Consider the following 65,522-nt stretch of genomic DNA (forward strand, 5'->3'; position numbering starts at 1 on the left):
CAGCACCTAGTAGAGCTAGATTTTGGATTTATTTCTGTCCCAGGGCTGAGTTCACCCCATTTCCCCAAGACTGTATCTTCCAAGATGTCAAGAACAAGATGAGCATTGGTTTTGAAGCCCCCTCAGGAAGTTTACTCCAGAGCAGGAGTCAGAAACCTCCAGGCCCCATCTGGCCACCACCTGTTTTTGTAAATAAAGTTGTATTGGAACACAATTCACTCGTTGGGTTACAGATTGTCCACGGCTGCTTAGAAGCTATAATAGCCAGGTTGCGTCATGGTGACGAATGGCCCCACAAATCCTAAAATGTTTACTATCTGGTCCTTGACAGAGCATTTTCCAGCCCCAGGTCCAGAGTCCGGTGAGGCTGGCCCTTCTTCAGTGAACACAAAGTGGCCTGAGCCTGTCACATGAGCTGGGTGCTCCGCCACTTGGCTTATTAAGAAAGAGAGGCATTTCTATTCAAATCTGCTTTTTAAATGTCTCAGAATACCTGGGGGGCAGATAAGGGGGTTTGGTTTGGTTTTCATTGAGCTCTTCTTCCCAGGAACTTGGTGAAGGGGAAACAGAAATCTCAATTTTGGGGAAATTGCATAGAGGAAAAGGGGAGGGAAGGGGTTACAACATCCTATTGCGACACTCGGCAGGGTTGAAAGTGACAACAGCAAGGTTTCTCTTTTTTGGAAATGTGAGGGCGTTTCCGCTTCTCACAGGGGGACAGGGTGCAACAGCCTGGACTGGTGAGTGACTATTTTCTTTATAAGCCGCTCCTCCGGGTCCGAAATGGCAGTGTCCCGTTGTTGCATGGTCACAAGATGGAAGTTAGCAGGTATCTGCGCAGTTACCTAATCTCTTTCCTCCTTTTCCTGTTCCACTCAGAGACTGCCTGCCACCCCTTGGGAAAGAGACCTTGCAGGATGCAAGCCTTCAGGTAAGGCTGCCCCCCAAGGAGTTGGGGCTGGACAGATGGGACGTGGAGACGGGCCACAGTTGTCTGGGGCTGCCAGGTTCTGTGGGGCCTGAAAACTGGGTCTGGGCTAGAAAAGTATTTGAAATTTGAGTTAAGGGGCTGCTTCATCCCTGGTCCTCAGGGCTGGTATTTCAAAATAGCCCAGATGTGCAAAGCTTGGCTGAAGCCCCGGTTTACTTTCCCAGAGAGTCTGGCCACCTAGTGAGTGACAGACACGTGGTCAGGAGCCATCCTGGGGTTTGAGCCTGGCAGAGCATGCCCGGCAAAGAAGCAGAGAGTGGTGCCGTGAGAAGGGCACTGCCCAGAGTTCTAGACTGATTGTGAACAACTGCTTGTCGGTGTTGACACATTGGAGGATCCAGCTCCCCAGGAGCCTCAGTTTCCCCATCTGTGACATGGGGTTAGTGCTGATGTGCCTGCCTTACAGGGTGGTAGTGAAGGTCAAAGGATAACAGTGTGACCGTAGTTTGTGAGCAGTAAAGCGCCTGAAAACCACTACCGTCTCTTTAAAAGTTGGGTCCAGGACTGTGTGAGATGTCATCATCCTCGCTGTAAAAATAGGAGGCTGTGATGCTGATAAAAACAGAGTGCTGTCTCAATGGGGCCTCTGGGCGGACATATCCCAGGATTTGTGTTGCAGAAAACTCCCTACCCTTCCCAGACGTGGGAACTATGCCGCACGGAGGTTGCCTCTGCCTCTTTCTAAGATGCTCCTAGAAGCTTCTAGCTTTTTAGGGATGTTTAATTCCCTTGGACGGGATTAAACACATCCAGGAACAAAGAAGAGTCACGGAAGGTCAAATGCTTACTTGAGCAAAGAACATTACATTTGCCTGACCTCCTTTCACAAAGCTCACAGGCACCTCAAAGCCACCTGCTGAGGTGGGTGTTGTTAGACCCCTTTCAGAGGTCAGGAGAAAAGGCCCAAGGTCATGTTGATGGGCATCAGGGCACAGAGGGTCCACATCCTGGCTGAGGCTCAGTTTATCACCTATCACAGCTGCCAGCCCTGCTCTCACCTGAAATGGGCTCTTCCCCAAGAAGAAAAGACTGAGAGCCAGAAACAAGCCATGGGGTGAGCTGGAGGGGGAGCTGGCTTATGCCTGGGGACAGTGACCCCTGCCAGACCCAGAGGAAGACACTGGCTGATGGCGGACAGGCTCTGTGGACAGACCTTCACGGTCTAAGGATTGCAGCAAGTTAGCTCCAAGAGGCTCTGACCCTTGAAACTTCTAACTCTGTATTGTGGAGTCCTCAAATCTCAAATGACTCTTTAAATTTAAATTTAGAAAAACAAAAGAGGGAGTTCCCATCATGGCTCAGTGGTTAACTAATCTGACTAGGAACCATGAGGTTGCGGGTTCAATCCCTGGCCTTGCTCAGTGGGTTAAGGATCCTGCGTTGCCGTGAGCTGTGGTACAGGTTGCAGACGTGGGTCGGATCCCGTGTTGCTGTGGCTCTGGGGTAGGCCAGCGGCTACAGCTCTGATTAGACCCCTAGCCTGGGAACCTCCATGTGCTGTGGGAGCGGCCCTAGAAAAGGCAAAAAGACCAAAAAAAAAAAAAAACAGAAGAATATTGAAGACTCGATCCTCAGTTGTACCGCGTTTTAAGAACTCTACAGCCACCTGTGGCTGGTGGCCTCCATATTGGACAGGGCAGACACAGAACATCTCTGCACCCAGGAAGTTCTGTGGATGGTGCTTCTCTAGAATCTGCTTTATTAAAGTAGAAGAGGTCTGCCCTGGGAATCTGAGAATGAGGAGCAAGGCGAGGAGAAACATGCAAGGCGGGATCATGGCTCACCAGCTGTAGGAGTTGAGCCAGCGTCAACCTCGGACTCCATATCCATGCTTGGGTGTATTCCATTCCACACTCTAGCAGAAAGTTGGACGCAGATTTGGGGAACTCTGGGGAACACCGGAAAGGGATGAATGTGGGGCTGGGCATACAGTGGCTATCCACTACAGCTGGCTCCTTCTGCCTTTCAGAATCTGGGATGTCAACCAGAAGACTTTCTACCTGAGGAATAACCAATTAGTTGCTGGATACTTGCAAGGACCAAATACTAAACTGGAAGGTGAGTGGCTACCAGGAAGGCTGATGCCACGTGGGCACTGGGCCACTTTGCAGCACTGTGCACTGACCCTGGGGAATTTAGGTGCCATGCCCTAATCCCTGTTGGTTCTTTGTGGCTGAGTTTGAGGCTGGAGAGGCCTGGCCACTGAAGGACACTTCTTGTATCCTTGGGCACCACCACCTACAGGCACCATGGTCTCATGGCCATAGCTGAGAGGGGCAGGACCCAGAGGGCAAAATCAGCCTTTTCTTTCCTCCCTCACCCAAGAAGCCCCTGTGTTCCTGTGTGTTCAAACTCTAATTCCCACTCAAAAGTAACACACCATAAATTATGTCCCTTAACACCGCATTTAGTCAAGCTCTGGATCCATGCCCAGCTGGATGAACTTGGACAAGGTTCATCCACTCCATTCTTTAGTTTTCCCCTAAGGAAAAGAAGGGAAATTGGATGTGGGGTTCTTTCAGCCCTAGCCTTCCAGGATGTTTTCAATGGCCCCATTGCCTGGCTTGGTTTTGTAGAATGGCTTTATCCCCATCCCCCTGGACTCTGCCCACCTCCCTCAAAGGGTGTTAGACCCCACCTGTCCTTCTGATAACTCTCCTAAGGAGGATTCTACAGCACAGCGAGGCTGAGGTTTTCACTCTCCCATGAGGGCACGGAGAACACTGCGGGGAAGAGATGGGTTCAAAGTCACCCCAGTTTCTGTGGACCAAGCCCTGCGGCCCCACTCATGATAATTTGTGCTGTTTTCCCAATGCATGAGCAGCACACCTGTTGACAGGAAAGGAAGAAATTACCTGGAGCAGCATCTAGGTTCATTGGTCCTTGAGGAGTAGCTATATGGAGTGCTTGGTTGGACCTTCTGTTTAGATGCAGACCAGGAAGACGGGGCCTTGCTATCCCTCGGACTTTGGGGTTTTAGGGGGATAGGAAAAAAACTTCATGGAGAGTCCAGGTTGCTCTCTCTTCACCATCTCTGCCTCCTCTTCTCAACAATCTGAAGTTGCCCCCTTGTCCTTCCCCAGAGAAGATAGATGTGGTGCCTGTTGAGCCTCATTTTGTGTTCCTGGGGATCCATGGAGGGAAGCTGTGCCTGTCCTGTGTCAAGTCTGGTGATGAGATCAAGCTCCAGCTGGAGGTAAGGACCTGCTTCAGGTAACAACCATTCCAAACCGTGTGGCTAAAACGACCACAATGTGCTCACGATTCTGTAGGTTGACCAGAATCAGATGGGAAGTTCTGTGTTACATGGTGTAGATGGGGTGCCTCCTGCAGCCACATTCAGCAGAGGACTTGGCTGTTGCTGGGTCTCATCCTCCAGGTTCTCTTCCCTTGGAAGTTCAAGTGTCAGCTTGAACTTCCTTACAACACGGCTGCTGGCTTCCAAGAGTGACCACTCCAAAAAGACAAACCTCAACGGGCAAGTGCTTATTAAACTTCTGCCTGCATCACACTGCTGATGTCTCATTGGCCAAAGCCAGTCACGTGACTAAGTCTAGACTCAGTGAGAGAGGGGACTACCGGAGTGTGAACATGGTTCCTTTGGGGACCTCAATCTCTCAATGCCACCCCCTTGTTCAAAGGCCCCCAGCCCACTTGGACTTGCCCTCTTCCATTAAAGCCAACCTTCAGGACTTTTCTTCTCCAACACATATCTACTCAAACCCATAGTTCACATCCCATCCCAGGCCATGTCTTCCTTGGACCCGGGCATGGGCTGCCAGCCCTGGGAAAGGACGGCTTTGTATCAGGATATTGTTGGACAAAATCTTAACCCAAATGTGAGTGGCCATGACTGTGGCCTTTTCCCTTACGTCCACTAGTGGATAGGCACATTTTTGGAGAGTCCCTGCCTGCTCTGTGTGGACTAGGAATGACCAGGTTATGGTGTGTAACACGTCACATGGACTCAACACCCTTCCCAGCTTCTCAGACATGCAGACACAACAGGGTCCAGCCTCCACTGGCCTTGCCCTCTGCTGATAGTGCTATGTATTTGCCAAATGTACTGACCCAGGGTTGGAGGGGCCAGACTTCTTCAAATCAAGAAGACCAAATCTATGAGACCAAGGCAGTCTCTTTGTGTCACAGCTGTCCTAAGTGACCCGGGGTTCATGGTGTCCTGCAGAGGCTCTAGGCCACCGTTCCTCCAGCACTGGGCAGCCAGAGGTCCATGTTCTGGGGGCATGGGATGCAAGGGCCCCTCAGCTCCTCCACCCTCACCTGCTCCCCCTTGTCCTGCAGCCAGTTAACATCACAGACCTGAGAAAGAACAGCGAGCAGGACAAGCGCTTCACCTTCATCCGCTCCGACAGTGGCCCCACCACCAGCTTTGAGTCAGCCGCCTGTCCTGGCTGGTTCCTCTGCACTGCACTGGAGGCAGACCAGCCTGTCGGCCTCACCAACACGCCCAAAGCAGCCGTCAAGGTCACCAAGTTCTACTTCCAGCAGGACCAGTGATGCTGCGCAGCCTCCCTGCCCTGTTCCCCAGGTCCTTGACCCAGAACTCTCAGGAGGGGATACAAGGCCCTGGGAAGGACTCTGACTTCAGCCTCCTCCACTCACCCAGCCTCCATGCTGCCTCCACAGAGGTCTATCTAAAGTACAAATGGAACCACAGCCCTGCTCAGAGCCCCCAGTGTCTCCTGTGCCTTCATGGTAAAGCCCAGGCCCCGTGGCCAGCCTGGACCCCCTCTGCTATCCTCTCCCCAGCCCTTCCTCCTCCCTCACTCCACCTTCCAGGCTCCAGATCCCTCAGGCTGACCTGCCCCCAAGGAGCTACCATTCCTCCTCATGCAAACCATGCTGCTTCATTGGCAAGATTTTTAGGGTCTGTGGCAAAATGGAAGATAAGGATTTCCTAATATTTTTTTAATTAATCCAACTTTAAAATAGAGTTCTTTATTTGGAGATGATGTCCTTTCTGGAAGAGGGTGATAGATTAAGATATTCCTGAGTTTAGAAAATGATAGTAACAGGAAGAGGTAGCTTTCCCTTTTTTCTGGCTTATTTTGTGATGCCCTAATCTGCAAAAATGAAAAGTTGGAGGACTTTAGGTTGATCTCCTGTTTTGTTGGTTTTTTTTTTTCTTTCTGAAATGTTGCTGGAAGTCTAGACTTCCTTGCCCGGGCCGTGAGCATCTTCTCCACTCCAGACTTCTTGTAGCTGCCAGTAGTGCTGTCCTCTCCCCCACTCTTCCATCCAGAGACCCCCAGCTCCCAAGGCACAGCACCAATGTGGCTTCTCCTGACCTCCTGGGAGGAAAGAATCATTCCTTGACCATTTTAGCATTTCTAGCACTCTGAGACTTGTCTGGAAAGTGTCATGCCTCTATCTCTCCCCATCTTCCTGCAAGCCCCTAAGAGCAGGGAGTGTGACTTATGACCCCACGCCCACCCCCCATGTCTCAGGTCCCCACAGGGCCATGCACTTGGCATGGCCCTCAGCAGGTGCTCAGTGAACATATGTTGTATATGTCGAGTGGAAAGTTTCCCACTCCCTGTGACTTAAGCTCTATTTTACAATAAAACCTTGAAAACTCATCTATTTTGCTGGCTGTATTTGTGGCCTTGCTGGGCTTGGTGCAAAGACTGCTGGGAAATGGGGAGGTCCACCTGCCTTTTAAGCCCTGGGGTCAGGCCTGACTGCCTCTCCTCTGAGTCCCTCCCTCCTTGGCCCTCACTCTCCTTGGATAGCAGGAGAGAAAAACTCCCTGCCAAAAATGTGTCCACAGTAGCCCCCAACTGGAAACAGCCCAAACACACATCTCAGAAGAATGAAGGGGTAAGACATGTACATTCATACAAGGCCATACTGGGCAACAAAGAAACGGATGAACCACAGCCACTTCAGACACATAGAGATGAATCTTAAAAACATCATGTGGGGCTCAAGAATTCCAAAAAGCAGGCACAGAGCACAAATTCATTTGCATAAAGTTCAAAACAGGAAGATGGAGCTGATATGGGATGGAATATGTAGGGACACCATAAAAGAAGAAAATCAATAGTAACACAGTGATAGTGGGGAACTTTAACACCCCACTTATATCAGTGGACTGATCATCCAGACAGAAAATCAATATGGAAACACAGGTCTTAAACGACACTTTAGACCAGATGGACTTAACTGACATGGATAGAACATTCATTCCATCCAAAAGCAACAGCAAATACACTCTTCTCAAAGTGCACACAGAACATTCTTTAGGATAGATCACATCCTAGACCACAAATCAAGCCTCAGCAAACTTAAGAAAATTGGAATCATATCAAGCATCTTTTCCTACTTAACAATGCTATGAGACTAGATACCACTCTAGAAGAAAAAACTGCAAAAAACACAAACATGTGGAGACTAAACCATAAGCTACTAAACAACCAATGGACTATGGAAGGAATCAAAGAGGAGGCAGAGATAGATGTGCACTCAGCGGGCAGCAAGGATACCCTCTGCCTGAAAGCCAGGTGGCAGCCAACTCCTGGGAGATAGAGGAGCCAGGCAGCATTCTATTTCTTGGCTTGGATGTGGTAGGTGGTTTTCTGCATGCGTGTTACATTCACAATTTTGAAATGTCTAAAAATAAAAATCATGCCTCCCCATGCCCCCACAAGCCCTCTCCACTAGGATGTGAGGGAGGGGGCATCTGGAAAATGGTTACGTTAACAGGTAGAATGTTGAATTTGGCCCCATGAGGTGGGAAGGCAGGATCCTAAGATTGACTATGTATCAAACATACCTGGCTAATAGAGTCAGGCCTGCGAGGGGCGCTGTCCTTCTTCCTGCCCAGGTTTCTGCTGACTTCTGGGCTTGGTCCCCAGGGTCCTAGAGTCAACATCCCCAGCCTGGGCCAAAAACCTGCTGTATGATTTTGGCCACATCACCTCCCTCCTCAAGGCCTGGTCCCCACTTGTCCTAGAAGGGCATTGGTTTAGATTAGGGTTAGATTGGGGTTTTCCCTCAGACAACTCTCTGAGGTCCCTGGAAAGGGAGCCTCAGAAGATCAAGCCTGAGAAGGCAGGTTCCATCCCTAGAACATGGCTCCTACCCAACCCTCTGGTCCAGAAACAACTTCCCTGCATGGCTTTATTTGAAAAGATGTCATTGGTAAAAACAAATCAAACCAAATAGGTTAAAAGGCAACCAACTGGAGAAAACTTTTAAGATCTTATCTATTTTTTTTTCTTTTTTACCTTTTCTAGGGTCGCACCCATGGCATATGAAGGTTGCCAGTCTAGGGGTCTAATTAGAGCTATAGCCGAGGGCCTATGCCACGGCCACAGCAACACGGGATCTTTAACCCACGGAGCGAGGCCAGGAATCAAACACACAACCTCATGGTTCCTAGTTGGATTCGTTAACCACCGAACCACAATGGGAACTCCTTAAGATCTTGTCTAGATTCCAGATCCTATGATGATGATGAGGTCACCTGACATCTCAGCTTCCTCTTCCTCGTGTGTGACACGGCAGGAGCCGCTGCTCCATGAGGACATGGATAAAGAGGACATGCAGTAAAGAGGATCCAAGTGAAATGCCATGTGTGATATAAGTGTGTGTGGGATTTTGATATATGTTCAATCCTGGGAAAAGGAGGAAGTTCAAGGCAGAAAACTCTTCAAGGCTTCATGGAGACAAGAGCAGATAACATTTGTGAGGCTCCATAATCATCCTTCCCTCCAGTTCCTGGACATGAAGCCCAAGGCTCAGACACTTCATGAGACTTGATCAAGCAGCCAGTCATAGCCTAGTAAGAGGTGAGGCAGCACGGGAGCCCTGGAACTCTGGAGACCCTTCCTAGGTCTTGTGTTTGCAACTGTGCTCATGAGTGAGTTAAAGTCTTAGAGCCTCGGTTTTCTCACCTCTGATGGCAGAAAACAATGAATGAAAAGGGCTGAGTCATCTCATTTAATCCTTGCAATAACTTTTTGTGGTTGGCAGGAATGTTATGACTACTATCATAAGTCCTACAGGAGTCCGTGATGGAAGGAATCTTTTATTTTATTTTGTTTTATTTTATTTTATTTTACTTTAATGTGAAACATCCCAACTTAATTTTTTAAAATTATAGTTGCTTTACAATGTTGTACCAATTTCTGCTGTCCAGCAAAGTGACCCAGTCATACTATACATTCTTTTTCTCACATTATCTTCCATCATGTTCTATCCCAAGAGACTGGATATAATTCCCTGTGCTATACAGCAAGAACTCATTGCTTATCTACTAACCCCAAACTCCATCCCACTTCCTCCCCCCAACCCCTCGGCAACCACAAGTTTGTTCTCTATGTTAGTGAGTCTGCTTCTGTTTTGTTATTTTATTTTTTAAAAACATCTCCCAATTGCATTTGTCAATTTTATCTCAATAAAACTGAAACTAAAAATAATTTAAAAAAGATTAAGCTGTGCAAGGATGCATATTTATAGGTAATACCTGTGTAGAAGGGCTTTGGATGTCAAACCATCTACAGTGGCACTCCCTGGTTATACTTGCATATTTTTTACAATGAGCATGTATAATGTTGAAACTTCAAAAATTAACTCTGATCCATACCTAAATCTTTATTTTTATTTTTATTTATCCAAGCCGATAACATTTTTTGAAGGAATGTCTTTTAAAGTCTCGTTGCTCAAAGTGTGGTCCAGGGCACAGCAGTGGCACCCTCCTTTGAGAGTTAAAATGCAGAATGCCAGGCCCACACCAGACTTACTGTCTGAGGCTTTTGTCAACCAGGTCTCCAGGTGATGGGCTGCACATTAAAGTCTGAGAAGCTCTGCCTTAAAGAGGTGGATAAGCCCTGGCATTTCTAGTAAACTGACTCTCGTGCCTCATTGGGTTAAGAGCCTGACTAGTATCCATGAGGATGCAGGTTCAATCTCTGGCCTCACTCAATGGGTTAAGGATCTGGTGTGAGCTGTGGTGTAGGCCACAGATGTGGCTCGGATCCAGCATTGCTGTGGCTATGGTGTGGGCCGCCAGCTGCAGCTCCTATTGGACCCCTAGCCTAGGAACTTCCATATGCTGTGGGTGCGGCCCTAAAAAGAAAAAAAAAAAAAAAAGCTGACTCCCACGATTATAAACCCAACCTACGTCCTCACTATTCTTACTACTAGCTCACTGACGAGACCCAAAACTCTGCTCTTACTGTCTCTTCACTTTGGTTTAAAGCGTTCTTTAAGAGGAAAAGCTTTAAGCCATTCTCATCCTGCTGGAATGTCAGCTCCACATATGAGAGATTTCATCTATTTTATTCCATGATGTATTCCAAGTACCACATGGTAGGTCCTGGGGGCTCAATAAATATTTGGTGAATAAATAAATTGGTCGTTGATATAGCAATAGGGATTAACATAGTGCATTGGTCAGAAAATTTTTGGAGAGAGAGGGCTTAGGCTGGGGACATTCGGAAAGAGGCCTAGAAAATGAGAAAGGCCCCAGGGTCTAGGGGGTTTGAGAGACTTGGGAGCTGGTCAAGGAAAAAGATATGACCACGAGGTGGCAGTAGCACACATGCGTTTTATGAGGGCTGCTTTCTGAGGTCCCTCCCAACAGAGGTCTGCCCAGAAGCTACACAGGAGTTGTGGATCTCTTCTTAGAAGAGGAGGAGGCCAAGGGGATTTGGAGGCAGGGGGCTCCTGTGCGTAAATGATGTCACTCTACAGCACACTGGGAATCTCTGGGGCAGAGAGCTCCAAAGAACTGCGATGGCTTGGGGGCTTTCTGGCCTGGGGATCCCCCATGGCTGGCAGAGGCTGGGTAGCCATCCATGGGGTATGCAAGCTGGCAGGCTTGAAATGGCTCAAAAATCTGCTGCTTGAGTGATGTGGAAACGTTTGGGTTAGGCAGGGGTGGATTTTGAGCTAATGGATCTCAGCCTCCTGTGAAGAAACCATAACTTTTTAGGGTGTGGCCCTAAAAAGAAAAAAAAAAGGTGATGGTCAAACTGGTTTGGGGGTGGCCTAGGGTGGGCTGTGATATCAGTGTGTCAAGGCCAAAACACCCTGGACCAGAAAGCTCCTGACTCAAGGACCCTGAAGCCAAGCCTTCTCTGCTGCTCCCTCAGTGTGAACCCCGCCTGGCGCCTGGTGCCTGGCAGCATCTGAAATTGCCAAAGAGGTAGAGGGTATTCAACTTCAGAGAAAGGCTCCTTACCAAGCCCTTGGAATATTTTGACTATATTTTAATTTAGGCATAAGATAGTGTTACTGAACAAAACTTGGGTCCTTTGTGCAAACTTGTGCAAAAAGGCCAGTTTACTGACACCAGTTGTGGTGAAGAGAAGTGCATCACTTATTGCAGGTGCCAAGTAAGGAGTATGGGTGGCTAATGCTCAGAAAGCTCAACTCCTTGAAGTCTTTCAGGGAAGGGTTGGTTTTTTGTTTTTGTTTTGTCTTTTTGTCTTTTTTAGGGCCACACCTGCTGCATATGGAAGTTCCCAGGCTAGGGGTCGAGTTAGAGCTAAAGCTGCAGGCCGTAGCCACAGCCACAGCAATCCGGATCCACACCTCACAGCAACACCAGATCTTTAACACACTGAGCGAGTACAGGGATCGAACCTGCAGCCTCATGGTTCCTGGTGGGATTGTTTCCACTGTGCCATGACGAGCACTCCAGAGAAGGGTTTTTAATGACAAGGTGAGGAAGGGTGGTGGGGGTTGTGGAGTGTGTAATCAGCTCATGGATGTTATTCTGACTGGTTGCTGGTGAGGTAACTGGGAGTCAATACCATCAACCTTCTGGTTCCAGCTGGTCTGGGGCCTATATGCTTGTGGAGAGCATACAGTTAACTTCTTCCACATTCTGGGGGTCAGTATCTGCAAAACAGCTCCAGGATATAGCGCAGAATATTATCTATACTCCTTGAGGAGGAACTAAAGGGACTTGACTTTATTTAATGGCTAAACTATTGTTATTTTGTCTTGCTTGACTGTTTCCCTTTGTTTCTGCATTTTCTCATTTCTCTGATTAAGTTTATTATTTGGGACTCAGGGAAGGCCAAGTTAGGAGGCTAAAGTTTTTCTATGAATAAGAGGCAGGCAGAGGACGAGGGTCTGTCATGGGAAGGCCCCAAAGGTTATAATCCTCTTTTGTCTTTGCTACTCTTCAATCTTGGGACAAGAAAGGGAATAAAGTTTTGGATGGAGAGGTTAATCATAAACTTGGCAGAAGAACTTGGTTTTAGGGGCAATTGCTTTTGGTGGAAGAAGTTTTTCTATTTCCTCACTCTGGTCAAGACACTTTGAGCTTAACTTTTGGGGGCATAGATTGTGCTATAATAGTAAGTGTTAAATTGGGGCGAAATTTTTGCAAAACTTGGGGAAACCAAATAATGTTGTTTTCATGTAACCACGAAATGCCTAAGTCATCATGGTAAATCTCATGCTTGATATTAAACCCAGATCTCAGAAAAGTTTGGAGAGATAGTGAAATACACTATTTATGTTGGGGTTCTTAGCATGAGAAAGCTTAAACAGGAATGTTCAGCTTGCAATACAGTTTTGCCTCTGCCTTTTTGTCTACCAGTGCTAGCCAGTCTGTGAGGGAGTTTTAGAAAAGCAGTTCAAGAAATTTCCACCAGGGGTCAGTATTTTTCCCTGAAGATAATCCTATTTACATTTTAATTTGGGGGAAAACCTTGAGAAAACAAATAATTCCGTCCGTTCATGCTCTCAAGGCTTTAAAGGTCTAGATTTTAAAGTCCCCCTAACAAAAAGTTGGCTTTTCACTCCAGGCAACGTTTATCCGCATTAGCATATCAATTGAACTGTAGTTTAGCCCTAATTTGGGCTATTTACACGTAGGATCTGACCCCTGACAAGTACCTAGCTTTTATCCATGTCTATTCTCCAAAGGGTGAGACCCAAGAAATGCTAAGGGTTTTCTTATCCCTGCTTGAAAGTCCAAATACTGTGGTGCCGTTTCCGCAGAGGACCCCTGACCTGGATGATTGATTGATCGGTGGAATGAACTCCACCCCATCCCCACCTCCGCCCTAGAGAGAACACCCCACCCTCCTCCACCCCCCGCCCTCCGCCCCCGGCCCCAGCCAGAACTCAACAGAGAAAGCCCAGCGTCACACCTGCAAGGGAAACATGCGCTTTATCATGTTGGTAGGTGGCAGCTGGAGGTCCAGACAGCCGTGCCTGCCACCTCTCCCTAGGAAAAGTCCACGCAGAGTCGGATGACTCGGAAAATGTGACTTGAGGTCAGAGCAGAAGAGCTATCTCGGCGGCCAGTGAACTCAGACTGCTGCTCCCGGCCCTCCACGCCCTGCAGATCCACTTGGCTTGTTTCGTCTTCTACTTTGCGACTTCTGCACAAATGGTACCTTATCCAAGAGGTCTTTTTTGATTAATAAGAGGTCTTTTTTGATTACCCCATCTAAAATAGCCTTCTATCTTCCAAATCCACCTGTGTCTCTTTCACTTGCCCTGTGTCCTGCTTTTTCTTTCTAGCAATGATTACCTTCTGACGTGTTATATATTTGCTCCTTTGCTTATTTTAAAATCTTTTTCCCTACGACGTCTCAAGCTCCATTAGGGCAAGGATATGTCCCCACATCAGTGCCTGATTATTAATTCAACAGCCTTCATGCGGCATGGACTCCGTGTCACTTCCAGGTGCTGGAGACAACACACAGAGCGCCCCCTAGCGGCTTAGCCAGGCGTGGAAAACTGTTGAAGGACAAACTTGCAGTTTTCCAAAGGAGTATTTTCCCTTAAGGGGATTAATTGGATGTTTCTATGCCCCTGTGTGAGAGCCATAAAATTCTCAGAATAGGGGAATGTGTGGAATAAATATAAAAAGAAGAAAGGAAGGAAGAATTACGGCAGAGACAACACGAAGCACAATTAAAGCTGAATAAGAAGGAGTTCCCCCGTGGCCTAGTGGTTAGGACTCAGCACTTTCAACACTGCAGCCCGGGTTCAATATTTAAACCCTGGTCTGGAAGCTGAGATCCCATATCAAGCTGCTGCAGCCAGGGCAAAAACAAAACAAAACAAACCACACATGCACACACACACTCACAAACACAAGAAAAAACTGAATAGGAGGTGCCACTGTCCTAAGGGCACTGTCCACTGGTGCCACTGGGCTGCCATTGCCCAACCTCCCCGCACTATGGGCAGGATCCCAAGGCTTGGCCTAGTGTTTCATTCTCTCACTCTCTCTTTCCCTAAAGCCCAGCCCCCACCATGTGCCAGCTGCAATCCCCATTTTCTGTTGCTGCAGGAAGTCACAGACTCGGTATAGGTCATAGATTCGGTTCGAATCTGGCATTGCTGTGGCTGTGGCATAGGCCAGCAGCTGCAGTCCCAAATAGCCCCCTAGACTGGGAACCTCCATATGCCATAGCTGCGGCCCTAAAAAAGACAAAAAAAAAGTCTCTAATTTGAAGTCAGAGGCCCAGGAGTAAGGTCCAGTTGTATGACTCTGAACAAGCTGCTTAAGCTTTCTGAGGCTCATTTCATTCATTTGAAAAACCAAAATCATAATGCTTCTCAGAGTCATTTGGACGATTAAATAACATATGTGACAGTCTGCATAAAAAGCTCTCTATAAAAACTACTTTAATAATGTTATAACTCAAGTGTCTCCAGATGTCACCAGCCTGTGGAAGCAAAGCAGATACACCACCTGAATGCCTTGGTCCTCATCCAGCTTCCCCCTAAGCCCCTCATTGTCCCCTGATGCAAAGCCCCCCCCCCCCCCAGTATTTCAGGGATGACTCAGTGGGGGACCCTCACTCATGTCTGTCAGAACCTTCACCCCAAACTCCCTCCACATCCCTCCTCTCCTTAATCGTCAGTGTCTACGCCAAGGGCAGTGTCTCCAGATAATCCCAGAGCCTCTACTTCTCCAGGTGCCACAGGCTGGAGAGGAAAGAACCTCTCTTTTCCCAGCTCTTGGACCACTAGGTGGCACCTGTGTCCCCAAACAGCACTGGATGCTGCCATTAGGTCCCAGTGAAAAACCTGGCCTGTGATCATATGTTTCAATAATACACATGTTCCCAAGAAGAAGCAACATTTTGCAGGCAAAGTCAAGTCCAATCCCGACTGAGAGGAAAAAACAGAAGGAAGCTGTGTGCAGAGGTGGGGTCCCTTGTTGGTCCCCCGTTCACATCGCCTGCAGACCAACTCTCTAATGACTCTTTTTTGGAGTATGACTTTTGCTTTGCAAATGTGCTATCAAAAGTCACCCTTCTTTGCCCAGAACAAAGGATCTTCCTGCCCCAAGGGGCTTTCCAACTGTTCATCTTTCTCAGGACAAAAATACGTGCTGCTTACGGAGTTCCCGTCGTGGCGCAGTGGTTAACGAATTCGACTAGGAACCATGAGGTTGCGGGTTCGGTCCCTGCCCTTGCTCAGTGGGTTAACGATCCAGCGTTGCCATGAGCTGTGGTGTAGGTTGCAGACGCAGCTCGGATCCCGCGTTGCTGTGGCTCTGGCGTAGGCCTGTGGCTACAGCTCCGATTCAACCCCCAGCCTGGGAACCTCCATATGCCGCGGGAGCGGCCCAAGAAATAGCAACAACAACAAAGACAAAAGACAAAAAAAAAAAAAATACTTGCTGCTTTGAAATGACAATTTTCCATGTAACCACCCACAACAAACGATCGAGGAAATTAGGACCAAGGGTGAGTTCAAGCTCTGACTTCCCCCATCAAGCGGGGTTGTTACTCCTCCCTGCAGTCTCTGTAGGAAGGAGGTGACCACAGAAGCCAGGTCAATGGAATTGTTTACCTACCATCAAATCCCTACCACATTTCTCAACCTTCTTTCCCCCGTTAACTTGGGAGAAATGGAATAAAATTACACCTAAGTGTTCTCCCCCTACAATGGTGTCACATGGAGACTGTAACATTTTTTTTTTCTTTTTATGGCCATACCAGCGGCATATGGAAGTTTCCCAGCCAGGGATCAAATTGGAAGTGCAGCTGCAGCCTATGCAGCAGCTTGTGGCAATCCTGGATCTTCAACCAACTGCTCAAGGCTAGAGATCAAACCTGCATCCTCCCAGAGACAATGTCAGGTCCTTAATCCACTGAGCCACGATGAGTACTCCAGGCCGTTATTTTAATTTCATTTTTTAGTTGAAGTAGCTTTGATTTACAATGTTGTGATGGTTCCAAGTGCACAGCACAGTGAGTCAGTTTTAGATATATGTGTATTCTTTTTCAGACTCTTTTCCATTATATGTTATTACATGATATTGAATATAGTTCCCCACACTATATGGTAGGTCCTTGTTTTTTATTTTATATATAGTAGTGTGTATCTGTTAATTCCAAACTCCTAATTTATCCCCTTCCTTTCCCCTTTGACAACCATAAATTTGACTTCTATGTCTTCCATCTTTGAGTGTTTCCATTTTGTAAATAAGATCATTGTGCCATTTTTTAGATTCCACATATAAGTGATATATGATATTTGTCTTTCTCTGTCTGACTTACTTCACTTAGTGTGATAAACTCTAGGTCCATCCGTGTTGCTACAAATGGCATTATTTCATTTTTTATGACTAAGTAATATTCCATATATAGATACATATCTCACTTTCTTTATCCATTCCTCTATTGATAGACACTTTCATGTCTTGACTGTTGTAAATAATACTGCTGTGAACATTGGGGATGCATGTATCTTTTCAAATTGGAATTTTCATCTTTTCCAGATATATGCCCAGGAGTGGGATTGCTGGATAATATGGTAACTCTGTTTTCAGTTTTTCAAGGAACTTCCATACTTTTCTCCATAGTGTCTGCACCAACTTACATTCCCTCCAGCAGTTCAAGAGAGTTCCCTTTTTTCCACATCCTCTCCAGCATTTATTATTTGTAGACTTTTAGACGATGGCCATCCTGACCAGTGTGAAGAGATACCTCATTGTAGTTCTGATTTGCATTTCTCTAATAATTAGCAATGTTGAGCATTTTTTCATGGTAGCTGCTACTTTAACTGAGTGGTTTATCTTTCTATTATTTGCAGAAGTTGAATATAATCTGAATATGATTCTTTTGTCAGATAAATATTTTGTGAATATTTTCTCCTAATTGGGGGTTTGCCTATTCATTTTCCTAACAGGGTATTTTGATTTACAGAATTTGAAATTTTCAAATAAAGTTCTGCTTATTAGATCTTTTTATTGAATTTACAAAAAAAAAAACTTTGCCTCGGAATTTCTGTTGTGGCTCAGCAAAAAACGAATCTGACCAGCATCCATGAGAACCCAGGTTCAATCCCTGGCCTTGCTCAGTGGGTTAAGGATCTGGCATTGCCGTGAGCTGTGGTGTAGGTCACAGATGCAGTCTGGATCCTGTGTTGCTGTGGCTGTGGTTTAGGCTAGTGTCTACAGCTCTGATTAGACCCCTAGTCTGGGAACCTCCATATGCTTTGGGTGTAGCCCTTCAAATAAAAAAAGTTGCAAACATTCCTCCTGGATGTTTTATAGTTTTGGTTTATATATAGAGGTCTATGGTCTATCTTGATCTAATTTTTATGTGCGGTGTGAGGTAAGGCACAAGATTCTTTTGATTTTGTTTCTAGCAACGTAATTGAGACACCATCGTTCTCATGCCACACAGTTCTCCCATTTACAGTGTACAGTCCAGTAGTTTTTAGTCTTGTGATGATTACTCTTGTGTGTCAACTAGACGGGGCTAAGGATACTGTAAACTCTGGTAGTTGCAAAACATCATTTGGGGGTGTGTCTGTGAGGGTTTCTGAAGGAGAGTAACATTTGAATGGGCAGACTGCGGCATAAAGCAGGGCCCCGCCATTGCTTGTGAACGTCATCCGATTTCTTGAGGATCTGGATGAACAAAAAAGCATAGGAAGGACAAATGTGCTCTCTTTGCTTAAGTTGCGAGATCCATGATTTCCTGCCCTTGGACATGGTCTTTGAGACTCAGACTAGGACTCGTACCACTGGCTTCCTAGCTCCAGCTTGCAGGTGTCACATCATGAGTCAATCACTATAATAATTCTCTCTCTCTCTGTATGTTTATATCTCCTCTTGGTTCTATTGCTGTGGGGAACTTTGACTGATACAAGTATATTTCATAGAGTTGTGCAACCATCACCACAACTTCATCATGTCACTCCTCCAAAGAAACTCTGTATCTTTTAGCCATAACTCTTAGTTTCCCCTTTCCCCCTGTCCTAGGCAATGACTTTCTGTCTCTATAGATTTGCCTTTTTCAGACATTTTCTATAAATGGAGTCATGTAACATATCAACTTTTGTGCCTGGGTTCTTTAACTTAGTGTAATATTTTCAAAGTTAATCCATATTGTAATATCATGGATCATTAGGGCTGAATAATATTTCATTGTATGGACAGACTACTACATATTGTTCATTCATCAGTTAAAGGACATTGGAGATGTTTCCAGTTTGGGCTGTTATGAATAACGCTACTAAGCACATTCATGTACCAATTTTTATGTGGACATGTATTTTCATTTCTCTTGGGTATCAGAAGCGCAATTGAAGGAGTTCCCATTATGGCCCAGTGGGTTAAGAACCCAACTAGCATCCATGAGGATGTGGGTTTGATCCCTGGCCTCATTCAGTAGGTTAAGGATCTGATGTTCCTGAAGCTGCAGTGTAGGTTGTGGATGTGTCTGGGATCTGGTGTTGCTGTGGCTGTGGTGTAGACCAGCAGCTCCAGCTCCGATTTGACCCCCTAGCGTGGGAATTTCCTGCAGGTGTGGCCCTAAAGAGAAAAAAAAAATGCAATTGTGGGTCATATATTACTTCTATGATTTATCTTGACAAACTGCAAACTATTTTCCAAAGTTGCTAGATCATTTTATAATCCAACCAGCAGCACATGAGGATTCCTATTTCCACATACCCTCACTGACACTTGTCATTATCTTTTACTAAATCCAGCCTAATGGATGTGAAATAGTATCTCATTGTCATTTTGGGGGTTGGGGGGTTTTTTTGTCTTTTTTTTTTTTGCTTTTTCTAGGGCCGCTTCCCGAGGCATATGGAGGTTCCCAGGCTAGGGGTCTAATTGGAGCTGTAGCCACCAGCCTATGCCAGAGCCACAGCAACTCAGGATCCGAGCGTCTGTGACCTACACCACAGCTCACGGCAATGCCGGATCCTTAACCCACTGAGCAAGGCCAGGGACCGAACCTGCAACCTCATGGTTCCTAGTTGGATTCGTTAACCATTGCACCACGATGAGAACTCCTGGTTTTTTTAGGGCTGCACCCGTGGCATATAGAGGTTCCCAGGCTAGGGGTCTAATCAGAGCTATAGCTGCTGGCCTATGCCAGAGCCACAGCAACGCCGGATCCTGAACCCACTGAGCGAGGCCAGGAATCGAACCCGCAGCCTCATGTTCCTAGTTGGATTCGTTTCTGCTGCACCACGACGAGGAATACCCTCATTGTCATTTTGATTTGTATTTCTCAGATGTCTAATGAAATTGAGCATCTTTTCATATGCTTATTCGTCATTTGTGTAACTTAAAGAAATATCTATTCAGATACTTTGCTCATTTTTTAGTTGTCTTTTTGTTAGTGAGTTGAAAGATTTCCTTATATATTCTAAATACATGTCCCTAGGTTCATTTTCTAACATATAGATTTCTAGGTGTTCCACAACTATTTGTGAAAAGACTTTCCTTTTTCCATTGAATTACCTTGACACCTTTGCCAAAAGATGCCCATTGACCAGGCATATGTGGCTCTGTATTCAGACACTCTACTTCTGTTGCATTGTTTATCTACGTTTATGCCGTTTCAGTTTGAAGTATTTTCTAATTTTCCCTGCAATCTCTTCTTTGACCCTTAGGTTATTTTGAGACACATTGCTTGATTTTCAAATATTGGGGGCATATTCTAGGTAAAGTACTGCTGTTATTTCTAGACTAAGTTCACCATGATTGATAAGACATGATCGATAAAAATCTCAACCCACTGAAAGCTAGAGATTGTTTTATAGTCTATAGTTGTGTTGGTTAATGTTCCACATGCACTTGAAAAGACTATGTATTCTGTTGGTGGTGGTGCAATACCCTACAATATCAACTTGGTAAATGATAAACAATAGTATGGGAGTTCCTACTGTGGCTCAGTGCGTTAAGAACCCAACTAGTATCACTGAGAGTAAGGGTTTGATCCTGGCCTCGTTCAGCGGGTTAAGTTTGCTGCAAACTTTGGTGTAGTTTGCAGATGTGGCTCGGATCTGGTGTGGCTGTGGCTGTGGCATAGGCTGGCAGCTACAGCTTTGATTCAACCCCTATCCTGGGAATTTCCATATGCCACAGGTGCAGCCTTAAAAAAAAAAAAAAAAAAAAAAAAAGATAAATGATGTATGGAAACTGCGTGTGTACCCTTTCCACATACCTTGTCCTGTGCATTCATTGCATTTGGTTGTTTCTGAGTTATATCCTTTATAATCAATTGGTAATAGGAAGTGAAGTGATTCCTGAGGTCTGTGGCCCAGTCTAGCAATTAACAAACCTATGGCTCAGAGGTATAGGTGACAACTTGAGATTTGCATCTGAAGTGGGGAGCAATCCTGTGAGACTGAGCCCTTAACCTGCGGGGGCTGCACTAACTAAGTATCCTAATTAAATTGTAGAACACCCTGCTGGTGTCCAAAGGGTTGGAAAATTCCTTAACATCAGGGAACACCCACACATTTGATCATAGGCAGTGTTGAGAGCGTGCAGAGAAACAATTTTCCTTTAGTTAGCATTAATTTCCTTTAAAATTATATTTTAATTGACTATTTTTTCCACCTCCTGACCATAGTACACATATTCTGTTTCTTTAGAAGTCTACTACTTTTTGCTGTTGTTGTATGGTAGATATTGTGAATGATACATTGTAGATGGTCTGGCTTCTTTTATTTGGCTCTGAAGAGGGTCAAATTTTGTTCTAGCAAGAAGTTAAATTACTGGACACTCACCTTGGTTTTGTGGAGGCTTGGTTTTAGATTTTGGATGTATTTCTTGTGATTTGCCCCTAATCCTGGGGTACATCCCTTAACCCTAGGATGCAATTTTTACTCCTTAGTTGTGGCCATTCTGAGATTTCAGTGGACAGTCCAAAGTGCTAACCAAGCCCCTTCAAGATGGCAGGACTTGATTCCAAATTCCCCAGCAGCAGGCAACTAACTGCTCAAATCTCTACTCAGCTATTGCTTTCCTTTGGGTCATGTGCATTCTTGCCCCAATCGTGTTCATTCAAGAGTCAGCCAAGGAATCGAGGGAATTTTGCCTGCAGATGTTGGACCTCTCTCCTCCAAGGGTCTCTTCTTTCCAGGACTTTACCCCTCAGGGAGTGACCCCTCACTTCCTAGTACCACTGCTTACCTCCCATCATACCACTGCTTATTCCCCCTGCTAGGCTGCAAACTTTGGGAGCATTTGATTCAGCCTTCTACCCCAAGTGCCGAGTCAGTACCTGACTACATACAGTAGATGCACAATACATGTGTGTGGAACTAACAAAGGAACAGCTAATAAGTTGTAGGATTGCTGACGTAGTGACAGGTTAAAAAAGACAAAGCAGCATCATTGCATGGTGATGAAGAGCATGGCCTCTGGCTTCTGATTGTCTGTGTGACCTTGGTCAGGTTGCTTAACCTCTCTGTGCCTCAGTTTTGTCATTATATGGAAAGATTCCTACCTCTGAGGGTGGTTATAAGGATTAAGTATCAGGACAGGTAGAAACGAAAAAAAGAGGGGGATAGTTCCTGTTGTGGTTCAATGGATTAAGAATCCAACAAAGAGAGTTCCCGTCATGGCTCAATGGTTAACAAATGCAACTAGAAACCATGAGGTTGCAGGTTTGATCCCTGGCCTTGCTCAGTGGCTTGAGGATCTGGCGTTGCCGTGAGCTATGAGCTGTCTCAGACACAGCTCAGATTTCGTGTTGCTGTGGCTCTAGCGTAGACTGGCAGCAACAGCTCCAATTAGACCCCTGGCCTGAGAACCCCCATATGCCGTGAGAATGGCCCTAGAAAAGGCAAAAAGACAAAAAAAAAAAAAAAACAGCATCGGGTCTGTGAGGATGCAGGTTTGATCCTTGGCCTTGATTAGTGGGTTAAGGACCTGGCCATTGCTGGAGTTCCCATCATGGCGCAGAGGAAACGAATCCAACTAGGAACCTTGAGGTCGAGGATTCAATACCTGGCCTTGCTCCATGGATTAAGGATTCCTGCGTTGCTGTGAGGTGTGGTGTAGGTCGCAGGTGAGGCTCAGATCTGATGTGGCTGTGGCTGTGGCATAGGCTGGCAGCTGTAGCTTGGATTGGACCCCTAGCCTGGGAACCTACATATGCCGAGGGTGAAGCACTGAAAAAAAAAAAAAAAAAAAAAAGGATCTGGCCATTGCTGTGGCTGTGGCATATAGGTGGAAGATGTGGCTAGGATGCGGCATTTTGCCTTGGCTGTGGTGTAGGCCCACAGCTGCAGCTCTGATCAGATGATTGGACCCCTAGCTTGGAAACTTCCATACGCCTTGGGTGTGCCATAAAAAGAAAAAAAAGTGGTATTTCCTGACACATCCATAAAACTCATAAATTAAATATTAGCTGCTGTTGTTGCTCCTACAGGACCTGGTCAGCTCCATTTGGGGTATTATCTGATGCAAATATATTTTTCCACGTTGCCAGTCTCTGGGGACGCTAAAATATCCCTGGCTATACTTGGAATATGGCATCATTTAACTTTGATTTTCACATATGGTGCCTAATACAGTCACAGAAGTGCAAATCAGAGAGTGGCATCAAGTGGAACATTGAAAAATATGGGCTTCTTGGCAATACTACGACGTCCGAGATGTTTGCAAAAACATATTCAAGTTTCAAGACACAACTATTTGCCTCCAAACCAGCTAGCTAAAGTTCTCCGTCAGTCAAGTTACAGACTGCTGAAACTCTGAACTCAATGCAATTTTTCTTGCGCCCCCGAAAGAAATCTTATAGGATGGGTTTGGAGGGACCCTGATTATGACCCCGCTGGGGGCGCGCACACGTCAGGGTCGGGCTTGGGTTTCTGGCTGGTTTCTGGGCTGGAGGAGGACTGGGACGCCAGCAGCCTGGCCGCGGGGACAGCGTAGGTCGTGCAGGAGGCGCCAGGCTCTGCGCCGCCGCGGTCAGACCAGTCGGACGGCTTCGCCCGCCCCGCCCCGCGCCGCCCGCCGGGCCGCCGCCCTCCGTCTCCTCGCGGCCGGAAACCCAGTCCCTCCCGCGAGCCAAGCGCCGAGCACGGCAGGCCTGGCCCCCACCCCGCGCAGCAGCCCCGCCGCAGCACCCCCCACACCCCCGCCATGGGACGCCCGGACAGGTGGAAGGCCAGAGCAGGAGCCCGGTGGGACAAGGGTAAGGGCACGTGGGGACAGTGTGTCCTCGATGGGGAGAGTGCACCGGGGACTCCGAGCAGGGGGAGCACCTGTGCAGCCAGAGGAGCAGAAAGAGGTGGCGGGAGGGGTGAGGGCGATTGGGGGTTGCTCAGAATTCAACCGCATCAGGGGCGGAGACAGGGACAGCAGGGGGACGCTGTGGCCCACTGGGAAAGTCAGCCCTGGCCTGGGTGTGCTGGCTCCACAGGCTCCTCCAGCCAGGCTGGGTACATCTGGGCTCAGGCCCTGCTGGAGAGCTGGAGGAACCCTTAAAACCATCTAGCATCATAGCTGGGCGACACTGAGGGCCTTCCTCCCTATCTCCCATTGGCCTCAGTGGCCTGTAGGCCCTTGACCCAGCTGAGCCACCCTTCCTGCTCCCTGCCGGGCTCAAGCCTGGCCCTCCTGCCCGGCTGCCTCCCAGGAGTGCTCTCCCTTGGATGCTGGGCCCTTTGCTTGGCCCTTCTGGGTGTGTCTGGTCAGAAAAGATCAGAGAATTCCGAAGAAGGTAAACAGCATTTGCTCAGCTGACAAACTCACATTCCCCCTTAGGCTTCTTTCTGGCCCTAGGATTGAGTTTAGCATCTTTCAATAGAACAGTGGAGCTAGGGCTGTGAGTTCTTGGCTGGATTTTTTTTTCCCCAGGCTGCAAGGTGGTGCACTGCTTCGCTCAGTGCATGCGGGTCATGGGTCCAAACCCCTCAGTACATGTCCTGCAAGTCTAGGTCAGGTAGGGAGCATCAACATGAAGGCCTGAGCAGCTGGGGGCTCCACCTGCCCTTGAACCTCATTAGCCCAGTCCTTCCCCTGGTTCAGAGCTGATTGAATGTAATTTGCAACTAATTGGATGTCTCTGAGCCCTTCTACATAAGAAACACACCAAGGTCAGGTTTAGACAGCAGTCAGCGCTGAGTGATTCATTCTTCTCTCCCAGATGTGGTGTTTCCCTTGTGTGAGGGGTCTGAAGAGTCAGGCATTCATTCATTCAACATATATTTACTGAGTGCCAGTTACTTTTTTTTTTGTCTTGTCTTTTGAGGGCTGCGCCTGCAGCATATGGCTAGGAGTCACATCAGAGCTAGAGCTGCCAGCCTACGCCAGAGCCACAGCAACACCAGATCTGAGCTGCGTCTGCGACCTACACCACAGCTCACAACAACGCCAGATCCTAACCCACTGATTGAGGCCAGGGATCGAACCCGCAACCTCATAGTTCCTAGTTGGATTCGTTTCCGCTGAACCACAATGGGGACTCCCAATTACTTTTTTAAAAAATTTCGTTGAAGGAGTTCCCAGTGTGGTTCAACGGGCTCAACTGTGTCTTTGCAGCACCAGGACGTAGTTTTGATCCCCTGCACAGCACAATGGGTTAAAGGATCCGGTGTTGCCACAGCTGCAGTGTGTGTTGCAGCTGTGGCTGGGATCTGATTCCCAGCCCAGGAACTCCATATGCCATGGGTGGCCAAAAAAAGGGAAAAAAATTTATTCAAGTATAGTTGATTTGCATCGTTGTGTTAATTTCTGCTGTATAGCAAAGAGATTCCGTTATATACACATATATATATTCTTTTTCATATTCTTTTCCATTATAGCATATCACAGGATATTGAAGATAGTTCCCTGTGCTATGCAGTAGGACCTTGTTGTTTATCCATCCTGTATTTACTAGTTTGACTCTGCTAATCCCCAGCTCCTGAAAACTACTAACCATGCTCATAGGCACTGGGAATACCTCTGCTCTGGTTTACGTGACTTGTGCAAGAGAGGAAATAGGCAGTTAGCAGATGAATCGCATTATTTCTGAGAGTGATAAATGCTGTGAAACAAAATAAAGCAGGATGATGATGAGCATGACTGTGAAACAAATCAGAGAACTTGGCCTTTAGCTGGAAAAGCTCAGAAGCAGGCTTTCTAAATGAGGTGGGGAAACAGCAATACTGTCAGGCCCTCAGACTCTGGGGCACAGAATAGAATATCATCTGTGACCATGAGCAGGTGAGCTTTCTACAGGGGGTCCATGAGCAACGGACGAGGGGTGAGTAGCCCCTCTCTGGAGTCCTTAGCGTGTCCTTCTTGTTGGGAGGCTTGAATCTGAGGCAGAGATTTAAGCTTCCCTAGAAGACATATCCTGTTAACTCACTTATTTGCTCATTCATACAGCAAATACTGAGGCGCGTATGTGAGGCTGTATTCTGGGTGTTAAGGATACATTCCTGAACCGAGAGCCTTTCCCCTCACAGAGCTTGTTTGGTGATGGAGATAAATGGATCATAACAATAACAACAATTTCAATGTCATGTCAGATAAATGCAATGAACAAAAGCAGAGCAGCTGGGAATTCCTGCTGTGGCACAGTGGGTTAAGAATCCAACTTCAGGGAGTTCCCATAGTGGCTCATCGGAAATGAATCCGACTAGTATCCATGAGGACACTGGTTCAATCCCCGGCCTTAATCAGTGGGTTGGTGATCCGGCGTTGCCGTGAGCTGTGGTATAGGTTGTAGACGAGGCTCAGATCCTTCGTGGCTGTGGCTGTGGCTGTGGCCAGCAGCTGTGGCTGTGGCCAGCAGCTGTAGCTCCAACTCAACCCCTAACTGGGAACGTCCATATGCCTCGGGTGCAGTCCTAAAAAAAAGGAAAAAAAGAAAGAATCCGATTGCAGCAGCTTGGGTCACTGCAGAGGAGCAGGCTTGATCAGTGCAGTGGGTTAAAGGATCTGGCATTGCTGCAGCTTCAGTATAGGTCACGGCTGCTGCTCAGATTCAATCCCTGGCCCAGGAACTTCCGTATGCAAAAAAAAAAAAAAAAAAAACAAAAAATTTCTGGCTAAAGTGGCACTTTCCAAATCAGTAAACACTGCAAACTGGATATAGGGAGAAAAACTATTGCCTTCTAGGAAAATTCCATTATTCTTTTATTCTTAAAAAGGATAATCTTACGGAGTTCCCGGTATGGCTCAACAGGTTAAGAACCCGACTAGTATCCATAAGGATTCAGGTTTGATCCCTGGCCTCACTCAGTGGGTTAAGAATTTGGTGCTGCCACAAGTTGTGGCGTGGGTTGCAGATGCGGCTCGGATCTGGCATTGCTGTCTAGGGCCTGGGCCTCAGCTGCAGCTTCAATTCAACCCCTAGCCTGGGAACTTCTATATGCCACAGGTGTGGCCCTAAAAAGAAAAAAAAAAATTATTAGCAGACTTAAACAGAGAAGTGTACTGAGAATGTATTCTATGCCAGGCTTTTCTTTGAGCCCCTTATGTGCAAACACAAATTGTCCTCAGCAAGTCTGTGAGGTATATGTTATCCTGTTTCCCAGATGAAATACTGACGCCCAGAGAGAATCACAAAGCTGCCCACTGTTACACAGCTAGTAAGTGAAGGATCGGGATTTATAACCAAGTGGTGCAGTTTTAGAGCCAAGTGTCCTGAGAGAGGGAGAAGAAGAGGTTTTGGCTGAAGGGATGATTCTGTGCAGTGGAGGGGGTCTCCAGGGGGCCTCCCAGCAGGAGGTGGTTAGAAGATAGCAGGAGGTATGGGTGCATTCCATCTCTTTTCTTCTTTTTAAGACATTTGCATGCATTAATTTTTTTTGTTGTTTTTTTTTTTTTTTTTTTTTTGGTCTTTTCAGGGCTGCACCTGAGGCATATGGAGGTCCCCAGGCTAGATGTCCAATCGGAGCTATAGCTGCCGGCCTACACCACAGCCACAGCAACACCAGATCTGAGCCACATCTGTGACCTACACCATAGCTCATGGCTGGATCCTTAACCCACTGATTGAGGTCGGGGATCAAACCTGCATCCTCATGGATGTTAGTCTGATTCATTTCTGCTGAGCCACGATGGGAGCTCCAAAAATTCTTTAAAGAGTATTTGAAAGGTGCTACTTGTCTGTGTTAATTTTTTTTTTTGTAATGTTCATTTTAACAGCCCTTAGAGAACACAATGAAAATCTCCTTCCTTCTCCTGTCCTCTGATTTCCAGTCCTCTTCAGAGGCAGTTGAGATACTTGCAGAAACGTTCTGTTTGTAAAGGAGAATGTATGTATTATGCTTTTTCTCTTTTTCCTCCCTTCTTACACAAATAGTAATAATACTCAGGTCTGAACCTTGAGTATTATTTTTCCCACTTTAATATACTTATTCTGGTTTGGACAAATAGATATATTCCGCCCTTTTAAAGTATGTAAGGAGTTCCCATGGTGGCTCAACAGTAATGACCCTGGCTAGTATCCATGAGGATGTGGGTTCAATCCCTGGCCTTGCTCAGTGGGTTAAGGATCCAGCTTTGCCACGAGCTGTGGTGTAGATTGCGAATGTGGCTCAGATCCCGTGCTGCAGTGGCTGTGGTGTAGGCCAGCAACCCCTATACCTCTGGTGTAGCTCCGATTCAACCCCTGTCCTGGGAACTTCCATCTGCCTTGGGTGCAGCCCTAAAAAGAAAAAAAAAATGTGTAATGTTGAATGGATGGACCATATTTATTTAGTCATTCTGTTATGGTCTTCTCAATTGTTTCCCCCATGTTTGTTTCTTTGTTTGCACGAAGGAGATTTATATCTACATTTTTGCTCCCTTCTGTGACAAATTCTGCAGGAGAAATTCCTAAACACGGAATTAGTGATCGAAAAGCTCTGGATATTTTAGATTTCAACCGATGCTGCCAGCCTGTTTTCAAAGGTGCGGTCTGACTTACTATTCCCTGGATTGTGTGCTTCCCCAAGGCTCTGCCAACTCTGTGTCATCAATTGTTCTCATCAATTTGACAGATGAAACAATGGTGTCCCATTGTCGTTTTAATGGGTCTTAATAGTGAGCAGTGTGTGAGTCTCACATATGTTTTAAGCCCTTTGTCTTTCTCCCCTGCAGACTGTTCACATCCTTGGCCTGTGGTGCAACTTGGATTTTTCTCTTGTTATGATCAAATTATAAGGGGGGAGTTCTTGCTGTGGCTCAGTGGGATCAGTGGCATCTCTACAGTGCCAAGACACGGGTTCGATCCCTAGCCTGCACAGTGGGTTAAAGGAGCCGCCATTGCCACAGCTGAGGCGTAGGTCACAACTGTGTCTCGGACCTGATCCCTGGCCCGGAAACTTCCATGGGCTGTGGAGTGGCCAAAAAGTGGCCAAAAGAAAAAAAAAAAACTGTAAGGGGTCTTACTGTGATTTCCTTTTCATCCATTATCTCTGGTCCCACTGGCCATTATCCCTGCCTTTGGGAGCAGCAGCTACTCCGATGTATTTATGATGTGTGTATCCCAGGATCTGGACTGTTATCGAGAAATATATGCTGTTGATTTATGTATACACATATTGCAGACTTACATACATTGTATTGTGCTACAAATACGAGCTTCCTTTCAAACTCGATGCTGTTTTTTAAGATTTATCTGGCTGCTGTCTGGATACTTGGTTTGTCGTTTCTGGTTGCTGCACTACATTCTGTGGCTGGAGTTAGGGAATTATCGTAACCATTGATGCTCCCTGGCATGGTCTAGAAATCTTGTTTGGAGACATGGCATGATGGGGGTGAGCCATGGAAGATGAAGAGGGTCAGGCAGGTGGAGAGGAGGATGTGGAAGGGAACAGAGCTGACCAGGAGTGCAGCATGGGGACACACCAATGTGTGAAATTTCCAGGAACGCTCAGGGGAGCCCCATAGACTGCTGGGGTCTCGGTACAGGGTGAGGTGTGGTCTTTGCAGAGGCTGGGGGTCTCAAATGCCAGTGTTGGGCTTTCCCTAAAGGCGATGGGGTGAGGCAGTGGGGTGGGGTCGGTCAGGAAGGTTTTCAAGGGCAGGAGCCATCTCCTGGAGGTGAATTGTGGTGGACCATGAATATGAACTCGAGAGGCAGGAGGTCCCCAGTGTTCTCCAGATAAGAGGGGAGCAGTGGGGCTGCCAGGGAGGGAGGACCAGCAGGACTGGGTGCTGTGGGCATGAGGAGTCTAGGGTGGTGTCCAGCCTGAGAACTCAGGAAGCTGGGCTCATGTGATCCCACAGACAGGACCCTGGAGGGCAGGCCTGGGCACTCATGTGGAAGGAGAGCCACAGTCGCGGGCACATGGACAGGCAATTGGGCATCTACTAATTCTGAAGTCCTGCTCATCTGGTTAGAAGATTCCCCGGGCTGGGGAGGGTTCATGAACCCTGGGTGTGTAGGTAAGAGATGAATGTGGAGGGGGAGGGAGTGAGGTCACCATAGGAGAGCGTTCAGGGCAAGAGTCCTGGCTGAAACAAAGCCCAGGGCAGGTATGCAGGGAAAAGAAGTGGATGTACAAGCTGGGCCAGCAGGGAGGCCCAGATGCACTTTTGAACTCTGCCCTTTGCTGGCATCCCGACCTCAGGAAAGCCTCCTTTCAGCACTGAAGCCTGGACAGGGGTGGAATTAGGGCCCTTACAAACCAGGATGTCCAAGGAGGGTCCCTACCTTCCTGGCCTCGCTCAGCGCGCCCTTGGGGGATGCGTGGAAGGGCTGAGGCCCACTGGAGTGAAAGGGCCTCAGGGAGCACAGGTGTGCAGGCTCCCTCCCCAGGGAGGGACCCCAGTGCTGTGCCAGCCAGAGGCTGCCCCTCTGTGCCTGTGGGCACCTATTGAGAAAGATCATACACTCCAGCTGGCACACAGAGCACCTCGGGAGCCCAGGGTTTTGTGGCTCTGGGCAGACTTAGGTCCAGGCCCCTGGACCCTTCGAGTGGCCCCTGGAAGTGCCCTGCTCTGAGTTTTGGCTTCCTCTTTCACTGGGTCAGAGCATACCTGTTCTGTCATTTATGCAACCCCAGAGCCTTGCCTTCCTACTAATTGTACACCTGAATTCCTATTCATCAATTAATGTCTGATTAAAGAAGGAAGAAGGAAAGACCCTCAATTCTTCCTCCCAAAGAGTAAGTGCTTGAAAGGTTGCATTCGTCTGCACAGAGTGTATCCTGGTTGGCATAGCTTGTCATGATTTTTGACTTAAGAGGTTTCTATCTATGCTATTTTTCCCCTTTATTTTTTATTACTGTGGTTGATTGACAGTGTTGTGCCAATTTCTGCTGTACAGGAGAGTGACCAGTCATATATACATACTCTTTCCTATATTATCTTCCATCATAGTCTATCCCAAGAGACTGGATATAGTTCCCGTGCTATACAACAGGACCTCATTGCTCACCCATTCTAAATGGAATACGTTACATCTACTAACCCCAGACTCCCAGTCCATCCCATTCCCTTCCCCCTGCTTGGCCACCAAATAATATTTTATTTAATATTTTCCTTGCATACACACAATCTGACAAAAACAATGTAAAGTAGGCATTGTTTACTTTAGCGTGGTCCTTAGCAATATCTATGAGATCATAGGTTTTTACTCATATTCAAATACATGCTTAACTATTAAAAATGTTAATCAGGTGTACCATATGCCTACTTAGGCAAATAGAGCTTTAGATTCATGGAGGAGATAATCTTTGTTGGAGAGGGGAAGAAAAAACTTTGGGAGTTCCCACTGTGGTACATTAGGTTAAAGCACCTGGCATTGCTGCAGCTGTAATATAGGTCACACCTGCAGCTTGAATTCAGTTCCTGGCCATGGAACTTCCATATGCCTCAGGTACAGCCATGAAAAAAAAAAAAAAAAAATCTTTTCTTCTACCCTCTAAGATGTAGTCACCGGAACCTGCAAATTAAACTGACAACCCCAACAAACGATTAACAGTAGAAAAAGGTTTATTGGCCTGCACATGGGAGCCAGTCAAAGAAGTAGTTGGCTTGTTAAAGGATTAAAGGACACCTAAATTAATAGGAGAAAGGGAGGGGGAAGGACAAATAGATTGCTTTAGGAAAGATAAATGGGTTTTTTAAAATAAATGAGAAAGCTAGTGGTGTTTGTCTCTACAGCATGGGTGTTTTTCCTATCACTTTCTGGGCCATACATCCTAGAAAAGGGATTTGAGGTAGGTTTTATTGAATTCTTTCCTGCCCTGTAGAAGAAATTTATGGCAGACTTATTTCTCAGAAGTTGCTTCTTTTGGTGAGATAAGAGAAGTTCTGAGAAAGCTTCTTACTACATCTGTCAGATCGCCAATGTCTTCATCTTAAAATAGACTTCATACCAGTTCTGGGGTATAGGTCCCTACGCCAGCATCAGAGAGGTCGAACTACAGCCAGTTGAGAGGTAGTAACAGTGAGGGGTGACCCATGCAGACCCTCTCCTGCACCACCCCCACATCTCATACCCCTTCTCAGCCCCCACTCGCAACTGGGCATGGTGGGGAGTGGGGCAGGAAACGAGGGTGGGCAGAGACCTCCGAGTCTTCTTACCCATGCCACAGAAGCGACCCCCACTGCTGCAGTGATAACACCAGATCCTTAACCCAGTGCATCCAAGGGAACACCAAGAATATCCTGGTCTTTAAAATGAGCAGAGAAATTCAATCATTACTTAATTCAACCAATTTAATTTTCTAATACTTTTATTTTTTGCTGATAACATATTTGTTTTTAGACAGGTACATATGAAGAAAACATAAAGAGCTTCAAATCATGTGTATTGTTATCAAGCATAGATATCCAGAAATTTTAGATATTTTAGAAATTAAGACCGTACTGAATGTGTAATCAGTTTTCTTAATAATATGCCATGAGAATCTTTTCCACTTTACAAAATACTCCTCAAAAACAAGATAGTTAGAGGTTGCCGAGGTTCACCATATGGCTCATTTAAAAAAATATTTTATTGGAGTATAGTTGATTAACGATGTGTTATTTTTAAGTATATAGCAAAGTGAATTATATACAAATACAAATATCCACTCTTTCTCAGGTTCTTTTCCCATGTAGGTCATTACAGAATATTGAGTAGATTTCCCTGTGCTGTACATTTGGTCCTTGTTGGTTATCTCTTTTCTATATAATAGTGTGTATCTGTTAATCCCTAGCTCCTAATTTATCTCCCCTACCTATATTTCCCCTTTGGTAACTGTAGGTTTGATTTTGCAGTCTGTGAGTCTGTTTGTTTTGTGAATAAGCTCATTTGTATCTTTTTTTTTAAATTAGATTCCTCTACCAGAATTGATTTATATGGTTCCTGGTGGATGTAGAGATTGCAAGCATTTTTGCTTTTATAAGGATCTTAACACATGTGTATTTCAAGAGATGCTTGTGAGCATCTTCTGGATGCCAAGGAGGCTCCGGGACGGAGGTGACTAACTGTTATGCCCTACCTGTTGCTTACATGTGACCAGTGGCTGCAGGGAAAGCGCTCATCTGCAAACATAGGGTGGGATTGAGGAAGCCGAGCAGGGAGAGAGCAGCTGGGGCCAGACTTTGCCAAGAAAGAAGAGGGGCAGGGAGCTGTGGCCTGGGCACCTGTCCACAAGCCAGGTGGGGATGCCTCCCAAGGTTACTGTGCCCACCAGGGGATTGGGCAACTGAGTCCAAGAAACAGAAGCTTGTCACCCCCTTTCTTTTGTAAGTATTACTTCCTGCCCTTCCCCAGGAAAACAAGGGCAGCTTTGGTGCCCATGAGTGTAGGGCAGTTGGTGAGGGGGTTATTGCTGGACCATGTCTCCTTTACTCACTGCCCTGCCTCCGAGAGACTTCTCCCTCCCAGTCTAAGATCGCAGGCATCAGGGAGGGGCACAGGGGCCCTGCGGGGGCCTCAGTCCCTGGAGACCCTCACCCTGGCCCTACACCCCCCCGCCCCCCGCAGTTCTCTGCTCTGATTCCCAGGGAGCCCACAGCCCAGTTGGCCAGTGGACTGTCACTCTCTAACCTGGCAGAGGAATGTTTAGGGAGGCAGGTGTCTGACCTCCCTGAAGGCCTAGACTTGGGGAGACCAGAGAACTAGGAGGGAATAGGGCATTTTCTGAGGGAAGGGGCATGTGTCTGCCTCACTCCCAGGTCTCCCTAGAGGAACCTTTTCAGAGACAAGTTCAGGGACACAGGGGCACACGGAGATGCTTCTGGCCTCAGCTCTCATCCTGCCCAGTAGCCAGTAAGCGTCCATCCACTTAGGATTTTCATAAGCTTTGAGCTGTAGAAGTGAGCTCAGGCAGGGATCTCAGTAGGCCTGCTTGCTTGGAAGGAAGGAAGCCCTGCTTCTTTGTATCAGCAGCATGCAGATGGCAACAGGGTATAGCACACAGTGTCTTTGGTTTGGCAGTCGTGGGCTCAAATCCAGCCTGAGTGACCACTCTGACCCTCGGTCTCCTCGTCTGTAGCATGGAGGTAGTAACGCCCCACTGCCACACCAGGCTCTTGGGTTTGGCGATACTGCCTGCGAGGGGCCGGGTGCATGTAGGCGCCGAGAGGCCCTCTGTGAGAGGTAGTTATCAGTCAGGTGCCGGTTCCCTTCCTTACCCCCCTGCCTCTCACGGGGCAGGGCGTGTGCTTCCTTGGAAAGTGGGTTCCACTGCCCCATACTCGCTCAGTCTGTGAGCCAGCCACCTCCCCACCTGTGCTGAGCGGCTTCCTCCGCAGGCAAACAGGAAGTCACTCACCTCGAGGGAGGGGGCGGAAGGGGCTGCCAGGCAAGGCTGCCTGCCTCCAGGGCTGTGGTCAGGGCAGGAGGCTGTGTGTCTGCTGGGCCCTGGGGAGGGGGATGGTGAGCTGGGCGGGGGCCCCCAGGAGTGGGAGGGGGCACAGCTGATAAAAGCTCACTGCAGGCAGGGACTCTGGGGACAGGAGCCAGTTTCCCTGGTCCGCCCAAACCAGGGCTGCACTCCCTGTGAGCTGGGGGGCCCTCCTTGTAGAGCTCCCCCCCCACCCCCCGTCAAGTTTTGCACCTTGGGAAGGAGGTGAAAGTTCTCAGGAGATGGAACTCTTCCTGGAGTGTGCAGTAAGCCGGAACCTCCCCCAGCCACACCCCAAGTCCCCCCAGATATACACCCAACACCCAGGAGACCCAGTGCCCAGGAGGAAGGGGAAGAGGCCCATCTCACTTCCCACCATAGTGCTTGATGGGATGGAGCAATGGAAGCCGAACCGCTTTTCCTCCTCTTTCATTCATCAAACGGTTGGTGAGCCAGCCCCTCTCCTGTACCACCCGGGCAGCAATGGAGGTGAAGGGACCAGTCCTCACCCTTGAGAAGTCAAGGGAAGGATGGAGACTCAGAAGCACATGCAGGAAACTGAGCACTGGCCCCGGGCCTGATCTGCAGTGTGTCTGACCCAGTGGGCCCAGTGAGCCCAGCCAGCCTGGCAGGGGGTGGGGTGGGTGCTGGGACGTGGCAGAGACCAGACCCCCTTCCTCAGGGGTCCTCATCAGCCCTCACTTCCTGCTTACCTGGTTTCTGTCGCCTTGTGCCTCCTGCCCCGACCCCGGCTTGTCTGTAACCTCCATGTGGCCATGGTCAGCAGTCACTTCGTTCTTTATCTTCTGACCCTTTCCAGTGGCATTTGACACAGCCCACCACTTCCTCCTTCTGAAGTTATCTTTCTCCTCTCTTGTCTTGGGTGACGACACACCCTCTCAAGTGTTTCTCTCAGCTCCTGTCGGCCCCTTCTCGCCTGCTGTGCAGGCTTCTCTTGGGGAAGAATGGGCCACCTCCCTGCTGGTCACCCTTGGGCTCCTTTTCCCAGCCCAGCCTCTCCTGTCAGTTCCAGGGGCGAGCTCCTCCTCCTGCCTGAGTTCCTCACCCAGATCTCAAGCCTGGTATTTAAAGAACGAAACTCTCTTCATTCTTTCCCCTAAGCCACAGCTCCCCAATTCTTTCCCAGCTCTGTAAATATGATGACCATCATACAGTTGTTCAAGCCAGAAATCCAGGGGTTCCCATCATGGCTCAGTGGTTAACAAACCCGACTACCATCCATGAGAAGGAGGGTTCAGTCCCTGGCCTCACTCAGTGCGTTAAGGATCCAGCATTGCCGTGAGCTGTGGTGTAGGTCAAAGACACAGCTCAGATCTTGCGTTGCTGTGGCTGTGGTATAGGTGAGCAGCTACAGCTCAGATTCGACCCCTATCCTGGGAACTTCATATGCCACAGGTGTGGCCTAAAAAGACAAAAAAAAAGAAGAAGAAGAAGAATACAGAAATCCAGAAGTCACCCTTGACTTCTCTGTCATCACTTAAGCAGCAGGTTCTACCAAGCATCCCCAATAGAGATCCCACATCCTCTGTCTCCCCTTCTCTGCCCTTTCTGACTCTGCTTCAAGCCAATGTCCCACCTCCCCTGGACTGTCACACAGCCCCTGTCTGGTCTTCCTGCCCTCACAGAGTCCTCAACTGTCTATGCTCCATGCAGCAGCAGGCGATCTTAAAAATAAATACACCTGTCACTTCCCTGCTTACATGCACCCTGGCTACCCCTGGGGACCTTGTGGGATGTGACCCCATCCTCCTCTCCCACCCTCCCCTCAGCCAGCTGCACCAGCCACACTGGCTGGCTTTCTGTTTTCTGTTCCGTTACCTCCCGGAGACCTTTCTAGTCTCAGGTTAAGAAATTAGACATCTGCCCCAAATGCCCACCTCATGCTTCTCATCTGCTGGCTGCCCTTCACGGGCATAGCGTACCCCTGGTGTCCCCTGTCAGTGGGCTTGCCCGATGCTCATTTTCCTCTCTCCCCACCCCTTCCGTGGCCAGCATGAGGCACGGTTTATAATCGCGCGTTGATTACTTCCTGCCTTGTTTATTTTCTGTCTGTCACTAGATTGGAAGAACCTAAGGACAGGGTTCTGGAGTTTTAGTCCTGATAGAGAGCAGCTTCTCACGTGGGGACAACACAGAGCCAGTGCTGGCTGAGCCACGGCCACATTCTGGAGCCTCTGTGAGGCTGGAAGCCTGAGGGAGGGTCTGCATTAGGTCAAGGTGACTAGGTTTCTGGCTTCGCTGGCTGGGCATAGCGATGTAAACTCCCCCTGCAGGCGTTCCCCCCGTGGCACAGCGGAAACGAATGTGACTAGGGAACCATGAAATTGTGAGTTCAATCCCTGGCCTCAATCCTCAGTTAAGGATCCGGTGTTGCTGTGGCTGTGGTGTAGGCCTGCAGCAGCAGATCTGATTCTACCCTTAGCCTGGGAACTTCCATATGCTGTGGGTGTGGCCCAAAACAAAACAAAACAAAACAAAAATAAAATCTCCCTACCGGAGGAGCAGCTTGGGGAGGGGGTGAGCTGGGTTTGCATTGCTCTGAGTTGGAGATAAGCCTACCTCCAACAGCGTCAGCCCCAGAAAGTGAGCAGTGGAGGCCCCCTCCTGTGTTTGGATATGTGGATATTGTAACACTGCAGCCGAGGCACTGATATAAGACGTGTGTCCTCTTCTCCTGCTGCCCACTTTACTTATGACCTGGAGATCCAGGTTTGAATTAGGATTCTCAGCCTCTGCTGAACGTGGCTGTGGCAGCAGAACCCACCCCAGCCTTTAGCCCCTACTCTTTCTCTTCCCGTCCCTGGCTTGGTACAGCCTGTGCATGGAGGGGGGGGACTCGCCCGAGGTCCAGGCCCTGTCCATCCCCTCTCTGTCTTTCCCCCTCCCCCAGGTTAGTCTGCACAGTGATGCAGTGTCCCCTGCAGGGGAGATGGGTAGGTGCCCTGAGGGTCTGGGAAGTAGAGAATCCCAGGCTTCTGGGTCCCCAGAGTGTGGTAGAGAAAGGCCTGGTAGGCATGTCCCTGTGGCCTCCTCGCCCTGTGTGTTTGGTTGGGGGTGTGGGGTGGCGGGGGCTGGCCTGCAGCTGAAGCCCCACACCCTCTTCCCTGTGGGCCAGGCTGGCCTGGGTCTGAGTGCCTTGCACATTGAAGAATCTTCTGGGCCATTGGATTTATGAGGCCTGGCGCTCAGGATGGTCTTTAGACCGTCAGTAGGGAAGCGGGCGGTGCTTCAGGCTGGAAGACAGATTGGTACCATGAGTGCGGTTCCTCCAGCCTCAGCCTCACATTCTGGACACCTGTGACCTGTGTCCCTCAGACATTGACTGAGAATCAGCCGTGGGAATGGATGAGTTGGTGCATGTGGTCAGATGCTCTGAGTTCTAACCGCAGCTCTGTGATTTCCCAGCTGTGCAACCCTTGCAGTGGCTTAACCTTTCTGAACCTGCCTCTGGCTACAAGTCATGAATATAGCAATGCTTTATAACATGGGTGAGGGGGGTGGCTCAGGGGCTATGGAGGGACACCTTGTCACTACAGGACAGTTGTACCCAGGGCCATTATTGCCTACACCAGGCATAGCCACATACACATCGATGGGAAAAGAAACGTTGCCAGCCCCAGGGTTCTGCTGAGCCCCAGTGGGTGCCCTGCAAGGAACTGAGAGCTGGGCAGAGAGGAGAACCTGGTGATGGAACCGCAGGGAGGAGGGGCAGGGCGTGGTCACGGTCAGGGCACTACATCTTCCTCTTTCTTTCCCAGGCCCTTGACTCTGGGCCGTGGAAGGTGGGGGACCCCCAGGAACAGGGGCAGGGGGCCAGAGGCGCTGGGCCTGGGAGCGGGGGCTCTCGTCTCAGGGCAGGAAGTGTGAGGTGCAGAGCAGCTGGGGTGCCCCGGAGGCCGCGGGGAGTAGTGGGGGGGGTGAGTGTGGAGAGGGGAGCGGAAGTCAGAAGCTCCAGCCGCCACGTTCCCCATTCAACGGGGTGGACAGATCAGGCAGCAGAACCGTGCCTGAGGAGCCAGACCCACACATCCCTTCCCGGGACCTTTGGAGGTGAGCAAGGTGGGCCTGCCTGGGCTGGGGGCAGGGATGCCGAGAGTCACCAGTGGGCCCTGCGGTGGCTGCTGGAGCAGGCGGGCAGGAAGGAGGGTTCCGTAGGCCTCTGCGTGTGCCCCTGCTGTGAGCTGGGCCTGGGCTACAGCTCCATCATCCCCCTTCCTTCTCTCCACCCCCCTCCTCCCCCAGCCCAGCCCTTTCCCTGATTCCTCCTCTGGCCCCAGTACCCTGGCCTCCTTAGTGCCCCTGAGGATCTGAATCATGAGGGTGAGGGGCCGAGAAACTCCTTCCTACAGCTCCGGTGGGCCTCCCCGGGTCCCTGGTGACTGGTACCCAGCGGGGGGCTGGTGTGCCCAGAGGCCCCAAATGAGGCTTCCAGGAAGGCCATGTGAGGGGTAGGGGCCCAACCTTCTGGTGTTCCCCAGGTGGCACTGGGTGAGGCCTGTCGACCTCATGGGTAACAGGAACTGCCTCACCCTCAAAGGCGTCCCTGTTTGGGACACTGTCAGACTTGCTAGTGGCTGTTATCCGCAGCCACTGCCCATTTGTTCCAGGGCTAAGGTCTCGGGAGTGGTGTCACTCCTCTGCTGAAAGGCTGGGAAGGGTGAGCTGTCATCAGCTGATAACAAATGCCCCAGAGGACTGTGGGGCCATAGCCAGGAGGCCAGTCTACCCCGGCTTTAGGGCATCAAGGGTTCCTTCCGCTGCACAGAAGGAACCACCCAGTCTAGGGATTAGAACCTGGGCTCTAGGCCTTTTGTAGAAGGGGGAGATTCAGGAAGCAGGGAAAGAGGCCCAGCCTGGCCCTGAGCCTCCTTGTCCTTCCCGGGCAGTAGCTGCCCTGGAGACGCATTGGCACTCTGCCCCCTCATCCTCTTGGCCTTCCTTCCTCTCTGTCCCCCCACCCTCTCAGCCCCACCACCCTCTCTTCCCCCTCCATTCTCCCTCCCTGTCTAAGTTCCAGCTGAACCCACCTCAAGGTTCTCAGCACCCAGTGGTGTGTGGGGGTGTGTGTGGGGTGTGTGGGTGTGCACACACACGTACATATGCATGAAGCCTCCTTCCGTGTGGGCAGGATGTGGGGTGGCCTCTAGTCGTGTACTTTGGTTGCTCTGGCTCCAGGTTCAGGCAGGGGTGTCTGTCCTGCAACTCCGGACGGGGGTGGGGGGGGGGACGACCCCACCTTCGGCTCCTGCCCTTAGGGACAAGACCCCTAACCTGGCTCCCCTCCCTGGCTGTGAAAGGACAGCACAGGTCACCTCCTAAATCCCTGGCTGGGCCTGCAGCCTTTGCTTTTTGCATAGGAAGGGAACATTTCCAGCGCAAAAGGAAGTTTTCTGAGTTAGAAGCTCAAAAGGAGGAGTTTACATTATGGCTCAGTGGGTTATGAACCCAACTAGCATCCACGAGGATGTGGGTTCGATCCTTGGCCTCGCTCAGTGGATTAAAGGATCCGGTGTTGCCATGAGCCGTGGTGTAGGTCGCAGACACAGCTCGGATCCCATATTGCTGTGGCTGTGGTGTAGGCTGCCAGCTGCAGCTCCGACTCTACCCCTAGCCTGGGAAGTTCCATATGCTTCAGGTGCGGCCCTGAAAAGCAAAAAAAAAAAAAAAAAAAAAAAATGCTTAAAAGGAAAGAGAGACGCACACTCCAAATGGGACACTCAAAGCAGACCCCTGGGGGACTGAGGAAGCCCCACTGGCCTGAATCTGTGCTGTTAGGGAGGGTCCTTGATTTGTTTTTGTTCATTTTGGCTTCTCTAAGTGGACCCACAAAGCAGCAGCATTAATCTGAGCAGGACATGGTATTTCTGAGCACCTACCAAGGGCTGGGCCCCACGTTAGATCCCGGACCCCCTCCATTTTATAACAGACCTTTGGACTAGCTTTAGCCATCTGATTTCCTTCCTTCCCAGGCAAGGAGCCAAGTGAAGTTTTTGGCCAGAGTCACCAGGCTCTTAGAATTTGAGTTGTACTTAGTTTGAGTCTAGTCTGTGAGCCTCCAGGTGTGGGGCAGGAGGGGGGTGAATGCAGGACACCCACTGCTGTCCCCATCTCCACTTGGGTAGGCTCTCACCAGCCTGCTGTGGCCTCTCTGCACTTCAGGGCTCAGGCCATGTGCCCACGCACCAAATGGAAGGCAAACCCTCTCGAAAAGGGTCATCCAGGTACCACGTGGGCTCCTCCCTGTTCCAAGGTCGGAAAGGACTTACTTTGGAATTTCCATTGTGGCTCAGCAGGTTGTGCACCTGACTGGCGTCCATGAGGATGTAGTTCGCTCCCTGGCCTCTCTCAGTGGGTTAAGGACCTGGCATTGCCGTGAGCTGTGGTGTAGGTCGCAGATATGGTTCAGATCTGGCATTGCTGTGGCTATGATGTAGCCTGGCAGCTGCAGCTCCAATTCCACCTTTAACCTGGGAACTTCCATATGCTTCAGGTGCGCCCCCTACCCCACCCCCCAAAAAATGGAAAGAAAAGACCTTGCCTTGAAGCCCAGGATAGATTTGGGTGACAATGGGAGGGACGTTAGGTCCCACAGCTGTTGGTTTCTGTGTCCTTCACTGCCCATCTGCTCGATGTAGGCTCAGCCCCTGGAGAGGTCACTACACTCAAGACGGGAGCCCTGGGGGGGTTGCTCATGGAGCACCTGCTCTCTCCTCCCCGATCCTCAGCCCCCTCCCTGCTCCTTCTCCTCACTGGCTTCTGGAGCTCCAAGCATTGTCTTGGATTCTGAGGAGCCATTTCACTTCACCCTGAACTTTTCTTTGAGCTTCCTGAGCCAGCATGGTGCTTAGAAAAATGAAGTATTGCTAGTTTCAGAGGTAACAATACCTACCTAAGAGGCCTGTGGCAGGCACTTTCTCCCTTCTTTGTTTGGGCTAGAATACTTGAGTGATTTCAAGAGATCACTAAACACCAATGGGTTAAAAAAAGAAAGAAAGAAAGAAACCAGAAAAGTTCTAGATGCGTGAGACCTGGGCTCTGCTCCTCAGTTCCGGGTGCCCTCTGCCTAGGATGTGCCATCCTACCTCCAGGAAACAGAGACTGGTCTCCACCCTTGACCCTTGACCCTCCACCCTTGCTAGGGCATGCTGTCCTCACCCAGGTGCCTGGCAGGATTGCTGTGTTGGCTCTAAGAAGAGACCACACCCCTTAGGTCATCCTGCCCCTTCATTCAGGGAAGAGCAATAAAAGGGCAGAGAAAGTGGTGTGGTTGAAGGTGGCAGGAAAACGAGAAAAGGAAAGAAACTCCTTTTTTTTTTTTGTCTTCTTTTAGGGCTGCACCAGCAGCACACAGAGGTTCCCAGGCTATGGATCCAATTGGAGCTGTAGCTGCTGCCCTACAACACAGCCACAGCAATGCCACATCAGAGCCAAATCTGCAACCTACATGACAGCTCACAGCAACACCAGATCCTTAACCCACGGAGTGAGGCCGGGGATTGAACCTGCATCCTCAAGGATGCTAGTCGGGTTCCTTGACTGCTGAGCTACAATGGGAACTCCAGGGAGAGAAACTTCTCAAACTTGCAGTTCCACTAACCCTTCCACAAGTGGAGAGCACAGGCCAGAGGGTTGGATGGGTCCTGGAGTCTCCTCCTCTCTGTCCAACTGCTGCCTCAGAAGCAGCACCCAGGGGACCATTTTGGCAACTGGGCTGTCCTGGCAGGAGCCACCTCTGGGAAACCTCTGCCCTTAAGGCACTGGGCTTCCTGGGAAGAAGGTGTTATTGACTCATGGCTGGATTGTCCCTCAGCAAGAAGTCATAATGTCATAATGATGCTAAAGCTCCTCCTCCAAGCCTCAGTTTCCCCAGTCCTGTAGTAAGGTTGATGAGGATAGGCTTTCTAAGGGCACATTTACATCTTCACCCACCTATCCATTTATTCGTCCTTCCATTCATCCATTCATCTCTCCATCTATCCATCCGTCCGTCCGTCCATCCATCCATCCATCCATCCTTCCATCCATCTATCCACCTATCCAATCATACCTCCATCTTTTCTCTTAGTTCCACAAACACTCCTGGAGTGCCACCTCTGAGTCAGGCAGGCCCTGCCCTGGTAACAGTGGGGAAAACAAGTGCATTAAGGGGCTCAGCTTCAGAAGGAAGTCATACTTCATTCAACCCATGCATGCCCAAGGAAACTGATTTCCTAGGTAGAAAAAGAGAGTGCTGCTTAAGGGAGCCACAGGCCTGGGTTCAGACCCCAGTTTCTCAGACCCACCTGCTGAGCTACTCTGACACATTTCTGAAGCTCTCTGAGCCTTGTTTCTTTATTAGTAGGAAGGTGATGTTATCACTTGTCTCAGCCCTGGGGTGGCTGATGAGACAGTGAGCTCAGTGCTGCAGAGCACAGGCTAATGAGTGACACATCATGGGGGCGAGGGATACTCTTAACATGGGGTTGGGTTGCCAGGTACAATATAGAGTGCAGAGCTAAAACTGAATTTTGGATAAAAAAGGAGTCATTTTTTAGTACAAAAAATGTCCCAAATGTTGGGCATCCTCTATTGTTTATTTACTAAATGTGGCAACTCTACCAAGAGGTCATGTGCGCCTGTGTGGACCCATCTGCCTGGAACCAGGATATCTGCTACCAAATTCTGTAACCCGCTATGCTTCCTGGGGGCTCCTGAGCTTCTGGAGTCAACACTAACCTTCAGTTTTCTAGCCATTGGAACTAAAGGGTGGCGAACTTTGTAGCTGGAGCAGGTGTAACACAATTAGTCACGGGAGAGATTGCAGCTAGCTTTTCCATAGTGAGAAGGCAATGGCAGAAAGCACAAAGCTCCTCCTCCTTGGCACCCACATTCGGTGAAGGGGAGCTGAGCTAGAGGCATGTAGGTTAACACACTGGAAATGACACCATGGAGTAAATGCTCTGAAGCAGGAGAGGAATGGCGTGCAGCCAGGTTCAGAGTCCTGGCTGAGTCAGCCTGCACCCCTTTTCCCACCACTGCAGGATCTGCCCCTGCCCTGCTTCCTCACCTCCATCCCCAGTCCCCACCCCATCTCCCTTGGGCCCCAGACATCTGCTCTCTTCCCTTTGGTCTCTGGAAAGCTACTCCAGTGTCTCTGATTTTTCTTTCCCTTTGAATCTATGGTGAGGAAGCCCCCATTTCTTCTGGATTTATGTTTAGTGTGGTCATTAACAGTTTCCTGCTTTATTTCACATATTTATTTATTTGGCCATGCCTGTGGCATGCGGAAGTTACTGGGCCAGAGATCAAACCCACGCCACAGCAGCGACCCAAGCCACAGCAGTGACCTGAAGGCTGGATGGGGTGCTTCCTGGGGGCCTAATGCTTCAGAGGCCTCAGTTCAGCAATTACAGATTTTTTTGCTCTGCTCAACGTGAGGAATGTGGGGGTCAGGACCAAGGGAGAGCTACCAACTCAGCAAGGGATTCTGGTTTTGAGGGACTTTTAGGAGGATGCTTGCCAGGAGATTGAGAAAGTGAAATTCGCAGTGGTCCTGTCTTGTTTCTCTTGCGCACCTCGTGAAAAAGGAACAGTGCCCACCCAAGCACTGTAGGTGACCTTAAGCAGTAGGACCCCACCCAGACTTAGTTTCCCAGCTTTGAACTTTCCCATGTATTGAGTGTCTCATGATTGGCCATGAAGTAGGTGAGAGGTGAAAGTCATGCCTGGTTACCGGTTGGGAGCAGGTGTTATGTGTATGTGTGTGTTTCTTTTTGCCCCCAAATATTTCAATACAGCTTATACGCAGTCCCCAAACTCGATACCCGGGGGGTTCCCATTGCTACTTAGCAGGTTAAGAACCTGACTAGTAACCATGAGGATGCAGGGTCAATCCCTGGCCTCAGTAGGTTAAGGATCCGGTGTGGCTGTGAGCTGTGGTGTAGGCCTCAGATGCAGCTCGGATCTGGCGTTGCTGTGTCTGTGGTGCAGGCCAGTAGCTGCAGCTCTGATGCGACCCCTAGCCTGAAAATTTCCATAGGCCACAGGTGTGGCCTTAAAAAATATTAGAGATCTGTGAGTGAAGAAAGGGAGGCAAAGGGAAACTGAATGATGCGATGCAGTCCAGAGTACATCTGATACTGGGAAAGCTTACAGAGGGCCGGCCTTCTTACCCTGCATTTCCTGAGGACCAGTACCCAGAGGGAAACAGGTCCAGCTATGAGTTGCATTGTATACATGATGTCAGAACAAGCCAGTTGGTTTTTTGGTCTTGCTCATGGCATGTGGAAGTTCCCTGGCTAGAGATTAAACCTGCGCCAAAGCAGCCACCTGAGCCACTGCAGCAATGACCACACCAGATCCTTGACGCTCTGTGCCATAGGAGAATTCCAAAAAGCCAGTTGTTCTGCAGAAGCAAGGCTACCCCCAAAACCATGTAACCTGGGGACCACATTCAGGGGATGGAGATGCATGCTTCTAGAAAATACCCTGAGAGATTCCTTGGCTGCATTCCATCAGGCCCCACCCAGAGTGCCAGTGTGGCTGATGCACTGGGCAGCTCTGAGCAGATGTGATGCAGCCCCAGGTGGATGTGGCTGTGCATCCCCAGCCTCTCCCTCCCCCTCCCCAGGAGGCAGCAGTCTCCTCCCCATGCAGCCCATGTGGCCTGAAGTGTCCCCCTGCAGGAGCCCAGGCTGAGCTCAACCAGCACCCGTTACCTGCTTCCACCTCGGTAGGCTGCACAGCTGTGCCCAAGAACCAGCCCTGGCAAGGATGCAGGCCCCGAAGACAGGAACCTTGGGAGATGGATGAGAGACATGCTGTAGTCTTTCTTTCCTGGGTACCCGCTTTTCCCTTGAGTCTGTCCCTTCCCTTAACCTCTAGCCTGCATCTGTTTGGCGCCCATGTACATTGGCTTACATGTTGTTTTTTGTTTGCCATGCTTTCACCCTCTTTTGACACTTCCCCCTTCTGCTCCAGCTACCAACCCTCTTGGCCTTGACATTCCCCAGCATAGGTTCCCAAGAGGAGGATCTGGTTTGCCCAGTTCATCCGTTTCAGCCACTGTGGCCACCTTCAGCCAATGGATGAGTGTCCCTGGGGTGGGTGCCGCCCTAGCGCAAGCAGTTGTGATTGTGGGTCAGATGGCGTGGAAGGTACATTCCACCTCTGCAGGGCTACAGAGGGCAGCGGCCAAGCTTTGGGGTTACTGATAAGGCAGAAACTCAAAACCACGTGTAACTTGATAGACGTGTGCTTCCGGGGCGGACAGCCCTGCTGTGCTAACCTCCGTTTGCTTTGGGCCCTTCCAGGGTAGATGTGGGGTCCCGGTCACCCTCCTGGCCAGTGCTCCCTCTAATCTACGCGATGGGCTTGTGAAGGCGGATGCTTTCTGGGCCTCCCGCGCAGCTTGCACTCTGTGGATGATGGGTGACGACAGACTCTGTGAACCTGCCAAACCTGTGGAGTTTCTCGACGTCTATCTGGGAGATAACCTGCGGCCCCACCCAGGGGTGCACCTGAGGGAGACAGGCGACCCTCAGGACCCTCTCCAGCCTTGGGGGGAGCAGACCTGGCCTTCTTACTCTCCGGATTCAGTGAGGCAAGATGCTTATCCCGGGGCCTCCAGTCCGGAGCCCGTGCACCTGGGGATCGGTCCTTCCCAGGATGAGGCCAGGCAGCAATCAGAATCTTCCAGGTCACCCAGGGACAGCCAACCCCTGGGGAGCCCAAGGCAGAGCCAGAGCACATCCACTCAGGTGGTGTTCTGGGCGGGCATCCTGCAGGCCCAGATGTGTGTCCTGGATCTGGAGGAGGAGCTGGAGAAGACAGAGGGGCTCAGAGCTGAGCTGAGATGCTGCCTGCCTACAGCCCCTACCGATCTCCCCGCCTTCCCCTCGAGCCCTGTGGCCCCCCAGGACCCAGGACCCGCTGTGGACGTGGATGTGGATGAGGACGAGGCCTTGGGAGAAGACAGCAGCAGGCCCGAAGGGGACGACCAGAACCCGGGGTGGCTGAGGGAGGGGACGCCAGATTCCTCCCCAGAGTGGGGTGCCGAGGAGGAGAGCCTCTTCTTTGACAACCCCCTCTTCCTGGAGAGCCCTTGCTCAGACACCAGTGCTTCAGAAACACACTTTTCCTGGGGATTCTCAGACTCCTGTGCAGATGTGACCACTGGGCCCCAGAGCCCACAGAGCCTGGAGCTGCCGCCCCCAGGAGGCAGAGTGCCCTGGCAGCTGGGCTCTGAGACCGACCCAGGGGACACAGAGAATCCTGGGGGGCCCACCACGCCTCCGTTCCCCGTGCCCATCTACCGACTGCACACTTCTGCCTGGGCCACAGTGGATGCCGCCACCGAGGGGATCCCCACAGCACCTTCTAGCCAGCGGGAGAGTGAGGTAAGTGACAGCCTGGGCCCCACCTGTGCTCGGAGACACAGAAGGAAGGCCCTCCCTCTGTCACCGGAGCCCAGTACGCTCTTTCCTGATGCTGGGGCTTTGGGGGATCCTGGAGGAATAAAGCAACATCCAGCGGGTCCAGCGTGGCCTTCAGAGTCAGAGGGAATTTTATGGATGCCATTGATGTCAGCTGAATACCACGGCAGTGAGGTCCACAATGTCTCCAGCTCCAAGGGGTTGGGTCTGGACACATTCGGAGAACAAACAGCTCCTCCGGGCGCAGCATGTTCCAGGCCAATCTCAGGCTCTCCTCCTCCACCTCTAAGACGTTTCCCACTGTGACAGGGCAGGGGGCAGCCTGCAGGGGTGACCTCTGCCCCTGCTGGGGAGATGTCCACTTTAAGAGTCCTCTACTTTGGGGAGAGATTTCAGCATTTTGCTACTTTCGGCTCACCATCTTTTAGTGTCACTAGATCAGGCCCATTGTCACACAGTGGCAGAGGTCCTTGATAGCAGCACGGGCACATGATGGGGACAAGTGTGTGAACACATTTTTCCCAGGGAGGCCTCTGCTGAGCAGATAAGGAAACTCACGATGGAAGAGCAGGGCTGTGACTTTCTAATCTCTCTGATCCCAGAGAACAATGGGGAAGAGCTGCCTGACCCCGAGATCAGAGGAGCTGCTGACCAGCCCAGGCCCCTCCACCCACAGGAGGGGGGGGGGGTCCCTGCGCATACCTTGTGACTCTGTCCTGTGAAGCGTGTTCTGGAGCCTGGTTGCTCCAGGGCCCCTGGGGTCCTCAAAGGGAGGTCTTGGGAGTGGCAGTTTGCTCCCCCATTTGGGATGGCAGAGCCCAGGCCAGTGCCAGGGCCTGTCACCTTCCCTGCCCTGCGACACATCCCCTCCCGGGGTGGGTGCTACAGGAGGCCATCTGAAGGGAGGGAGAACAGAGCAGAGAAGACTTGAAGTCTGTGGCCTGAGGCTGGGGTGCGGGCAAGGCCCCGGAGGAGTTTCCCTCTGGGGGCAAACCTCTCTCCACTCTTCTTCCCTGAGGCTCCCCTGGAAGACAGCCTTGACCTCATCCAGTCTGCAGCATCCTGTGAGGACAAAGCATTGACCTGGGAAATAGGACAAGTGGGATCTGACTCCAGCACCACCCCCAATCCTGTGCAACCTTGGGCAAGTGACTTCTCCTCTCTGGGCCTCACCTTCTCCATCTGTAAAGAAGGAACCTTGCTGGGGCCAGCTCAGCAGGATGGAGTTGGAGAACGGGTGCTGTGGAACTTAAGGAAAAATAGTTAACATAAAACAAGACACAGAGACGTTTATCTTAAGTAGAGGTGGGAGCCAGGGAACTCAAGGTCTCAGGGACCAAGAGCTCGGGGGACTCAAGGTCTCAGGGACCAAGAGCGTCCTGCCTCAAGAAACCACACTGCTTTTATTGTGAGATCAAGTGAGGAGTGGCTATGGGTCATGATACAGGGTTTGTTTACTATTATATAAGTTCTTTTACTATTTAGAAAGCCACTTAGGTGGTAAAGGGTTAAGCTCTTACTCTGACCTCTAGGCACATAACAGTTCTTAAGCTTAAGTCACTTATGCCTTTAGGTCTTTGTTCTTAAACTTAAGTCATTTACCAGCACTGTGACTGTTTTTCAAAGCAGGAAGATGGGATAAAGTAAAGAAGGACAAGATGGAGTTTTCAGGGAAACATGTCTTGCAACAGAACCCGAACCCAGTGACTTCCGGGACCCATGGTGATGGGCCCCATGCCTTTTCTGAACTGAGGCCCAGACCAGGCCGCGTGGTCTGGGTAGGAGGACAGCAGGGAAGGAGGGGCTCCCAATAGTCTTAGTCCCCCCAACACTGTCCCCTTCACCTCTCAGTGCCTCCAAGGCTCATGGCTGCACCTTGTCTCTCTCCACAGGCCCTGCCCAGCCCTGAGGGTTGGCAGACAGAAGAGGTTCCTTCCTGGCCTCTGGAGCCTCTCAGCTCCCAGGACAGAGGTGAGATTAGGGGCTCTGGGAAGTTGGGAGGTTGGAGGCTTTGGGATTGGGAGTGCGGACAAAGAACATTCTTGGATCCAGGGGTGTCAAGGGGTCATCTTGGATTGTGCGGGAGCCAGGCCGGCTTGGGGTTAAATCCTGCTTCTGCCTCTGGAATTCCCTCAATCCAAGAGGTTTTAAACTACTCATCTTGTAGTTCCCGTTGTGGCTTAGTAGGTTAAGAACCTGACTAGTATCCCATGAGGATGCAGGCTCGATCCCCGGCCTCACTCAGTGGGTTAAGGAGTGGCTATGGCCATGGTCTAGGCCTGCCACTGAAGGTCTGATTCAACCCCTAGCCTGGGAACTTCCATATGCTAGAAGGGAAAAAAAAAAAAAGAAAAAAAAATACTCATCTCATAGAGTAAATAAATGTACAGGATAATGTGAGAAAAAGAATGTATATATATATATGAATGACTGTACAGTAGAAATTGATAGAACTATAACAGAAAAAATAAAAATCATTTAAAAAAGAAAAAAAAGGAGTTCCTGTCATGGTGCAGTGGAAATGAATCCGACTAGGAACCATGAGGTTGGATGTTCGATCCCTGGCCTCATTCAGTGGGTTAAGGATCCGGCATTGCCATGAGCTGAGGTGTAGGTTGCAGACATGGCTCAGATCTGGTGTGGCTGTGGCTGTGGTAGAGGCCAGCAGCTGTAGCTCCAATTCAACCCCTAGCCTGGGAACCTCCATATGCCGCCAGTGTGGCCCTGAAAAGCAAAAAAAAAAAAAAAAAAAGGAAAAAAGAAAAAAGAAACGTACAAAAGACCCAGCCTTTCGGATGCCTGGGTCTTGGTGGTTTAGCAAGTCCTGAACCCCTGGTTGCCTCGGGAGTCCTCTGCATCTGTGTGTGGGAGGCTTGAGGGAGGGACAGAATGTGCAGCTCCAAGGAAGAGCTCCGGGAGGGTTCAGGGCAGGGGGAGCTGCTGGAGGTGGCAGACCAGGCTGTCCTCCTGGCTCTGCCAGGCCCCTTGGCCTTCTCCTCGCTGGGTGCCAGCCTCACTCCACGCCTTTCCTCAGGTGACAGGGATGCCGAGTATCCCCAGGGGTCTGCTCCCTGCACTGAGACCCCTGGCTCCTGGGGGAGCCCTGCCTCTTCTCTGGAGCCGAGCAGCCCTGAGTCAGAGGGCAGAGGCCCCGGCCCCCAGCCCAGCCCCGTGTCTTCCTGCGAAGGCAGCCCGCAGCTCTGGAGCCACCAGCCAGGCAGCGAGCTTCCCAAGTGGGCACTAGATGCTTCCAGCCCGTCACTCCTAGAGACAGATGGTGCAGAGCCTCATTCCCTGGAGACAGAGGAGGCGGGAGGCACTCTGAACCTGGGGAAGGAAGTAAAGAGTGAAGGCCCAGCCAGGACTGAGGAGGCTGGAGCTGTCCAGCCTGATGTTTGCCTGACTTCTCCTGAAGGGTAAGTGTCCATCCAGCTGCTGGCCCTCTGCCTCCTAATTATGCTGGCATCTAAGCATACCTGGGCTGGGAGTTCCCGCTGGGGCTCAGCAGGTGAGGAATCCAATTCATATCCCTGAGGATGTGGGTTTGATCCCTGGCCTCGCTTGGTGGGTTGAGGATCCTGTGTTGCTGTAGCTGTGGAATATAGGCAGTTCAACCCCTAGCCTGGGAATGTCCTCATGTTCCTAAAAAGAAAAAAAAAAAAAAAAAAAGAGTACCTGATCTGGGAGGAGTGTGAGAAATGCACATTGGGCCTTAATGTACTAATAAGTGTTAAGCTAGGATTATATGACTGGAAGGTTTGGAGGCACAAGAAACAGTAGAGTGAGTAGTCTTGAACAAGTGTGGCAGGGCTTGAACGTGCTGAGGGAGACACGTCTGTGCTTGGACACTAGGCGAGGACCCCAGGGGGAGGCAGGGTGAACCTAACCAGAGCTGTGTGCCCCAGGAAAATGGGGGTTGTACTAGGCAGGTCGGAGGATGGGGGGCGGGGGTGGTCAGACCTTGTGATGTGGGGATGCTGCTGCTTTGAATCTGAGGCTGTGCCTGGAGGTCCAGGGTGCTGGCTGGGATCCCGGGTGGCCACGGGAGGTTTGCTTGGGACCAAAGGAATGGTGGATGGTGGGGTCCAGAGCAGGGTTAACCCCAAAACTGTGACCAAAAATTAAAGTTAATTCAACCCCAAATAAAAGTAAATCCACCTAAAATGAGAACCATGCTTTCATAGTAAATGATGAAAAAAGGCTCATTTGATGCTTTTCTTGGTCCAATGACCCCAAGTATTAGATAAATACATTTATTTCATTTTATTTAAGATAGTGTAGGAGGAGGTCTAATTTTCTTGGCCTAGTTTGATGGCCCAATGAGATGTCTTTCCTTCATACTTCATTTCACAGTGAGGTCATAAAGCGCAACTTAATTTAATAACAGCTTTATCGAAATATAATTCACACACTATACTGTTCTTTCATTTGAAATATAGAATTCCATAACGATTTACATTTGCGCTGTTTTTTTTTTCCCTCAAAATCCCTCCCCATTTAGATATTATTATGGTAAAGAGTGCTAATTAACAAGGTCGTTTTTCTAAAAGCATTTTAGGACTTTGTCAGCTGATTACCCAAATAGTTCTCTGTAAAGGGAACACGTGTGTCATTACTCTTATTTTTACTATTGGTCCTCGTGGCACATGGAAGTTCTTGGGCTGGGGCTCTAACCCGCGGCACAGCAGTGAGCCCAGCTGCTGCGGTGACAATGCCAGATCCTTAACCCACTGCACCACAAGAAAACTATCTTGTGTCATTAGGTTTATTTTCTCCTCTCCAGTTGTTCACGGAACTAACTCTTCCTGTTCCTCATTTGTTTGCGGCTTTCCACGTGACCCCTGGAGGCTTCCAGCATCACTTGCATGGACTTCATCACATCTTTTGTCAAGATTTGTAATTTCCCTTTTCAGTTGGTTCCCAGTGATGTTGGCCCTGCCTTGCTGGATGTGGCTGGGCCTCGGGAAGCAGTGAGAAGTTGTCAGCAGAGATCCTGACTGGGTCGGGGGCAGAGATGTACATTCGTGTTGGGTGGAGGAGGCAGTCGAGTGCCTCTGCATTTTATAAGTGGACGGTTCATTTTCATACTGTGATGAGCTTTGCTGATCTGTCCAGCCCCCTAACGCAGGCATATGGATGGGAACGGTTATAACGAGGATCCTCCACCGGGTTGCACTGTGGTGGGGAAAACTCGAGAGTCAGGTAGAGGTGGGACGGGGAGACGTCTGAGGTTCTGAGAGTTCTCCACTTCTGCTGGGGGTCGGGGGGAGGGTGCTGCCTGGGCCTGTGCACCCCTGTAGATCCCCAACCAAGCCCCTGTGCTGAGGGCCTTCTTCATGACGGGCCCCCTGGCTCGGGAAGGCAGGCGTGGGAAGCCACTTCTGTGGCTGGTCTAGCTTCCCTAAAGCTGGTCCGGCTTCCCATTCTTGCCTCGTCCTTGCACCTTCTTTGGCTCCGGATCTCAGAGTGGGGGCTGGAGGCTGGAGTTGGGGGAGGGAAAGGGGAGCATGGAGGCATTGTGAGGAGGGTAGGACCAGCGGGGGACACAAGTGGCGGGTGGTTTGGGGAGGTAATCCCACCTCCTTGGGGTGGAGGAAATACTGCTGGGGTCTTGAAAGGGTTGCACCTGCCACCCGAGGTAAATGATGCTCAGCCCATCCCTGTGATTTACCCGAGGAAGTGCTGGGACCAGGCTTGGCCCTGGCCCTTGTTGGCTTTGGGTGGATACTGCCCTCTCCAAGTCCTCCCTCTTGTGTCCAGGTCAGGCCAGCCAGGCCATGACCGGCCTGGGACCTTGCCTCTTCCCCAGGAGAGGCCCTGGTCCAGCACCTCCCCTACCACTCAAGGCCACGGAGCTCCAGCTGCCCCCTGAGCTCTGCGTGTGAACTCTGAGCATCCCTATCCGCAACCGACCTCAGAGACACTTGACCCAGAACCCCTTGTGTCCTTCCCAACTGGGAGTCTGAGGACCCTGACGGTGATGGGCTTTTGCAGGCTTCCTGAGAGCCCCGTGCCCCAAGCACAGCTACCAGAGGAAGGCCTAGGGCCACAGGCTGGAGACAAGCTGGCTAATGGCATCAGGAACGACAAGATGGCCTGGAACTTGGCCTCTCGCCTCTACCACCTGGAGGGCTTCCGGAAGTCCGAAGTAGCCGCCTTTCTGCGGAAGAAGTAAGAGGCTTTGAACTTGACCAAGGCAGGAGCCTGAGGCAGGAAAGGGAGGAGCTGCAGTGGGCTTCCTGCACAGCCACCCCAGTCTGCCCTGTGTCCCTCCAGCCCCACCACTGGCTTCTTGTCCTGTATGTAACGCCTGTCCTGTCCATTGCACCCTGTCTCCTTCTCCCCCAGACCCTTGCCATGCCTGCCTCTGCACCCCCAGTCCTGCTTAGAGCTGCTGGACTGGGCCATCTGCTGCCCCCACCCCAACTGTGTCCCTCTCCGTCAGCACTGGATGGGGAGCCAGTGGGGTGCCACTGCCCTCTCGGGACCTGGGGTCCAGCCTAACTGTGCCTTTCCCTTGGTCACATCAGGCCAAGGATGTATGCAGCCCCTAGGCCCCCAGCACAGGCCTCACCCCCACTTCCCCTCTATAGCAGCGACTTCAGCAGGGCTGTGGCTGAGGAGTACCTCTCCTTCTTCCAGTTTGGAGGCCAGAGCCTGGACCGCGCGCTCCGGTAAGACTCTGGGGCCTCTCCGGGAAGGAGGGATGGTGGGGTGGGGGAGGGGCGGAGGCCCCCCCACAGAGGCTGGGACCCAGCCCTAAGCTTTGGGGCTGCTGGGCTCTGCCTGGACCCCCACCCGCCTTCCAGGGGCTTCCTCCAGGCCCTGGTGCTCAGCGGGGAGACCCAGGAGCGCGAGCGGATCCTCTACCAGTTCTCCAAGCGCTTCCATTACTGCAACCCCGGGCTCTTCTCCTCAGTAGGTAGGGAGGGGCCGGCCCTTTGAAGGATGGCAGGGAACTGCTCCAGTGTGCTCAGGGGTTCGCTGGGTGGCAGCTGGTGGGGGTCTGTGGAGGCCTTTGGGGGTCACCCTGTCCAGCGTGGGCAGAGGAGACGCAGGAGTTTGGCTTGCAATGAGCTTTCTCTCTCGGGGGCAGATTGCGTGCACACTTTGACCTGTGCCATCATGCTCCTTAACACGGACCTGCACGGACAGGTGAGAGGGTGGGGATAGTGCCTGTGGGTCCCGGAAAGGGGAGCTGAGACCTGGGGGGGGGGGTACAGGCAGGACAGGATCGGGGATTATTCTGCTGGCTTGGAGTGTGTGTGCCAGCTGTCCTTCCTCTCAATGTGGCCACAGAACATTGGGAAGAGCATGAGCTGCCAGGAGTTCATAACCAACCTGAATGGCTTGCAGGATGGTGGGAACTTCCCCAAGGAACTGCTCAAGGTACTATGGGGCGGAGGTGGGGGAGGCGCACAGGGGCTGCCGGTAGCCTGGAGCCTTGGCTCTTTTTCCCAGAAGGATGAGGCCTGGCTCTGCCCAAGTGTCCTTGAGTGGACAGGCCTTGTTTAATGAAGGGATATGAAAGTGTAGGCCCCTGCTGGCGGCATCAGCGTCCTCTTGGAATTTGTTAGCTTATGGGAACTCCCAGGCCCCCTGCCCTGGACCTGGTGGATCAGAAAGCATCTGGAGCCCCCTTGTGGCACAATGGGGTCAGTGGTGTTTTGGCAGCACTGGGATGCAAGTTCCATCCCCAGCCAGCATAGTGGGTTAAGGATGCAGCTGCAGTTCAGGTTGTGACTGCGGCTCGGATCTGATCCTTGGCACAGGAAATTCATGTCTTGGGGTGGCCAAAAAAAAAAAAAGAAAGTATGAGGGCTGGGCCACTACCATGTTCTGTTATGCTTCTGGGTGATCCTTAGGCCCACTCAAGTCTCAGGGGCACTGGTTTTGGGCAAAGTCTCTGGGCGAAGCTTCAAGTGGCAGCAGTCTAGAGCTAGCTTTTGGAAGCAAGGGGCTTCAGGATTTGAATTCTAGTCTTGGGCAGCTTCCTCCTTGGCCAAGGTAAATTTCTCTGTAGCTAGTAGCCATTGTACAGTGTCGTTATCACAGTGAAATAAAGATTGTCAAGTGCCTAGCCCAGTGCCTGGCATGCAGCCTGCTTTCATAAGCAGTTACAGCGCTTGTTCTCTTGTCTCCAGTGAACATTTTTTTTAAAGGGCGGCACCTGCGGCACATGGAGGTTCCCAGGCTAGGGGTCGAATCGGAGCTGCAGCTGCCGGCCTGTACCACAGCGACAGCAACACCATATCTGAGCTGCGTCTGTGACCTACACCACAGCTCATGGCAACACCAGATCCTTAACCCACTGAGCGAGGCCAGGGATCGAACCGGCAACCTCATGGATACTAGTCGGGTTCTTAACCTGCTGAGCCACAGTGGGAACTCCTCTCCAGTAATCATTAATTGAACACTTACTAGGCACCGAGCACCCGCTAGGCATGGCCAGGGCTACAGAAGCAAGCTAGCTGCATGAGTGCTCTTGGTGATATCATTTCCAAGTCACTTGTTCACTCACTCCCCAGACATGGGTTGCTCTGACACATCCCTCTGCGCAGGATGCTATGTGGGAGATTCATTTCCCCTTCAAGGGAACTAGTTCAGGCCTCACTGAGCCCAAGTAAGGCCGAGGATTACTTTGATCCTCCCTGTGACTCCAGTTCCCAGCCCATTGCTGGGACCATGGCACATGCACCATAAACTGGGACATGGGTGCACGGGTTGCTGCCCAGGGAAGAAGGGCAGCTTCTTGGGGTGGAGGCAGCAGCAAGCTGCGGTACACCTGGCCGACCTCTGCCCGGCCCCATGAGCCCCAGGGCCTGAGGCTCCCCACCCACCTGCGTGCTTCTCTTCCAGGCCCTGTACTGGTCTATCCGGAGTGAGAAGCTGGAGTGGGCTGTGTACGTGAGACCCCCTCCCCCTCCCCCCACCCACCCACCTGCGAGTTGGAGCGTTCTGGGCAGTGCACCCCTCTGCGTGGCGGGAGCCAGGGGCAGGCATTGGGCCAGTGTCAGAGAGGGTGCAGGGGTCCAGGTCTCACCTGCAAGAGCCAGAAGCTGCGAGGGAAGAGGGGTGACAGGACGTGGTGGACTGGCTTTGAAGGGGTCCTGAGGTGTGGTGCCAGCCCCATCGATCGTCTGATGTCCAGGGACGAGGAAGATGCAGCCACGCCCGAGAAGGCCCGGCCGTCTCCCCCAGCTGGCAAGATGAGCAACCCCTTCCTCCAGCTGGCACAGGACCCCACAGTCCCCACCTACAAGCAGGGCATCCTGGCTCGGAAGATGCATCAGGATGCGGATGGCAAGAAGAGTGAGTGTCTGCCTGCTGCCTCGGGGGGTGGGGGGTGGGGGGCCATGGGCCATGAACAGGGGCGTGTGTGTGTGTGGACTAAGGCAGAGGATGGGCCCCCCAGGTTCCTTCCTCAGAGGTAACTGTGAGTTGAGGGCCCTGTAAGGTGCCCGGAGCAGGAGAAGGAGCAGAGACAGAGCTATATCGGCGCCCCCCTCCAGCCCCTGAGCACCCGAGCTAAGGTGGGGATGAGACAAGCCCACCAGTGTCTGGGATAAAAGGAAAGCCTTCTGTTTTTGTTTGGGGATGGGCTATGGGTACAGGGGAGTTCAGGCTTTGGGAAGCAATGGTTTCTGAGCTGAACCTTGGAAGAAAAGAGGGTCTGGTTATTTGTAGTCCGGGCAGCAAGATCCCACCAAGCACAGCGGAGGGAGGTTGTGTGAAAGATGGCAGGAGGTACAGTGGGGCCTCACTCCACAGCCAGTTGAAGCTTTGCAGCAGGGCAGCCACATGACCAGGGCAGTCTCAGGATCCCAGATGGGTTGGGGAGCGGTGACCAGCCCAGGGAGTGGCTTGTGGCTGTGAAGGAACCATGGGGCCCAAGCAAGACCAGGCAGTAACCCCGGGGAAGAAGGCCTCTGCCCGAGCATCTGAGCCCCTGTGCCTCTCTGGATGGGACTGGAAGGGTGTCTGAGAAGAGCTGTGCTTGTGGGTGGGTGTTTGGAGGGGGGATGGGCTGTGTGAACATCCACTTCCGTTATTGTTTGTAAATATTTCTGTTTTGGTGTCTAAGGGTGGTTGCCAGTACGAATGAGAGGCGATACTGCCTGTTTGTGTTCGGTAGTGTTTTGCTGTGGTGTGCTTCTTCGTGTTTCTGTGCATCCTGGGAGGGGCTGGAGCTGGTGGGAAGAGTGGGGGGGGGGGGTCTGTGTCCAGATGGGAGGGCACCACCGCCTTCTGGTTCTGCCCCCCACAGCACCTTGGGGCAAGCGTGGCTGGAAGATGATCCATACCTTACTGCGAGGCATGGTGCTCTACTTCCTGAAGGTAGGGAGGCAGTCCGCACAGGGATGGGCCAGGTGGGAGGCTGGACAACTGAGGAGAACCTCTTTTCTGAGCCCCTGCGCCCTGTGGCAGGGAGAGGACCTCAGGCTGGAGGGCGAGAGTTTGGTGGGGCAGATGGTGGACGAGCCTGTGGGGGTGCACCACTCGCTGGCCACCCCGGCCACCCATTACACCAAGAAGCCGCACGTCTTCCAGCTGCGCACAGCCGACTGGCGCCTCTACCTCTTCCAGGCACCGTAAGTCCGGGGTGGGGGGCAGAGGCAAGCAGCAAAGCCCAGTTTTCTGCCCTGCACCCCTCCCACCCTCTGATGGCAGGGCCCCACCCTGGATCAAGCTGCATCTTGAAAAGTCGGTCTGAGCCTCCCAGTTCTGAACAGAGGATGGCAGGAAGTCACTGACAATTGATCATTTGGGGGTATTTGATGTGAACTCTATTGCTGTCCCAGATTTGCTTCTTGGACCGATGAGGAAAAACCACGGGCAGAGGTCAGCCACCTTCGCTAGTGGCAGGGGCTTCTGGCTTTTGAATCCAGAGGCTTTGAGTCGGAGCTGCTGGTCGGAGCAGCCAACACAAGAGGCTGGGGGCGGGGATAGGTGACAGAACCAGCCCTGGCCTTGGGGACAGACGGCCACTTCTGCCCGCAGCACTGCCCAAGAGATGACTTCCTGGATCGCGCGCATCAACCTGGCGGCTGCCACGCACTCAGCGCCGCCCTTCCCGGCCGCTGTGGGCTCCCAGCGCAGATTCGTCCGGCCCATCCTGCCGATGGGCCCGGCGCAGAGCTCCCTGGTATGGCCTGGGGGAGGGGCGGGATGCTGCAGGGGTGGGGTGCCCCCCCCCGGGGACTAGACAGGAGATGAGAGGCTCCGCACCTGGCTTAGGAAAAGGAAGCCCGCTGGTCTGAGCACCTGGCCCCGGGATCCGGAATGGAGTTGCACACCTGGGCCCAGGAAAGGAGGGAGGGCGGCCTTGGGCTGCACACCTGGGCCTGGGGACGGAGTAGTGGAGGCTTGGAACAGCTTCCCCCACCGCCTCCCGCTCCCAGGAGGAACAGCATCGATCCCACGAGAACTGCCTGGACGCTGCCTCCGACGATCTGCTGGATCTGCAGAGGAACTTACCGGAGCGCCGGGGCCGCAGCCGCGAGCTGGAGGACTACCGCTTGCGGAAGGAGTATCTGGAGTACGAGGTGAGGCGTCTTCACCTTCCTCCAGGCCTCTCCGGCCTCCTTGGCTGGACTCTCTACCTCCCTCTTGTGGCCACGGCCGTCCCAGCAGCCTTGGCTTCCAAGGCCGCTCAAGTCTAGGTGAGGCAAGCAACGTGAGAACCCTGGGCTTTGTGCAGCATCTGCACAGGAGCATGTGCACACGCGTGCACAAAGTTTATATGTCCATGTGCACTCAGGCCGCTTCACTTCTTGTTCTGGGGACACATAGCATCTGCTTGTCCAGGAACACTGTGTATTTTTCCTTTTTTGACCTTCCCCGCAGCATATGGAGTTCCCAGCCTTGGTTGAGACCTAAGCAGCGGCTGCAGCAATGCCGGATCCTTAACCCATTTTGCCAGGCTGGGGATCAAACCTGTGTCCCAGTGCTCCCAAGACGCCATGGATCCCCTTGCGCCACAGTGAGAACTCCCGGACACACTCTTAGGGAATATTGTTTTATACGTATTTTCTCTCCTAAGAGTATATTTGACTTTCCCTAAATTGAAGGAGAAACTATGTTTTAACAGAATTATTTACCCTAATACCTATCTAATAACACTAGGCAGTATTTCGGAAGCTTCTATTGTATGAATTATCTTGTTTAGCTGTCTTACCACTCTGGGATAGGACTTTCAGCCTTATTTTACAGATGAGGAGACTTAGGCATGGACGGATTAAACAACTTGTCCAAACCTGATACATTTTTAGGAGATTTCAATTACCTCCATGCCTCACTTATGGTCTTAGCTAAGGAATGACCTTTGTTAGCTCCCTGAACAATGCCAAAATGTTTTTTTCCTCCACCCCCAACCCCCACCCTGTGCCCACATTCACAAGGAAGGTGGGTAAGGGGCAGTGTGGGAACAGAGGCAGTCAGAGGCCATCCAGAGGCAAAGACTGGAGAAGTGAGCTCAAGGTCACCTCCTGGCTGTGCCCCTGGCCCTGGTGCTACTCTCCCCCACCCTTTCTAGCTCATCCTTCGGCCTTAATGGCTCTGGCTAGATCTAGGGCTGTGGGCATGTCACTTCCCAGAGGCCCCTGGGGTGTGGCCAATAGGACTCAGCTCTGCCTGCAGCAATCCCTCCCTAGCCCCCCCACCCCCCACCCGCTGGGACCTTTAGCAAGGCCCTGGCCCTCACCAGGCTTCATTTCCTTCTCTATAAAGCAGAGCACTGACACCTGCCCAACCTCCCAGGGCTGGGATGGGGATCCAGTGGGCTGGAGGTGGGGAAGCCCTAAACACACTGGAAACTGTATCTAAGTGCTGAGGCCTGAGGAGTGTTAAACAGATGAGGGTAGTTAGCCACACGCTCTCCAGATGCCAACTGTTAAAATGCGATTCAGACTCAATTAGAGTTGCGTACAGATGCGCACTGTTTGTGTGCAGCACAGCACAGATCTCAGGCCTAGTGGGCGATGGATCTTTTAGTGTCTCAGAGGTGAAAGGTGGTCTAGAGGTGTTAGTTACAGCAGTGCACAGCATAGCTGTTAGCACAGAGCTGGCCAATAGCTGTTAATGTAGTACATCCAGAGAATGGCAGGGTCTCTGCAGAGACAGTTGCTCAAGCAGATGCCAGCCATCGGTGCCGCCCTCTTCCTGCAGAAGTTTTTGTAGCCACAGCATCGTACACATGGGAGCTGTTTGTCCCTCAGGGTCCCAGCCTCCTGCCCACCCGGAGCCAGGGTGGTGCTAAGGCGGTGGGGCCTGTGTGTTGCAGAAAACCCGCTACGAGACTTACGTGGAACTGCTGGTGGCCCGTCTGCGCTGCCCTGCGGACAGCCTTGACCTGTGGGAGGAGCAGCTGGGGAGAGAGGCCGCCGGCACTCAGGAGCCCAAGCCCAGCCTGAAGAAGTCCCACTCCAGCCCGTCCCTGCACCAGGACGAGGCCCCCACCACAGCCAAGGTCAAACGCAACATCTCAGAGCGCAGAACCTACCGAAAGATCATTCCCAAGCGGAACCGCAATCAGCTGTGAAGCTGGTACCACCTCACCGACTCCTGGGTCTGGAGTGGACTGGGAATGAAATCCTTAGGAACAGCCTTGTTTCAGTGGCTCCCTGATGGTGATGAGGCCCCGCCCCTTCCTCCTGAAGGACAACAACGCTTCCCCATGGTCCTCCATCTGCACTGGAGTTTGCCTAATTTTGCTGCCCCCGCCCCTGGCCGATCTGAGGGAGGAGGGAGGGCAAGGATCTGGCTCTGCTCCCGCAGTTCGTCCCGTGTCACCTTCCGTCCCTCCAGAATCCACAGCGGTCACCTTTCCCGGGCCTGGGGGCAGCAGAGCATTGTTTGAGAAAGTCAGCCTATGAGGACCCGGGGGCCTCCGGGACAGAGGTTGGGGCGGCAGCCTCTGGGCCATCACGCTAGGGGACTGCAGCCCTGACAGTGATCTGGCTCTGGGAACCTGGTGACCTGCTGGGTAAGAAGAAACCCCAGCCAGGCCCCGCCTACTGGGGGGACAGGCTTCTGGGCAGCTAGGTTAGAGGAGGGCTCAGTGAGGCTGCCTCTGTGGCCCAGCCCCTTATGTCCCCTCCCCAGGTCCTACATGGGTTGGGGGGGTGGGGCGCAAATGAGAGGCCTCGCCCCCTATGGCCACTGGCTGATCCTCAGAGCCTGAGTGGAGGCCTGCAGAGCTCAGTGGAGAGCCCTGGAACTAGGGGCCTTTGCCTCCCCCAGAGCAGGGAAAGAGGTTCTCCAGATTCAGACCCTAGAGAGGCTGAGGGTGGGAGGTGGTGACGCATCCACGTGGGGCTCTAGAGAGCTGTGAGGAGTGGGTGGAGGCTGGCTCCCTTCCCTGAAAGTGCATCGTGGTGGGGGGAGGTGGGGTGGGGGACCTTTCCGGGCCCTTCACTGCTGCCCTCCCTGGAAGTCCCCTGGGCTCCCTCTGGCTGCCTCCCAGGTGGGCTGTTTGCTGCGGGAGCTTCCGGACACTCGTGGGCCTGAGGCTCTGCCTGTGGGAAGGAGGCTGGGCCGCTGGAGCCACCACCATTGTCTCTGTTCAGCCAGGTGTGTGAGCTGGCCGCCTGCCAAGAGGGGCCTGCTTGCTGGCCCTGTCGTCCAGTCCTTGCTTATAACCAGCCCCCGGGGCCTGGAACAACACCTAGGGGGCCACGAGGCGGGGGGCGGGGGGGGGGGGGTCTGGCCAGGGCCCGGGGCTGGGCCATGCACCCAATTGGTGCGCAATAAATACGAGCCAACCAAGAAGGAGGTGTGTGTTGGGGTGGAGGCGGGGGAGTCAGGCAGTTCCTGGAAGTGTTCGTGGCTGTGGGCATGTGTGGAGAGCACTGTTCCTCTTATAGTTGGAGGGGCCCTCAGAATCCTTTATTCATCCACTCATATGTTCATTCTTTCACTTCACAAATGATACTAACTCCTTTTTATGGGCCAGGCCTAAGGGATTCAAACACAAATGGAGCTGTCCCTGGCCTCCAGGAGATAGCCATCCTGCTCTCTGGTTCCCAACTAGCAGTGTAGATAGATGCACATTTTATTTTACTGGGAGCCACGCTGAATCCCGCCCAGGGATTGGATACAGTAGGTCTGTGTCAGGGGCACCGATAGGTGTTTTTAAAGCTCCCTGGTTGACTCTGATGTGTGGCAGCAGTTAACACAGCCACACATTGTCCACCTGACTCATTTGATTGAAGTGGATGCCTAGGGCCAGGTGAACGTGACTTGGCCCAGGAGTGATGCTTACAGGCTCAGTGGCCGTGAGTGCGTTATTTGACCTCACTGACCTGTCTGCTTCTAAAACCAGAATAAAAGGCAGAGGTTTGTTTGCATGTGTGCATATGTGTGACACTTCCATGCTTCTCTGCTCTTCTGGAACTGGCACCTCCCTTTCACCTGGGCACATGAGGCCTGCACAGCCAGGTGATCTCATGGCCTCCCTGGCTAGTGCTGCCCAGGCCTGGGCTGGCCTGGAGGTGGAGGCGGGTTGTGGGGCTGCAGTTATGACATGTGACCACCGGGGGGCGGCCTTGCATCTTCCAATCTTCCAAGGCCCCGTTGTCCAGCTGCAACAGCTATGCTCCTGGAGAACAGAAACTTGGGGTACCTGCCGCACACCCTGAAGTGCTGTAACCAGAACCGACCCTTTCCATTTCCTTGACCCCTGGTCTCAGGCCATGCCACCCACTCTCTGGAGAGGTCTCTGCCAGGCAAAGGATTGAGACTTTACATCTTTCTGCAGATGGAGAGGAAAAGTTTCCAGAGCCTACTGTGGAAGGGTCTAGCGCTCACCCACCCCCCACCCCCCGCCCAGAATTGTCCCAGGGAACCTACAAAGGCAAAATATGAATGAGCCCCCAGTCCCAATCCTGGAGCGTGGAACAGATCAGACCTCACAGGCCTAGACTGACCTTGTCTCCACCCTAACCAGCGTTGCTGTTAGGCTGTGGTGTAGGCTGGCAGCTGCAGCTCCGATTCGACTTCTAACCTGAGAACCTCCACATGCCATGGGTGCGGCTCTAAAAAGACAAAAAAAAGAGGGACATATGACTCTGCTTACCTGAGAAGGTCCTGGGGAGGATTAAATGAAGTTATGCATGTAAACATCTCAGAACAATGCCTGGCACAGAAGGAAGGCCGGCTGGCCGGCCTTCCTCAGCACCCTCCTTTCCTCTGGGCTCTGGTGTAGGTCTGCCCTGAGCCTGGGCCTCTGAGCTCAGCTCTCCCTCTGCCTCGACCTTGCAAGTAGCAGATGTCCACTCTCATGGGCTTTAGCAGAAAAGAACATTGACTGACTTCCAATGACTGGATGCTGTGTCCAGGTTAGGTGAGGCTGAGTCTGGGGCTTCAGGCTGAGCCGGAGGCCCAAGCTTCTCTCTTGCTCTTCTGGGTTCCATCTCCCAGGCTAAGGAGACAGGCACCTCGTGATATCAGGGTGGCCCCAGGAACCCCCATAACGCCCTCTTCTTGGCACAGACCTTGTGCACAGAGAATACCTGCTTGTGGAAACCTTCAGAGCCAAGCCCAGAGTAGGATCTCTTGGGCTGGGTGCCCACCTCTGAGCCAATCACTAGGGGCTTAAGGTAATCACAGGGGGTGGGGTGTGGAAGCAGTGTCACCCGAAGGGTGGGGACTGGGATCAGCTGCTGAGAAATTCTGAGTGGCAGGCCGGCGCAGGGGGAGACCCACTGCCAGCCACATGTCACCTCCTCCATGAAGCCTTCCTTGGTTCCTCCCCATTGGCAGTTATTCTCTATCACATCAAAGCCTACCTTTCTACATTCCCCCCTCCCCTTTTCTTCTTTCCCATTTCTCTGCTCCCAGTAGCACATAAACCTCCCAAGAGTGGGAACAGGCCAGTTGATTTCCATTGTAACCCAGGGACTTGTCCAGGGTCTGACGCCTGGCTGCGAAAAATGTAAATCTCAAAACTTGATCTTCCCGGGGCTGCCTGTCCTCCACGCCTCTGGGGTCTTCTTCTCCTTTCTTGCATGATCTTTTTCCGTCTTTCTTCTGCTTGCTCCCCCAAGTCCTGAACTCAGCCTTCTCCTAAGGTGGAGCCTCAGAGATGGCTCCTGGCTCAGGGCAGGCCATCAGGATAGCTTCCAGGAAAAGACTCCCCATCTAAGCTTTCAGCCCTGATCTTGGCTCTGAATTTCAGACCTGAAGTTCTGTCTGTAGAACCTGGCCCCTCAGTAAACCCTCCTGGAAATGGTACCTTGCTGTACAGATGTTACTCTTACACGTGAGACTGAACTGTGTCCTCTCCCCTAAAACCCATCCCTGGTGGACTCCCCTGCTTGTTTGTTTGTTTCTCCCTTCCTTCCTTTCTCCCTTCCTTTCTCCCTTCCTTTCTCCCTCCCTTCCTTCCTTCCTTCCTTCCTTCCTTCCTTCCTTCCTTTCTTTCTTTCTTTCTTTCTTTCTTTCTTTCTTTCTTTCTTTCTTTCTTTCTTTCTTTCTTTCTTTCTTTCTTTCTTTTCTTTCTCCCTTCCTTCCTTTCTTTTTTCTTTTTCTTCCTTTCTCTTTCTTTTTTTCTTTCTTTCTGCCTCCCCCCACCCCATCCTCCTCCTCCTTCTTTTTTTTTTTTTTAGGGCCACACCTGCAGCATATGGGGGTTCCCAGGCAAGGGTGGAATTGGAGCTGCAGCTACTGGCCTACACCATAGCCACAACAACGCAGGATCTGAGCTGCGTCTGCGACCTACACCATAGCTCACAGCAACACTGGATCCTTAACCCACTGAAGGAGGCCCAGGGGATCAAACCTGCATCCTCGTGGATATTAGTCAGGTTCTTAACTCGCTGAGCCACAACGGGACTCCTTGGACTCTCGCATTTCTATTAATGGTTCTGTGACAGGTGGTTCATTGCTTTGAAAGACAACACACCAGGATTATGAGGAGATTTGAGCCAGGTGGGGCTTTGCCTCACCTTGTGTGTCAGGTAGAAGCTTCTGGTTTTCTGATTTCTTTGTTCCCCTCCAGTGTGACACGGACAGGATGGGGAGGAAGTACCTACTCAGAGAGGCTCTGACTCCCTCGTTGAGCACATGAGGCCTGGTAAGTGACCGTGACAGCACTTTCACCTGGCCACCAAGAAACTCCAGGGGGACTGACAGCTTAGCTGCAGCCGCTCAGGATACACTATGCCACCCATGATGTATTTTCTGCTATCCTGATGCTTTATTTCTGATATCTATTTGACTAATTTATCGCAGGCATTTCCTGTGAGCTGTCTCAAATCCTCTCTGGAATGAGGTGAGGAATACATTAATATTTAAAATAAAATAAACAAAATGTCAGCCTGTGTGTGTCCTAGGTTGGAAATTCCTTAAGGGCAGGGACCATGTCTGTTTATAATAGCACCTGGCATGGTGTCCAATGGAGGCTTAACAAATGAATTTTGATGAAGACAAGAAGAAGCTGCCAGCATGAAGACAGCGCTGCAGGCCTCACCCTCTAGCCAAACCTCATCCAAATCACCTTTGGGCAAGGGGTACCCTTCCTTGGGCTCCACCCAAATTACCACCCTGTTCCCAACCATCCCGGTTCCTGTCTATTACCTCCACGCCACCATACTCTCCATAACCAACCTGTCCCCACCCACACTCTGCTGTCTTACCGACACTACCTTTCCCTGCACAGGTAGCCGCAGCCACACCTCACTCAAAGCTTTGTCCCCAGACACCTGGCCCACCCTTCTAGCTTTTCCCCCAGTGCCCCAGCCCCGCTGGCCTGTCCCAGGCTGGGCAGCAGCGCGTAGGCGCTAGGAAACGCCACCAGCTGAGTGTTTGAGGTGGCGTTGCACCCGTGCCTTGGCCCCGTGGGGGCCTCCAGCCAGGCAGGGACCTGGCAGAGGGAGGGAGGGGATAAACGGCTTCAAAACTCCAGATGCAGCAGTTAAAAAGAGGACAGAGGCAATGATCCTTCAAATTGCCACATCTGTATAATCTGCCTTTTATTTTCTGCTTCATGAAGTTTTATTTCCTATTATTTATTCACCTCCCCGCCCTCCCCTCCCCCGCCTCCACTCCTCCTTAGCAGGCGACATGCTCAGATGGGCTCCAAGCCCCGGCCAGGGTCTCAGCCTACCCCCACCCAG

General features: G+C 51.1%; 2 protein-coding genes and 1 long non-coding RNA gene across 7 annotated transcripts in view; 2 read left to right on the forward strand and 1 right to left on the reverse strand.

Moving 5' to 3' along the window:
- Positions 1-6,591, forward strand: part of IL1RN (interleukin 1 receptor antagonist) — a 14,955-nt gene extending 8,364 nt beyond the window's left edge. For both annotated transcript variants that reach the window (XM_047766154.1, XM_047766155.1), the window contains 4 exons: positions 880-931; positions 2,961-3,049; positions 4,075-4,187; positions 5,294-6,591. In XM_047766154.1, the coding sequence (XP_047622110.1) occupies positions 880-931; positions 2,961-3,049; positions 4,075-4,187; positions 5,294-5,509 (470 nt within the window). In that variant the 3' untranslated portion in view covers positions 5,510-6,591. The remainder of the gene's footprint in view (positions 1-879; positions 932-2,960; positions 3,050-4,074; positions 4,188-5,293) is intronic.
- A 16,668-nt stretch (positions 6,592-23,259) lies between these two features.
- On the forward strand, positions 23,260-60,093 carry PSD4 (pleckstrin and Sec7 domain containing 4). 4 transcript variants are annotated; one of them, XM_047766167.1, is made up of 18 exons: positions 37,743-38,044; positions 45,286-46,371; positions 47,426-47,551; positions 48,300-48,378; positions 49,442-49,823; positions 52,402-52,578; positions 53,001-53,081; positions 53,217-53,329; positions 53,504-53,562; positions 53,707-53,796; positions 55,267-55,310; positions 55,559-55,719; positions 56,675-56,745; positions 56,836-56,999; positions 57,210-57,249; positions 57,409-57,553; positions 57,810-57,953; positions 59,690-59,903. In XM_047766167.1, the coding sequence occupies exons 2-18, from the start codon at positions 45,397-45,399 to the stop codon at positions 59,755-59,757; spliced, it is 2,919 nt and encodes a 972-aa protein (XP_047622123.1). In that variant the 5' UTR covers positions 37,743-38,044; positions 45,286-45,396; the 3' UTR covers positions 59,758-59,903. The 4 variants fall into 4 exon arrangements, with proteins under 4 accessions (XP_047622119.1, XP_047622123.1, XP_047622122.1 ...); XM_047766163.1 differs by lacking the exons at positions 37,743-38,044; positions 57,210-57,249 and adding an exon at positions 23,260-23,403 and having other exon boundaries at positions 59,690-60,093; XM_047766166.1 differs by lacking the exon at positions 57,210-57,249 and having other exon boundaries at positions 37,745-38,044; positions 59,690-60,093.
- On the reverse strand, positions 50,647-55,565 carry LOC125119320 (uncharacterized). Its single transcript, XR_007133071.1, has 2 exons — positions 55,451-55,565; positions 50,647-51,887 (listed from the first exon to the last, which is right to left on the reverse strand). It is a non-coding gene; the product is annotated as an uncharacterized LOC125119320 (long non-coding RNA).
- Positions 60,094-65,522: the final 5,429 nt, after the last annotated feature.

The sequence above is a fragment of the Phacochoerus africanus genome, unplaced genomic scaffold (assembly GCF_016906955.1).
Source record: "Phacochoerus africanus isolate WHEZ1 unplaced genomic scaffold, ROS_Pafr_v1 Scaffold_5, whole genome shotgun sequence".
Classification (NCBI taxonomy): Eukaryota; Metazoa; Chordata; class Mammalia; order Artiodactyla; family Suidae; genus Phacochoerus; species Phacochoerus africanus.

Bases quoted from the DNA above. Each gene is read 5' to 3' on its own strand.
- PSD4 (XM_047766163.1), top strand. From the start codon at position 45,397: ATGATGGGTGACGACAGACTCTGTGAACCTGCCAAACCTGTGGAGTTT. The intron at 52,579-53,000 runs GTAAGAGGCTTT...TCCCCTCTATAG, and splicing joins GCCGCCTTTCTGCGGAAGAA to CAGCGACTTCAGCAGGGCTG. The intron at 53,330-53,503 runs GTAGGGAGGGGC...TCTCGGGGGCAG, and splicing joins CGGGCTCTTCTCCTCAGTAG to ATTGCGTGCACACTTTGACC.